At 40.1% G+C, this 72,089-nt stretch overlaps 1 protein-coding gene across 3 annotated transcripts; it reads left to right on the top strand.

Moving 5' to 3' along the window:
• Positions 1-33,593: 33,593 nt before the first annotated feature.
• Positions 33,594-71,499, top strand: MYB (MYB proto-oncogene, transcription factor). 3 transcript variants are annotated; one of them, XM_003898144.5, is made up of 16 exons: positions 33,594-33,895; positions 38,218-38,335; positions 40,153-40,224; positions 42,165-42,257; positions 42,502-42,722; positions 44,719-44,953; positions 46,503-46,583; positions 47,017-47,121; positions 48,412-48,666; positions 49,617-49,979; positions 51,561-51,703; positions 52,734-52,848; positions 52,939-53,064; positions 53,983-54,093; positions 55,559-55,666; positions 70,194-71,499. In XM_003898144.5, exons 1-16 carry the CDS (start codon positions 33,873-33,875, stop codon positions 70,308-70,310), a joined length of 2,286 nt encoding a protein of 761 aa, XP_003898193.1. In that variant the 5' UTR covers positions 33,594-33,872; the 3' UTR covers positions 70,311-71,499. The 3 variants fall into 3 exon arrangements, with proteins under 3 accessions (XP_003898193.1, XP_003898192.1, XP_009204316.1); XM_009206052.4 differs by lacking the exon at positions 33,594-33,895 and adding an exon at positions 33,954-35,651; XM_003898143.5 differs by lacking the exon at positions 49,617-49,979 and having other exon boundaries at positions 33,599-33,895.
• The last annotated feature ends 590 nt before the right edge of the window (positions 71,500-72,089 follow it).

Below are 72,089 nucleotides of genomic sequence, written 5' to 3'. Positions count from 1 at the left end.
AATGTTCTGAGCTTCTCTCCCATATGCTTCTATTAGTGCCAACCCAATATCTCCTCCTCTGTAAAGTCCTTTCATTTGTGATCCTTTCTCATTCATCTATGATCCCTGATACGCATCGTTATCATAGGACTGACCACAATATATCAACATTCATTATAAACAATAACTCTCTGACTACTGGTCTCCTCAAGTACAAGAATCTGTTACTATTTATCTCTGTATCACCAATATTTAGCACTGATGCTAATGAATGAGTAAGTATCCAAGACAGTCATAACATAATATAGAAAAGACTCAATTAATTCCCATGGCATTGAAGGGAAAGTGACTATTTTTTCTGAGTCAGGCGTCAGTTGGGTTAACAGTGGTTGAAAGTGGAGCTAAAAAGTAAGGTAGCAATAAAGTTAAGAACACAAGCAGAATCCTTGCTTAAGAACAAATTCAGAAAGCAGGTCCTGTGTTTGTACAAATACAGATAGGTAAATTAGAAAAAAAAGGAGAGGAAGGAGAAGGAGGAGAAGATGAAGGAGAAGAAAAGGGAGAAGACGACAACCTGAGGAAAACTGTGAAGGAAACAGAGACATGAGGAGTGTATTTGTATTTACATTCTCTAGCTAAAACCATTTTCAAATGAAGTCATATTGTTCTTAAAATTAAGGAAGGTCAATTTCAGGAATTGTTTATAAACCGATTCCTCTACATTACAGAGGTAAGAGGTTCAAATTGCCAAATGTATGTTGTGGAAGAAAAAACAAAACAAGGAGAAAGTAACTCATTTTTTTAAACCTTTCACTAAAGAATGAAGATGACGACCAGGGGAATACTGAACCCTTAACATCTAAAAAGTCTGACTGCTAGGGAGACCAGAGGTTAACTGTATTTTCCCAAAGCAACAATTACCATTACGGGGTTTTAAAGTCTCTTACGTTTGCATCTTAAATTAATTCTAGTAAGCAACAAAAATATGAAGGAACTGGTGAACAGTTGTTGACTGAATGAGGCACCTGAAAAGTAAAAATTATTTGCATACATCATAACAACAAAACGAATACCCTGTGCTAGTAAACAGTCTTCTGGTGTGTGTAAAGCAGTTCTTTACTACTCTGAGAGGTACACATGCTCTCATCTTCTTAGAGCACCTCCTTTAGCTTCTAAGTGAAGTACTCTGACAAATGCATGCCTACCAGCCTTTAAATGTATCCTTCATACCACCTATTATTAATGCACTCCTCCTTCTTTCCTATTAGCTGCTTAAAAAGGGAGAAGAAAGACGCATGGAGCACTTGACCTAGAAGGACAAGTTGCCAATTTTTTAAATGAAAGAAAGGAAGTGTAGTGTCTGTAAGGTGACAGGTTTACGTGGGAGGGTTATTTTTGAGTGACTTCAAGGTACCTCACATTGTTCTGGTATAACATCAACTGAGTGGTGTGCTCTTAATTTTTAAAAGTTTTTTCTCTCTTACAAAATCCTGTTGAAAACAGAAAACATGCACATGTAAGTATAAGCTACTAATTTCCTCAAGTGTCTTCTATGGAGTTACAAAACTCATGATGAAATAACAGCCTCTTTAAACACTGTGTTCAATATCTCTGACTTCAGTTTGTGCCGTTAGACGGTCCCCAGCATCCGAACATTCATCCTCAATCCCATGCCCCCACCCCCAAAACCTCCGCTTTATAAGCAAATTAGATGTAGAAATGCTAAGAGGAAGAACTGAAATGGTTTCTGGGAGGAAGAAAGTATGTCTCCACATTATCATTCTAAACCATCTATTATCATGGTCAAATCCTTTCCTGTCACCAGTTTTTTAAATTAAATGTTTTATTTTACTTGAATGAACAGCAAACTGTACAGGTTTCACAGTCTATAAGTATATATTTTTTTAAACTGGTTTCTTGACTCTGTTTTCTTGATCCTAGGGAACTAAATTGTTTCCTTTGGAAAACTGACTAAAATTTCACCAGGACAGTTAAGACAAAGTAACATTAGTTGTAGTTTTATTTTTTATAGTTATATAAAACAGTTATAACTTATTAGTTATACTCTGATTAGTTATAGTCTTCTATTCCTGTTCTTTGCCATAAGTGACTTTGACTTTTAAGAGACTTTTGACTTGTAAGAAGAATGCAAAGTTTATTATCTATTTTCAATAAATTAGTAAGCATAAGATCTTACCAATCATTTTCTTTTCTTTTTTTTTTTTTTTTTAGGCATTCATTAATTTTATTCAGTTGTGAAAAGTACTTGGCAATAAATTTTGGAATTTTTCAGCTCATGCCTTATTTGGTACTGAATGTTCTGCAAGATTATCCAGGACTTCCTGGACTTTTGTAACCTGTGCTTACAGTGGGACGTTAAGGCATGAACTATGACTCTAGTAACACATGATTTGCCTGTTGGGATCTTTCTTTTTTCTTTTTTTCTTTTTTTTTTAAATTATACTTTAAGTTCTAGAATACATGTGTAGAAAGCGCTGGTTTGTTACACAGGTATACACATGCCTTGGTGGTTCACCACACCCATCAACGTGTCATCTACATTAGTTATTTCTCCTAATGCTATATCCCTCCCCTAGCTCCTAACCCGCAACAGGCCCCAGTGTTTGATGTTCCCCTCCCTGTGTCCATGTGTTCTCATTGTTCAGTTCCCAATTATGAGTGAGAATATGTGGTGTTTGGTTTTCTGTTCCTGTGTTAGTTTGCTGAGAATGATGGTTTCCAGATTCATCCATGTTCCTGCAAAGGACATGAACTCATCCTTTTTAGTGTTTGCATAGTATTCCATGGTTATATGTGCCACATTTTCTTTATCCAGTCTATCATTGATGGACATTTGGGTTGGTTCCAAGTCTTTGCTATTGTGAACAGTGTTGCAATAAACTTATGCATCCAAGTATTTTTATAATAGAATCGTTTATAATCCTTTGGGTACATAGGATTATAACCCAATGGGATGACTGGGTCAAATGGTATTTCTGGTTCTAGATCCTTGAGGATTCACCACACGTCTTCCACAATAGTTGAACTAGTTTACACTGCCCCCAACAGTGTAAAAGCATTTCTATTTCTCCACATCCTCTCCAGCATCTGTTGTTTCCTGATTTTTTTAATGATCGCCATTCTAACTGGCATGAGATGGTATCTCATTGTGGTTTTGATTTGCATTTCTCTAATGACCAGTGATGATGAGATTTTTTTCATATGTTCGTTGGCCACATAAATGTCTTCTTTTGAGAAGTGTCTGTTCATATCTTTTGCCCACTGTTTGATGGAGTTGTTTTTTTCTTGTATATTTGTTTAAGTTCTTTGTAGATTCTGGATATTTGCCCTTTGTCAGACAGATAGAGTGCAAAAATTTTCTCCCATTCTGTAGGTTGCCTGTTCACTCTGATGATAATTTCTTTTCCTGTGCAGAAGCTCTTTAGTTTAATTAGATCCCATTTGTCAATTTTGACTTTTGTTGCCATTGCTTTTGGTGTTTTAGACATGAAGTCTTTGCCCATGCCTATGTCCTCAATGGTATTGCCTACATTTTCTTCTAGAGTTTTTACGGTTTTAGGTTTTATGTTTAAGTCTCTAATCCATTTTGAGTTAATTTTTATATAAGGTGTAAGGAAGGGGTCCAGTTACAGTTTTCTGCATATGGCTAGCCAGTTTTCCCAACACCATTTATTCAACAGGAAATCCTTTCCCCATTGTTTGTTTTTGTCAGGTTTGTCAAAAATCAGATGGTTGTAGACATGTGGCACTATTTCTGAGGCTTCTTTTCTGTTCTGTTGGTCTGTATATCTGTTTTGGTACCAGTACCATTCTGTTTTGGTTACTGTAGCCTTGTAGTATAGTTCGAAGTCAGGTAGCATGATGCCTCCAGCTTTGTTCTTTTTGTTTAGGATTGTCTTGGCTATACACGCTCTTTATTTGGTTCCATATGAAATTTAAAGTAGTTTTTTCTAATTCTGTAAAGAAAGTCAATGGTAGCTTGATGGGGATAGCACTGAATCTATAAATTACTTGGGGCAGTATGACCATTTTCACGATATTAATTCTTCCTATCCATGAGCATGGAATGTTTTTCCATTTGTTTGTGTCCTCTCTTGTTTGCCTAACCAGTGGTTTGTAGTTCTCCTTGAAAAGGTCCTTCACATGCCTTGTTAGTATTTCTAGGTATTTTATTCTCTTTGTAGCAATTGTGAATGGGAGTTCACTCATGATTTGGCTCTCTGTTGTCTATTTTTGGTGTATAGGAATGCTTGTGATTTTTGCACATTTTGTATCCTGAGACTTTGCTGAAGTTGCTTATCAGCTTAAAGAGATTTTGGGCCAAGACAATGGGATTTTCTAAATATACAATCATATCATCTGCAAACAGAGACAATTTGACTTCCTGTCTTCCTATTCGAATACCCTTTATTTCTTTCTCTTGCCTGATTGCCCTGACCAGAACTTGCAATACTATGTTGAGTAGGAGAGGTGAGAGAGGGCATCCTTGTCTTGTGCTGGTTTTCAAAGGGAATGCTTCCAGTTTTTGCCCATTCAGTATGATATATTGCCTGTGGGTTTGTCATAAATAACTTTTATTATTTTAAGATATGTTCCATCAATATCTAGTTTATTGAGAGTTTTTAGCATTAAGGGATGTTGAATTTTGTCAAAGGCCTTTTCTGCATCTGTTGAGATAATCATGTGATTTTCGTCTTTAGTTGTTTATGTGATGGATTATGTTTATTGATTTGCATATGTTGAGCCAGCCTTGCATCCCAGGGATGAAGCCTTGGGATCATGGTGGATAAGCTTTTTGATGTGCTCCTGGATTCAGTTTGCCAGTATTTTATTGAGGATTTTCGCATTGGTGTTCACCAGGGATATTGGCCTGAAATTTCCTTTTTTTATTGTGTCCCTGCCAGGTTTTAGTATCAGGATGATGTAGGCCTCATAAAATGAGTTAGAGAGGAGTCCCTCTTTTTCTATTATTTGAAATAGTTTCAGAAAGAATGGTACCAGCTTCTCTTTGTACCTCTGGTAGAATTTGGCTGGGAATCCATCTGGTCCCAGGCTTTTTTTGGTTGGTAGGCTATTAATTACTGCATCAGTTTCAGAACCTGTTATTGGTCTATTCAGGGATTCCACTTCTTCCTGGTTTAGTCTTGGGAGGGTGTATGTGTCCAGAAATGTATCCATTTCTTCTAGACTTTCTAGTTTATTTGCATAGAGGTGTTTATAGTATTCTCTGATGGTAGTTTGTATTTCTGTGGGATTGGTGGTGATACCCACTTTATCATTTTTTATTGTGTCTATTTGATTCTTCTCTCTTTTCTTTTTATTAATCTGGTTAGCAGTCTATCTATTTTGTTAATCGTTTCAAGAAACCAGCTCCTGGATTCATTGATTTTTTGAAGGGTTTTTCATGTCTCTATCTCCCTCAGTTCTGCTCTGATCTTAGCTATTTCTTGTGTTCTGCTAGCTTTGAATTTGTTTGCTCTTGCTTCTCTAGTCCTTTTAATAGTGATGTTAGGGTGTCAATTTTAGATCTTTCCTGCTTTCTCCTGTGGGCATTTAGTGCTATAAATTTCCCTGTAAACACTGCTTTAGCTGTGTCCCAGAGGTGCTGGTACGTTGTGTCTTTGTTCTCATTGGTTTCAAATAACTTATTTATTTCTGCCTTAATTTTGTTATTTACCAAGTAGTCATTCAGGAGCAGGTTGTTTGGTTTCCATGTAGTTGTATGGTTTTGAGTGAACTTCTTAATCCTGAGTTCTAATTTGATTGCACTGTGGCCTGAGAGACTGTTTGTTATAATTTCCATTCTTTCGCATTTGCTGAGGAGTGTTTTACTTCCAATTACGTGGTCAATTTTAGAATAAATGCAACGTGGTGCCAAAAAGAATGTATGTTCTGTGTTGATTTGGGGTAGAGAGTTCTGTAGATGTCTATTAGGTCTGCTTGGTCCACAGCTGAGTTCAAGTCCTGAATATCCTTGGTAATTTTCTGTCTCATTGATCCATCTAATATTGACATTGGGGTGTTAAAGTCTCCCACTATTATTGCGTAGGAGTCTAAGTCTGTTTGTAGGTCTCTAAGAACTTTCTTTATGAATCTGGGTGCTCCTGTTTTGGGTACATATATATTTAGGATGGTAAGCTCTTCTTGTTGCATTTATCCTTTTACCATTATGTAATGCCCTTCTTTGTCTTTTTTGTATCTTTGTTGGCTTAAAGTCTGTTTTGTCAGAGACTAGGATTGCAATCCCTGCTTTTTTTTTATTTCCATTTGCTTGGTAAATATTCCTCCATCCCTTTATTTTGAGCCTATATGTGTCTCTGCATGTGAGATTGGTCTCCTGAATACAGCACACCAATGGGTCTCGACTCTTTATCCAATTTGCCACTCTGTGTCTTTTAATTGGGGCATTTAGCCCATTTACATTTAAGGTTAATATTGTTATGTGTGAATTAGATCCTGTCATTATGATGTTAGCTGGTTATTTCACCTGTTAGTTGATGCAGTTTCTTCATAGTGCTGATGGTCTTTACAATTTGGTATGGTTTTACAGTGGCTGGTGCCAGCTTTTTCTTTCCATATTTAGTGTTTCTTCAAGAGCTCTTGTAAGGCAGGCCTGGTGGTGACAAAATCTCTCAGCATTTGCTTGTCTGTAGAAGATTTTATTTCTCCTTTACTTATGAAGCTTAGTTTGGCTGGATATGAAATTCTGGGTTGAAAATTCTTTTCTTTAAGAATGTTAAATATTGGCCCCCACTCTCTTCTGGCTTGTAGGGCTTCTGCAGAGAGATCCACTGTTAGTCTGATGAGCTTCTCTTTGTGGGTAACCCAACCTTTCTCTCTGGCTGCCCTTAATATTTTTTCCTTCATTTCAACCTTATTCTGACAGTTATGTGTCTTGGGTTGCTCTTCTTGAGGAATATCTTTGTGGTGTTTTCTGTAATTCCTGAATTTCAATGTTGCCTGTCTTGCTAGATTGGGGAAGTTCTCCTGGATAATATCCTGAAGAGTGTTTTCCAGCTTGGTTCCATTCTCCCCGTCACTTTCAGGTACACCAATCAAACATAGGTTTCTTAGTCCCATATTTCTTGGAGGCTTTGTTCATTCTTTTTCATTCTTTTTTTCTATAATCTTGTCTTCACACTTTATTCCATTAAGTTGATCTTCAATCTCTGATATCCTTTCTTCCACTTGATCAATTTGGCTATTGATACTTGTGTACACTTCACGAAATTCTCATGCTGTTTTTCAGTTCCATCAGGTCATTTATATTCTCCTCTAAACTGGTTATTCTAGTTAGAAATTCCTCTAACCTTTTTTCAAGGTTCGTAGCTTCCCTGCATTGGGTTAGAACATGCTCCTTTAGCTCAGAGGAGTTTGTTATTACCCACCTTCTGATGCCTACTTCTGTCAATTATCAAACTCACTCTCCATCCAGTTTTGTTCCTTTACTGGCGAGGAGTTATGATCCTTCAGAGGAAAAGGGGCATTCTGGTTTTTGGATTTTTTGCCTTTTTGCACTGGTTTTTCCTCATCTTCATGGATCTATCTACCTTTGGTCTTTGACATTGATGACCTTCAGATGGAGTTCCTGTGTGGTCATCCTTTTTGTTGATGTTGATGCTATTCCTTTCTGTTTGTTAGTTTTCCTTCTAACAGTCAGGCATTAAGACCTCTGCTGCAGGTCCACTGGAGTTTGCTGGAGATCCATTCCAGACCCTGTTTGCCTGGGTATCACCAGTTGAGGCTGCAGAACAGCAAAGATTGCTGCCTATTCCTTCCTCTGGAAGCTTGGTCCCAGAGGGGCACCTGCCAGAAGCCAGCCAGAGCTCTCCTGTAGGAGGTGTCTGTCAACCCCTGCTGGGAGGTGTCTCCCAGTCAGGAGGCAAGGGGTCAGGGACTCACTTGAGGAGGCAGTCTGCCCCTTGGAACTTGAGCGCTGTGCTGGGAGATCTGCTGCTCTCTTCAAAGCTGGCAAGCAGGAATGTTTAAGTCTGCTGAAGCTGGGCCCACAGCCACCCCTTCCCCAAGGTGCTCTGTCCCAGGGAGATGGGAGTTTTATCTATAAGCCCTTCACTGGGGCTGCTGCCTTTCTTTCAGGGATGCCCTGTCCAGAGAGGAGGAATCTAGAGAGGCAGTTTGGCTGCAGTGACTTTGCTGCGCTGAGGTGGGCTCCACCCAGTCCAAACTTTCCGGTGGCTTTGTTTACACTGTGAGGGGAAAACTGCCAATTCAAGCCTCAGTAATGGCGGACACCCCTTCCCCCACCAAGCTCCAGCATCCCAGGTCAACTTCAGACTGTTGTGCTGGCAGCAAGAATTTCAAGCCAGTGGATCTTAGCTTGCTGAACTCCATGGGGGTGGGATCCACTGAGCTAGACCACTTGGCTCCCTGACTTCAGCCCCCTTTCCTGGGGGGGTGAACAGTGAACAGTGAACAGTTCTGTCTTGCTGGCATTCCAGGTGCACTGGGGTATGAAAGAAAACTTCTGCAACTAGCTCAGTGTCAGCCCAAATGGCCGCCCAGTTTTGTGCTTGAAACCCAGGGACCTGAGGGAATTTCCTGGTCTGTGGATTGTGAAGACCATGGGAAAAGCATAGTACTTGGGGCAGAATGCACTGTCTCTCACAGCCCAGTCCCTTACAGTTTCCCTTGGCTAGGGGAGGAAGTGTCCCAACCACTTGTGCTTCCCAGGTGAAGCGATGCCACACCCTGCTTCAGCTCACCCTCTGTGGGTTGCACCCACTGTCTAACCAGTCCCGATGAGATGAGCTGGGTACCTCAGATGGAAATGCAGAAATCAGCCACCTTCTGCGTTGATCTCACTAGGAGCTGCAGACTGGAACTGTTCCTATTCAGCCATCTTGCCAGCTACCCTCTTTTCTACCTTACCTATCATTTTCTATTGAAATGAACCACCTCCCAAGTATAGCAGTGCCCACCATAATTCAACTTACTTAGCTGAGCTTATTTTTTTTAGTAAAAGGCTTTGTTTTGTTTTGTAGCTTTATTTATTCTGTATTGGAACTTATCACATTGCCTGTTAACACGAGGTCCAAACCATTTGCAAGTAGCTCCACTCTTACATGTGGATATAGTTCCTTTTTTTTTTTAAGACAGAGTTTTGCTCTCATTGCCCAGGCTGGAGTGTGGTCTTGACTCACTGCAACCTTCACCTCCTAGGTTCAAGCAATTCTTCAGCTTCCCAAGTAGCTGGGATTACAGGTGCGTGCCACCATGCCTGGCTAATTTTGTATTTTTATAGAGACAGGGTTTCACCATGTAGGTCAGGCTGGTCTTGAACTCCTGACCTCAAGTGATCCATCCGCCTCGGCCTCCCAAAGTGCTGAAATTACAGGCGTGAGCCACCATGCCCGGCTGGATATATTTCAAATATAGATCTGGGTATATGAGATATGATAGCAGTATTGAGTCCCTTTAACTTACTAGCTGTTGTGATCTTGGCCAAATTTCTTAACTTCTTTAACATTCAATTCCATCATCTCAAAAAGAAGGGTATATAATACCTAAATTATAGTGTTACTGTAAAGATTAAGTGGGATAATGTGTGTCAAGTTCCTGGTCTAATTCCTAGAGCATAAAAAAGTGATCAATAAGTGATAATGACAAAGACAATAACTGATAATGGGAGATAGGAAAAAATAGAAGAGGATGATTTTGGTTACTCCATATCCAACCCATGTATACTAGACAGAATTTATTAATTCTTCCCACTCAATCCAGGAGCTGTTGGGAAGAAAGTAAGGGTTTTAAATCTTTTTGAATGGTATCAAGGGATGACAGAGAGTCTATGGACAGATTGTGCAAAAGTGACTGTGTCCTTTCTCTTCCTTCATTCATCAATTTTTACTGTGTGCCTAACATGTGCCAGGCCCCTCTCCAGGCACAGGGGATACAGCCAGGGGGAAACGATGCCTCCTGCCCTCTCAGTTTATATTCTAGAGGCAGAGGAGACAATTAAAAAGATAAATAAGTCCAAATAAAGTGTTTAAGCGTTGAAGAGAAAAATTCAGCAAGGAAGGGGCATTGGGAATGTTGGGACAGGGAGCTGAAGTACTGAACTGTACAGGAGGATCATACAGCAAAAAGAAATTCGAATTAAGACCTAAAGGGGCCAGGTGCGGTGGCTCATGCCTGTAATCCCAGCACTTTGGGAGGCCGACGCAGGTGGATCACTTGAGGTCAGGAGTTTGAGACCAGCCTGACCAACATGGTGAAACCCCCCATCTCTACTAAAAATACAAAAATTCGCCCAGCATGGTGGCACGTGTCTGTAGTCCCAGGTATTCGGGAGGCTGAGGCAGGAGAATTGCTTAAACCCGGAAGGCAGAAGTTGCAGTGAGCTGAGATACTACCACTGCACTCCAGCCTGGGTGATGGAAGGAGACTCTGTCTCAAAAAACAAACAAACAAAAAAGGCCTAAAGGATGTGAGGGAGCAAATCACATGGAAAGAGAAAAAACAAAAACATCTAGGTTAAAAAAAAAAAACAAAAATGTGCCAAGGCCCTGAAGTGGGGCAAGCCCAGTAAGTCCAAATTCAGCCAAGTGGCCACAGTGATTGGAAGCCCTGAGCAAAAACAATAGAAGGAGGTACAAAACCAGTATGGAGGCAGTGGCTGGTGAATCATACGTAGGTCATTGTAGGAACCTAGGTTTTTTGTTTTGTTTTGTTTTTTTAGACAGGGTCTGGCTCTGTTGCTCAGGATGGAATGTAGTGGCGCAATCATAGCTTTACTGCAACCTCAGACTCCTGGGCACAAGAGAACCTCCCACTTCAACCTTCTGAGTAGCTGGGACTACAGACGCAAGCTACCATGCCAGGCAAATTTTTTTTTTTTAGAAGAGATGGGGTCTCATTATGTTGCACAGGCTGGTCTCAAACTTCTGACCTCAAGAGATCCTCTCACCCTGGCCTCCCAAAGTGGTGGGATTATAGGCAAGAACCACTGTGCCTGGCCAAGTCCTAGGTTTTTACTCTCAAATGGGAAGCCATCAAAAAGGGTTTCAGAAGAGGGGTGATGTGGCCTGATTTACCTGTTAAGAGGATCATTCTGGCTGCTGTGTTGAGAATAGACAGCAAGCTGCCTGTTAGAAGAAGACTATAATATTGTAGGTGGGAGATAATGGTGGCTAAAAACAGAGCAGGAGCGAGAGACGGGGGGAGGTATGGTCATATTCTGGATATTTTTTACAGGTAGAGCCAACAAGATTTCTTAATGGATTATGAAGACAGAAATCAAGGATAACCCCCAAATGTTATAACTGGGAGAATGAAGTTGCCATTCAACAAGCAAGAAAAGACTTAGAAGGAGCTGGATGAGAGAGAAGGGTTGGAAAATGAGGACCAGGTATTTAGCTACGTCAGTCTGGAACTCAAGAGAGAGAGATGCATGCTGGCTTTGGGAGGCTGAGGCAGGGGGATTCCTTGAGGCCAGGAGTTCAAGCCTGCAGTGAGCTATGATCGTTCCACTGCACTCCAGCCTGGATGACAGAGCTAGACCTTGTCTCAAAAAAAAAAAAAAAAAAAAAATCAAAATCTTAGGTATATAGAATGAATTTAAAGCCATTTGTAAGAAGTTGTAAAGCAAGGATGGGATAAACACCTAAAACAGACTTTGAGCGAGCAGAGCAGAGGAGAGCAGGGGAAAATAACACAGAAATGGAAAGCAATGGGTAATGGTGGTTCCCTGCAAGGGACTTCAGGGTCAAGCGTGCCAAGCATAGCACACTGTGACAGGAAACTGGCCATGGGGGCAGAGCTGTGAAGGCAGATGAGCAATTCTGCCTCCCCTGTGCTCACCAGTGTGCCCTGATGATCTCACTTTACTGGTTCTCACACCTCAACCTACCCTCCACAGTCAAGGGACACCTGCTTCATTATTTAATCCCAACTTAATCTTTCTATTAAAAAGATAATACTTTTCTAAAGGATTTACTATATGTAAAAAATGTAAACAAAGTTTAGAAAAGAAATGTTTATCTACCCATTTCATACAGAAATAAATTGTCATGCTTAAATTGCCATTTGGTTGTGCTTGTTAGGAATCCCTAACATCCCTAAGGATTTATTAAAGCAGGATCTTCAAGGGGGTCCATCAGTTGCCATAACTCATGACCTGTGACATGGGGTGACACTTGGGGCTTTGGGGGCTTTTGTGCCTGTGCCTGGTCTTTGCTAGCTTTTCCGTTCCCACCCCCAGGAACTCTGCTTTTGGCCCTTTTCCCTTTTCATCCTGTACACACACCCTCTCTGGGAGCTCCAACCCTCCACACAACCACCACTTATCTGCTGAGGCTCCTCATTTTGCCATTCCTCAGCACGAAGCCCATGAAAACAATGCTTCACCAGTTTTCTACCCTGTGTCCCAGGCATCTCAGAAGCCACACATCCCAAACCATTCATTTTTCTCCAGACCTTCTCTTCCTTACCCAGAATTCCCTCTCGCACAAACTTCATCATCACTTATGAAGTCTCTAGAGCCAAAAACCTAGGATTGACCCTAGACTCTTTCACTCTTCCCACTTCAAGCCAGCATCCAGTTAGTCTTGTTAATTCTACAATTTAAATATTATTTTCTCCCCTACGCCATTTCTGCAATTCCTGCATACTTTTTTTTTTTTTTTTTTTTTTTTTTTGGAGACGGAGTCTTCTTTCATCCAGGCTGGAGTGCAGTGGCATCATCTCGGCTCACTACAACCTCTGCCTCCCAGATTCAAGTGATTCTTGTGCCTCATCCTCCTGAGTAGCTGGGGTTACAGGTGCCCACCACCATGCCCAACTAAATTTTTAATTTTTAGTAGAGATAGAGTTGTGCCATGTTGGCCAGGCTAGTCTTGAACTCCTGGCCTCAAGTGATCCGCCCGCCTCAGCCTCCCCAAGTGCTGGGATTACAGATGTGGAACACCATGCCCAGCCCTCCTGTATACTTTTATAATTCCATATATCCAAAGATTTAGCAATTATTTACTTATATGTCTGTGACACCTGTTAGACTGTGAATTCCTTGAGGGAGGTTAGTGAATCTTATTGTGTAGAGGTGAACTAACTAATGCCAGATTTCTGCAGGGTGAGACCAATTGTTAAAGATGAGGGTATAGACATCAGTGGCTGCAGCAAGAGGCACTGTAGAAGGGGCAGATATTTGTAACAGTAAAAAGCCTTGCAAAGTTGATGTTGGATGGTGCCCCCTAGAATTGTGTGTACATAGCCTGCACAGTCACATGTAGAGGTCCTGATTAAATACACCTGAATCCGTGAATGAGCATTTACTGAATGCCTGATATCTGGTAGGAGATAAAGTATCAATCACAGTTCTTCTGTCCTCCAGGGGCCTCCATGTAGTTGGAGAGAAGAGGTGGATGCACAGTATGTGACAGTGTAGAATTGATTGATTTTCATAGTGTAGGCTGTGTCCTGGAAGAGAAAAATCAATGGGATTAGTAGTGAAAGGCTTCTTGCAGGAGGTAAATTTAAAAGGGGCTCAAAAACTGGTAAAATCCAGTAAAAAGAAAGACAAAAAGGAAATAAACACATGGATTTAGAAGCGTGTTCATAGGACAGTCAAGAGTCTGGCCTGACCAACAGAGAGGTCTCATGCTGTGGGATAGCAGGACAGAAAGTAGGGCAGGTAAAAGAAAAATTCTGCAGAGCATGAATGTGCAAAATGATGAGTCATTGATTTGAGCAAAATGGAGTTAAAATTTGACCCTATCCTCTACCTAAGGCTGATATTTCTTTTGGCTCGATTGGATTTCCTTAGGTCTTCTTCCTCAAGAAGCACTATGATATGGATCCAGTAGTCTGCAAAAGTAAAGGAAGGTAGAGGGTGTGCCTGATGTCAGCCAATGGAAACACACCAGCTGATTAAGGAGGGGCATTATTTCACTTAAAAAGGGGCTCTTGCTTCTCCCTAAGGACTCAAAGGCTGATTACTTCAATGAGAAAGACAACATTGAAAGGACTTGAGTGGTGGGTAACCAGAACTAGAACTCCACAGGAAAACATCAGTTGTAGTCTTTACAAATATGTGTTTAACTACAGAAAGAGCTCTTAGAGGACAGTCCAAAGAAACATCTTTGTATATGAGTATGAAGGAAACAGAAGATATCAGTTAAAGGAAGGACAAGAAAGGAAATGAAAAAGAGGTGTGAGATTTGTCAACCTTTTCCCTAAGCACCCTTTCCAGTTCTCAGTGAGTGCAGTATAATAACTACTCAACATGACAAAAAAACTCATCATGAAACTTCAGCCAGTGGCAAAGCAGAATGTGCAATTTCATAGAACACAACGAACAACTGACATGAGGTCTGTAACAGAACTACAAAAGGAAGACAAGTTAACTGTTAAACCTCCAACAGTTATGTTCTGCTGGGTTAGGAACAACAAAATTTAGAGGCCATATAGTCTTACATTTTATCCCAAGATGTAAATGTTTTCCTTTTATAAGCTTGCTTAGAAATTGAACACACCAGACTATAGAATTTTTCCTGTAATTTGTTGTGCATTATCAGCTATTTACATAATTACTCTAATTAAGCTAGTTACAGCAGTTCCTGTAAATATGTGAAAGATCACTGAAACATGTAATTATGTCCTTATATCATTAATTAAACTGTATCAGCTGGGAAAATTACTATAAATATGTCTGGAGGTGTCATTAGCCTGTGTAATGGAGACATAGAATTATTTATTGAACTATAATAAAGTGCTCTGCATTAATAATACATTTAAAACACCACTTGTGATTTTTTAAAGTTCCAGATCTCAGCATAAAAGAAATATGTATCTTTTACTCCACAATGATTTGAAAAACGGACGCAGGTTTTAGGCTTTCTTTATTACCAACTTGGGTGGAAGGCAAGTTGACAAGTGGGCCCAGTTCCCTAGTGGCCATTCTTGGCATTGCAGCAGGAGCCGCAGCGTGTGAGCCCTGGGCTCTTCCTCCTGGAAGAGGCTCAACCAAAGCTCATGCTGGGAGAACTTCCCTGCTTCCCATGCTGAACCCGCCCCAACTGTTCCCTCCTAGGTTCTCATGCACCTACCTACCAACCTATTTTCTCAGCGCTTATATGTAAATAGATGTCCGAATGCCCGTAGCCAAAATATTAGATTAATAATCGTAAGAAGAGGAGTAGAAAAACCTCAAAGTAGTACATTTTTTAAAATAAAATTTCAGGCTGGGCATGGTGGCTCACGCTGGTAATCCCAGATACTCAGGAGGCTGAGGTGGGAGGATCACTTGAGCCCAGGAGGTCGAGGCCGCAGTGAGCCATCATTACACCATTGCACTCCAGCTTGGGTGACAAAATGAGATGCTGTCAAAAAAAAAAAAAAAAAAAGAAGGAAGGAAGGAAGGAAGAAAGAAGAAAGAAAGAAAGAGAAAGAAAGAAAGAAAAAAAAAAGAAATTTAGGCATCAAGAGTATGATAAGTGCAGCTGAGAATCCTGTCTTTCATGCCTTCAAATCAGTCCGTTTCTGTCTCCTTCTGAGGCTGGCCCTGCAGTCAGCACTTAGAGGTACTTCAAACCTTATACCAGGAAGCAGCACCCTGATTCAGTCAAGAAAAAAACGCAGATCGCTCTGCCAGGGGATGGCAAACGGTGGCCACAGACACTCTTATTGGTTCAAAGGATGCTCAATATAAAGAAAAAGGTGCCTAGGACTGAAAAGATGAGGGGATCCCCAGAACTTCAGAAAGACACACAGGAAACCCCCTCCTTCAGAAAATAACAAACAGAGAAAGCTTTCAGTTCTTCAAGGGCAAAAAATAAAAGCTTATGACTAGAATTCTGATTCTCTTTATTTTAATGTGTATTTCTGGGGAGAGGAAAAGGTTAACGTTCTTATACCAAAATCTTACACAAGGTTTCATCTTCTTTTTGGAAATCAACAACTACACTTTAAAAGCAAATTCTTTGAACTAGAAGTTTCTGACTTTTGGCAGAAAACCACATGATTTAATTTTTAATAATTATAAAATACAATACTTCAATTTGTCTCAGACCTTTGTATGTAGCAAATAACATACTTGACTATGGTTCCATCAAATTCACATTTATGGATGAAATAGTTGTTTAAAACTAGATTTGAATTAGTTGAACTTCTTTCAGCTTCATTCTGTAAGGCAGAATTCTGTTGATTCTACAAAATGGCACATAGTAAGACTCCTCACTTTTTGGGTCCAACAGTGACTTCATTAATCTAATGACTGCTATGGAAACTGTTGCCATTAAAACATGGAAACTTGAATATATTCATTGTATTTGACATAAAATTTTGTCTCCTAAAGTCTGCTCACAGACCTAAAATGTACATTGAATTTTTAATTTGTATTAGTGTTTTCTATCAGGAGCTCTGAAGTAGAGTGAGAACTTAATTAAAAACATTTATTTATTTACTTATTGAATTGGAGTCTCATTCTGTCACCCAGGCTGGAATGCAGTGGTGTGATCTCGGCTCACTGCAAACTCCATCTCCTGGGTTCAAGCTATTCTCCTGCCTCAGTCTCCTGAGTAGCTGGAATTACAGGTGTGTGCTATCATGCCTGGCTAATTTTTGTATTTTTAGCAGAGAAGGGGTTTCACCATGTTGGTCAGGTTGGTCTTGAACTCCTGACCTCAAGTAATCCACCCACCACCTCAGCCTCCCAGAGTGCTGACATTACAGGAGTGAGTCACCACACCCAGCCTAAAAACTTTTAAGGAAAGAAAATCATGGCAGATAATCACATGTCACATAGAATACTCGCAATATTTTAATGTATACACTGGTCAGGAAATTAGACCAACTTTTAGTACACAAACACTGCAAATATTGCTAGTTCTGCTTCCCGTCCTTCCTTCCTTCAATTAATTTTCATATAGGTTCAGAATATTCATTTGATGTATATATATACTATTCCCTAACATATTCCTGAGGTAACACTGTCTTTCCAATCCTGCAGGGTTGCCATCGCTGACTCCCAGGTGACGCAGCCTCTGCAGGTCTATCCGCTGGCTCCAGATCGTCAGCTTCTGTCTTTAGTTCTGAATTCCCCCACCTTCAGGAGTTATCTGGTATTCTCAAAGCGAAGGGTGGCTCAGAAGGGAGGTTTCTTTCCAAAAACTCCCCTTAGGCAAGGCAGGCAGAACTGTGAAGAGAAAATAGAAAATAGGAGAGCTTGCTCTTGTTTTCTGTATCCCAAAGAACATCACCCCCAGTGCTGTCACTCACTAAACGGAACATCTCAGGAGGAGAGATGCTGCAGCCAGCCTCAGAGGAAGGATCTCAGTCTCCTGGACATATCTGTTGCTTTCTTTCACTTGGTGATAGACAAGCCATGATCTCATTTAAAAGCCTTCAGTTAGGCTACGGGATGCTATCTTCGAAATCAAGCTTCTCTTAGATCTATATAGAGGTGGAAACACAACGTGAAGATTGGATATTTAATATTGGCCTGAGGTTATCTTCATTCTGGGAAGTAATCACCGGAGCGACTCTCTTGGTATGACATGCATGGCTGCAGAGTTCCTCCCAGGAGACTGGACAAAATGGAGTCCCTCAGGCCACAGTGGATTCACTCATCTCTTTTAGGTGAGTAGTTGCTCTCAGAGAGCAGTTCAAGAGACCTCGGCATGATTGTTTACAGTAAGGAGAATAAGAATCTAGTTTTTTAAAAAAACTTTAAGGTTCACAGGTAAGCGTGCAGGTTTATATAGGTAAACTTGGGTCATGGGGGTTTGTTGTACAGATTATTTCATCACCCAGGGTACTAAGCCTAGCACCCAGTAGTTACCTTTTCTGCTCCACTCCCTCCTCCAGCCCTCCACCTTCAGGTAGGTCCCAGTGTGTATTGTTCCCCTTTATGTGTCCATGTGTTCTCATCATTTAGCTCCTGCTTAAAAGTGAGAACATGTGATATTTGGTTTTCTGTTTCTATGTTAGTTTGTTAAGGATAATGCCCTCCAGTTCCATCCATGTCCCTGCAAATGACATACTCACATTCCTTTTTATGGCTGCATAGTATTCCATGGTGTATATGTGCCACATGAAAAATAAGAATGTAATACTACAATTTTTAAAGACTTCGATGATATCCAAAAAAGCATATGTCTTTGAAGAAATTATTTTTAGAAAACACTTTATAACATGTTGAATATAACATGCATTTATGGGTACTATATTTATTAGAGAGGCAGAGCAAAGCTGAAAAAGTCCTCTTTCCAAGGCTACCAAATGCAATACACTTGCTAAGATTTATCACATACCTAATGAGGTTAATGAGATTTTTTTACTCCAGAGTCTCATGTGGGCCTATTGTTGACCAAACCCCCGACTCAAAAACTAATGTACACCAAGAGGTAATGGTTATAAATAGATCAATATGGTCATTTAATTCAAAGCAATGGTTGGAACAGGAGTCTGATAACACCCTAGGGTTATTAAGTGTCAGAATGACAGGGAAAGTAACTTTGCTCAGGGCAATCTACTGAAAACACTTAACATTGTGCTGTGCACCGTGGCTCACACCTATAATCCCAGCACTTTGGGAGGCTGAGGAGAGAGGATCACTTTCGCCAAGGAGTTTGAGCCCAGCCTGGGCAAACATAGGGAGACCCTGTTGCTACAAAAAATAAAACGAAATAGCCAGGCATGGTGGTGCACATCTGTGGTCCCAGCTACTCGGGAGGCTGAGGTGGGAGGGTCACTTGGGCCCAGGTCAAGGTTGCAGTAAAGTGTCATTGTGCCACCGCACTCCAACCTGGGTGACAGAGCAAGACCCTGTCTCAAAAAAAAAAAAAAAGAAGAAGAAAAGACTGGGTTACATAGGGCAAGTGCTCACCAACTTCCTACCTGGTTGTTTTGGAATTAAAAATTACCTAAGCTCCCACCGACAGAACTTTATGCACCTTGTATGGTAATTACTACATGCTGGTCTCCTCCCACTAAGCACTTTCAAGGGCAGGTACTTGTCACACTCATCTTTTGTCTGCAAGCTCCTAGCAAGTGCTTGTCACAATGTAAACCCTCCTTGAGTGTTTGTTGGCCTCCAAAGAAGTGATAAATTGCAAGGCCGAGATGGGCTGATTACGAGGTTAGGAGTTTGAGACCAGCCTGACCAACATGGTGAAACCCTGTCTCTACGAAAAATACAAAAATTAACTGGGCATGGTGGTGCACACCTGTAATCTCAGCTACTCAGGAGGCTGAGGCAGGAGAATTGCTTGAACCCAGGAAGTGGAGGTTGCAGTGACCCAAGATTGCACCACTGCACTCCAGCCTGGATGACAGAGTGAGACTTGGTCTCAAAAAAAAAAAAAAAAAAAGAAGAAGAAGTGATAAATGCCCTATTTTTGTGATATGTCCAGCACAGCACCATGCCAACTAAGAATCTTAAAAATTATTTTTGAAATCCCAGAAGGAAAAATAAAAGACAGATACATTTCTTTTTTACTACATGGAGGCAACATACATTTTCTAGGTCCTGTTGTTAGAGCTCACTTGCATCCTTTTTGGTACAAATCAGTGATCCAGAGGATATCGAAATAGCTTAAATAAAACTAAAGCCCTACCTTTTGGGTCTTTTGGAAGCTGATTTCAGCATGATGACACTCAAAATATCAGAGGTGCGGATTTGCTGTTGATTCCCTTCATTGCCTTCACTAACACCAAGTCAAATATTTCATAAAGGAAAAGCTTTTACATTTTACATGAAAACTGACCACACTACTACTAAATCCCAGTTGTTTTCTTAATGAGTTTATGCCTAATCATGGCCAACTAATTCCTATGGCTCCAGGCATGACTCAAAGCCAGAAATGCCAATAATTACTGACCTCAGTAGGTCACGTATTCCTTCTTTGGATAGTTATCTGGAGTAAATCCTTATTCAAAAATCTCCATGGAGTTACTGTTTATTCTATTTGTTGCAATGAGTTAACCCTCTTATAGGTCTGGAATTTCACATTCCCTCTTAAAAAGAGTTGTATTCTCAGTTCACTCATTTGCAATACTCATAGATGAACTATTCAATTACTGAAAAGAAATCTAGGAATAATATCACTATAAAAAAAATCTCCTAGGAAAACCCTAAGGTTTTGTGATCATAAAAGCCTGGGTTCAAAACCTAGCTCTAAACTTTAAAGGTTGTGTAAATTTGCACATGTACTTAAACTCTCCACTGCTCTATTTTCTCCTCAGTGAAATGGAGATCAGATTCACTACTGGCAAGGATGCTTTGAGGGTTAGCGTTAGTCTAAAAAAGTGGCTGGCATACAGCAAATACTTAATAAATAGTAGCTATTAATCTAGTGTCTCAATCTATTAATTAAACCATATTTGTGTTCTTATAGTAACTTATCCACAGGTTATGAAACAGTTGGACATATATTATCCACTAGATCCTCACTCTGGTTCTGTGGGGTCATGCACAGAACAGGTACCATTTCTCCTATATTGATGAAGATTTAGGGTCAAATATTAAACATTTTGTCCAAAGTTGCACAGCGTGTTTTGGAGCCATAGGACTCAAGCTCAGGGTCTCTGACTCCAAGTCAGATATGTGCGTCCTGCCCTCCTGCTACCCTGCCTCCTATCACTGACCCAGGCAGCCTACACATCCATTTAAGGTAAATGTTAATTGTTTGATCAAAAGCTGAACATCAAATGATCTAACTGAAACCTATTGGGATAAATATTTTTGTTTTCCAGTACTCAGGAATTCTACAAATTTGATCTTTAAGAAAATGATGAAGATGAGTATGAATAGCTTGAAGACAGTGTAATACCTTAAGCCAAGGTATCTGACCTTGAATAATTCCATGCCCTACAGTTGTACTGCCTAATATAGGAGCCATAACTACATATGGCCATTGAGCAATTGAACTGCGATTTGTGTGGCTGAGGAACTGAATTTTAAAATGTATTTATTTTTAATTAATTTATCAATTATTGTTAATTTACTGATAGTTAATGACTAATTTATTTATAACTAATATTAATTAATTTAATATCAAATTTAAAACTTACAGTTGCTTTAGTTACAGGAAAACTTTTAAGTATAAAAAAATTCTAAGTATGTTTTAAACAATTTGGGTATGCAATCTACTTTTTCAACTGTACATTTTATGAATTCTAAATTTATAAAGTATTTCTGATGAGTATTGAGTATCTGAATTGAGTTGTGCCATGACTATAACATACACACCAGATTTCAAAGACTTAGTACCAAGAAAAAAATGTAAAGTATCTTCTTAATAATTTTTATTATTGACTGCACATTGAAATGATAACATTTTAGATATATTCCTTTAAACAAAACATATCCATGCCTCTAATCCCGCATTTTGGAAGGCCAAGGCAGGCAGATAACTTTAGGGCAAGAGTTCAAGACCAGCCTGGCTAACATGGTGAAACCCTGTCTCTACTAAAAATACAAAAATTAGCCTGGCATGGTGGTGCGCGCCTGTAATCCCAGCTACTCAGGAGGGTGAGGCAGGAGAATTGCTTAAACCAAGGAGGCAGAGGTTGCAGTGAGCCAAGATCACGCCACTGTACTCCAGCCTGGTAACAGAGCAAGACTCTATCTCAAAAAAAGTATATATATACGTGTGTGTGTGTGTGTGTGTGTGTGTGTGTGTGTGTGTGTGTGTGTATAATCACAATTAGGAATATCTGTTTCTTTTTTTTTTTTTTTTTTTTTTTTTTTTTTTTAGTGGGTGTGTTTTTCGGTAGCCCGGGCTGGAGTGCAGTGGCCGGATCTCAGCTCACTGCAAGCTCCGCCTCCCGGGTTTACGCCATTCTTCTGCCTCAGCCTCCCAAGTAGCTGGGACTACAGGCGCCCGCCACCTCGCCCGGCTAGTTTTTTGTATTTTTAGTAGAGACGGGGTTTAGGGATATCTGGTTTTGTTTGTTTGTTTGTTTTTAGCATGGCACAAAAAATTTTAAGTAGCTATACAGCTCGAATTGAATTTTATCTGGCAGCACTGTCCTAAAGGAAACCCAATGATCTGTGTAACCAGAGAAAATCACAGATAATATCACTTTTTATTTTATTAACTAATTTTCATATTTGACAGACCTGAGTCTCACATTCTTCACTACTGAGGGTTTTCAAAGAAGTTACTTTCTCTAAGACAGGCAGACAGAGGGCAAGAATGTGGGATTTTCTTTGGTGGGATAGGACTGGAGAAGTGAAAAGGCCTAAAACTACTGAAATTGACATAACTGTTGAATTAAAAACTATGCTCAGTTTAATTCATTGCCTCAAACATTTATGGGACATCTACAAAGTGCAAGTGATTTGTTACGTGAAGGTTAATAGAGCCCAAAATTCCAGCCTCTAAGGTGCTTATATCCAAGTGCAGTATTTCTCAAGACATGGTCCAGAAACCATCACACCTGCATCACCTGATTCTGCCTGTTAAAAATGCATACTCTTAAGTCTTAGCTAGGCCTATTGAATTCAGCTTCTGGAGATGGTTACTCAGTCTGAGTGTTAAATGGTAATTCTTATGCCACTAAAATATGACTCCCTCTTCCAGAGGGCAAGAGAGAGACATAAAACAGTGGATATTGTGTAAGTACTCTACTGGAGGCATGGAGGCATTCGCAGTGTGCCATGAAAGACCTTTTTGAGCAGCAGGTTTCTAAACGAATTTATAATGGCGAGCAGGAATTAGTCACCAAAGAAGGCTGGGAGGACAGTAGCAAGCAGAGGCTCAGAATGAGTGAGATATCTCGGCACATGTCCTTATGGCATATACAAGGACCTATGAGAAGTGCACTGTTACTAGAGCATAAGTGCAATATGAGGCTACAAAAATCTTAGATGAAATGCTTTAATCTTTAGAGTAGGGTGTTTTTAGGGTAAAGGGGACATTGGTGGAAGAAATAGGGGAGGCATGTGTCGTTTGAAGACAGTTTCCAGATCACCCTGATATTCTGTTCAAGAGTCACTGCTACCAGCAGCATTTTAAGCAAATGAGTATTATAGCCAGAACTATGTTTAGGAATTTTTCTGCCTGACAGGTGAGAGGAAAATGGCTTTGAGAGGGGCTAGCCCAGCACAAGGGAGTTGATCATTCTCTAAATTAAAGTGATGGTAAGAAAGATTAAAAAGGAGGGAAATAACGCCATGAACTTAGCAGGGCTTTGAACTTGACTGAATGTCAGTGTGGGGAGAGTTTAGGGTGACTCCAGGTTCCTGGCTTGACTACAACTGAAAGGGTGGTAATGCCATTCACTGAGAGAGAACGTCAACAACCAAGCCTGTTCTAATTTCAAAACTTTGCTTGGCATGTTCTTTTGAATGAGTCATTACATGCAAAATCTGTTGACAGTCTTCAAAAGGAACCAATGAAGCCATAACATGGCACAAGACTGTACACTACTATGGAGGAACTGCATCAGGTTTTGTATTAATAAAATCTGTTCGTGTGTTACATTTTCAAAGAGACCTACTTATGACAAAATGTTTTGGGGATTTTCATCAACATTATCATTATGAAAATTCTGATATTTACACACTGAAAGGTACCTTTAAGTGCAATAGAGTGAGGTTTTTCCAGAGTTTTAAATAGTAGTAACACCTACTTTATATACTTACGTGTATGTCAAATCATTGAGAAAAATATGTAACAGGGTAAAAGGTATCTTCTTTTAAAAAGTATTTTGCATAGATATTGTTCTTTAAATGTTCCATGAGGATATCCTTAACTACCAGTTATTTAAAAGAATGAAAAAAAGCAGCAAAAGGGTTTTCAGAGAAAAAAAACTATATGCAATCTAAAAGCCAGCTAAGGTGCTATGCACACCCTCTAAGCCCCAGCTTCTTGGGAGGCTGAGGCAGGAGGATCACTTGAGCCCAGGAATTCAAAACCGGCTTGGGCAACATAGCAACATCTCATCTCAAAAATAAAATAAAATAAAAAGTTATCAAAACTCCATGTCACCTAGATTAACATAATTAGAAATTTTATACATATATCAAAATATCATATTGTTCCCTATAAATATGTACACTTATAAACACATATATTGTTCCCTATAAATATGTACACATCATGCTTTACAAGAAAAACAGTTCCAAAGTCATATTACCAAACAGACAGCGATCTATGCAAATCTTAGAAATAAAGCACTACAAGTAAGTTTAAAATTATGCTGTTGCTGTCGTTTGTAAGGTTATCAGCCCTTATCTGAGGACAGAATTGAATGCATTTGAAGGACTCACAATACAGGAAGAATTACAAGAACATAAAGGTATAGGAGTTAAAAGTTGAAGGCTGCCAGAGAGTAGTGGAAAGAACTTTGGATTTGGGACAATTATCAATTATAGATAAAGAAATAAGAACTTTTATATCAGAATTTTGGTGTACCTGACATTTTTCAAACAAATTCCACCTTTTGGGGCCAAAGTGCTCTCTGTCAAACTCTGAACTAAAGGATCAAATGAGCCTCCCCAAGCTACCAGCAGAACTAGCACTTTGGAACTTTGGCAAAATTTTAAAACAAAGGATTATAAACAATTTGATATAGTTTCCTTAGAGGCTGAATGTTTTGCTTAACACAAAGATTTAAACCAAATTAAGATAACTCTAGGAACTGATATGTTTCATAAGCTGATTATTTTTATTTTTCTCAGAACCATTACTTTAACTGAAGAGTAAACTGGAATAAGCAATTTCTATAGATGTCAAAACTTGGTAATATTGATTTTTTACATCCACAAACTTTGTCTTTCTAGCAACAAATGTAAAAGAAAGGGTAGAGTTATTGTACACTTCATCCTAACAAGGTTCACATTTAAAATTATGTAGTCCACTATGTGAAGGGCCCAAGAAAAATAACTCCCTTAAATTCATTCCTCTCTTCTTCTTCTGTTTGAGTTAAAAACTTCATTTTCTTAGACTTTGGTAAAAAAAAAAAACAACACCACGACCAAAAAAAAAAAAAAAAAAGAAAGACATAGTGGTGATTAAAAAACATGCCAGTTCTTACCAAATGGTTTTCACAAAGCCTAAAAAACTTACGGTTGCTGGAATTAAGCACTCATTCACTCATTGACTTTATGACTAATTTTAAAATGGATGACTGCTTGAGGTAAATTCAATATTATATAAAGACATAGTAAAGTCAACAAACAGATAACTATACAATGATAAAGTAGGAGAGAAAGAAATAAGATTCAGAAAAATAATATGTGAAACCTCATGCTTTAAAAGAAAAACAGTTCCAAAGTCATATTGCCAAACAGACAGCAATCTATGCAAATCTTAGAAATAAAGTACTACAAGTAAGCTTAAAATTATGATGTTGCTGTCGTTTGTAAGGTTATCAACCTTTATCTGAGCACAGAATTGAATCCATTTGAAGGACTCACAATACAGGAAGAATTACAAGAACATAAAGGCATAGGAGTTAAAAGTTGAAGGCTGCCAGATAGTAGTGGAAAGAACTTTGGATTTGGGACAAAAAAACCTTCGTTTAAACAGTCCCAGTTCTGGTAAACGTTATCGGTGTGACCTTGTGTAAATTACTTCATCTGTCTCAATTTCAGTTACCTGACCTGGAAATGAGGAAAATAATAACTGCGAGGGAAACATAGGCAGAAAGGTATGAACTGTTGTGAGGATTAAATAAGATATATATGGCACAGCCTGTTGTAATCTCTAAAGCCAAATATAACGTGCTATTCAGTATCTTAAATAAAAAAAAAAATAAAACAGCTCCAAATACTTCTCATCAGCTGTCATCAGCACAACAAAGGTTTATGTACATACTTGTGTTCACGACCCTGTTCTAGGAACTGAGTAGGTAGAAAGGGTAAAAGATACTGTTTCTCCTTTTCTCCTCTCTGACCTATAATGAAGGCTCCAGATGAAATAAGACACACTTATAAATAGATAGATAGATGATGCTTAGATAGATAGGTAGATAATAGATAGATAGATAGATAGATAGATAGATAGATAGATAGATAGATAGATAGATGAATGATAGCAAAGAAAGGTAACATAGGCCATATACTCAATAAGAGTCAGGGAAGGTAGGCATTAACACAACTCACAGGTGGGAGAGATGACCGTGGATTAGGAAGGTCCAAGAAGGCTTCAGAAGGAAGATTTGGACTTCAGCAGGGACTGAAGAATGGGTAGCACTTACATAAGCAGAGAGGAGAAAGGAAGGCATTGCAGGCAGGAGGCATGCTTGTAACCAAAGGCCTGAGATTGCCAATGGTTTCTTGGGGAGGAAACAGAGTGAACAGAGTATGGTAAGAGATAAGGCTGGAAGGTAAGTTGTGTTGTAAGGCAAAATGGCATTCAGTTAGTGTGCCCCAGGCAAGCCCTGCAGGTTGTCTATAGCCAGGCCCAGTCTGATTGGCCAATACATGAGCCACTCAGGTATTAAATACTATCACCCCTGGGGGTAAGGTTGTCTGGGCACAGAGGCCAGAGCAAGCTCAATATAGGGAATGCCAAGTTAAGGAGTTCAGATCTTATCTTGTCAACATTAGGGAGCCAGTTAAGGGTTTTTAAACAGATGACTAACCTGCTAAAAGTGATTATAATGAGATTATTGAGCAGTGGGATGTAGAATGGATGGGGGAAAAAGTGGCCACAGGGTGGAAAATTAATTAGGGGGCTGTTATGGTAGTTCAAGGTGAAGTAATAATAGCCTAGGAGAAGGTGGTGACAATAGAAAGAGAAAACAGGCCCTGAATGTGCAGGAATCATCTAGTAAAAGTTCCAGTTCTTTCTTTCTGCGGGTCCAAGCCTTGCACAGTGCTCAACACTAAGTAAACACATGTGTTTATCAACTATAAGGAACTATGGAAACATTGTCAGGGATACAAAGGTAAATTGAGAGACCTGCGTATTTAAGAAAGAAACAGAATATTAAAGACTGGAAACATTTTTAAAGATCTCTACCGCAACCTCCATGGATTGAAGGTTTGAAATATGAGGCTCAGAGAAACTATTCTGCTCATACATTTGATGAACCTGCCTTAAACACTTTGTTATTTGTTATTCCAATAAGTCCCTAAATGTTATTAATCTTTGTTGTTGTTGTTTCTATTAGCATCTCTACTAATAAAAGCTTACTATTTTGTTGACTAACTTTGAAAGCTGCTATTTTACATTTATAACATATGTGGGGAAAGTATAGAGAAGGAGGGGAATTGACTAAGAACAGTTGTGAGAAGAGATAGGAGAGAAATTATATCTGTAGGCCGGATGCAGTGGCTTATGCCTGTAATCCCAGCCCAGGGATTAGTTTGGGAGGCCCAGGTGGGCGGATCATAAGGTCAGAAGTTCAAGACCAGCCTTGCCAATTTAGTGACACCCCGTCTCTACTGAAAATACAAAAATTAGCCAGGCATGGTGCCTGTAATCCCAGCTACTCGGGAGGCTGTGACAGGAGAATCACTTGAATCAGGGAGTCGGAGGTTGCAGTGAGCCAAGATTGCACCACTGCACTCCAGTCGGCGTGACAGAGCTAGACTCCGTCTCAAAAAAAGGAAGGAAGGAAGGAAGGAAGGAAGGAAGGAAGGAAGGAAGGAAGGAAGGAAGGAAGGAAGGAAGGGAGGGAAGGAAGGAAGGAATTACATCTGTAAACTGGTCTTGAAGAATTTCCCCCAAAGCTTTAAAAAGATATGTATGATTGCCATTTGGAGAAAAGTTAACAATTCCATAAAATAGATATTCTAAAGTAGAAACAGGTAAGACCTTCATCCTCTACAGCAATGTTTTTCAAACCGTGATTCACTACCTATAAACAGAGCACCAAAACAACTTTGAGATCCTGATCAGAATGAATAGAATAGAATAGAATAGAATAGAATAGAATAGAATAGAATAGAATAGAATAGAATAGAATAGGTCTCAGATTGCATGGTTGGTAGTAAGGAGTAAGTATTGTTTTGTGAAACTTTTCAAAATTATTATTTAATACGGATAAGGTCTCACTATGTTGCCCAGGCTGGTCTCAAACACCTGGTCTCAAGCAAGCCTCCCACCTTGGCATACCATAAAAGTGCTAGGATTACAGGTGTGAACCACCACACATGGCCAGAACTTTTCTTAGCTCTGTGTGTGTGTGTGTGTGTGTGTGTGTGTGTGTGTGTGTGTTGAGACAGGATGTAAAACGTGCTTATCGTAAGTCACATATAAAAATATTTGAGGCCGGGTGCAGTGGCTCACGCCTGTAATCCCAACACTATGGGAGACTGAGGCAGGTGGACCACCTGAGGTCAGGAGTTCGAGACCAGCCTGACCAACATTGTGAAACCCCATCTCTACTAAAAATACAAAAAATTAGCTGGGCGTGGTGGTGGCCACCTGTAATCCCAGCTACTTGGGAGGCTGGGATTTATATATATCCATTTGTATATATATATAAAAAACATTTGTGTATATATATATAAAAACATTTTTATATATACAACATTTGTGTGTATATATAAACATTTATATATATATATCTTTCTTTATTCCCCAACAAATCTCTCCACCCAGCCTCTACCTCTCAGTCTTAGCCCTGTCTTTTAACCTCTTAAATATTATCCAAAGACTTTCCCTTGGTCAGATCTCTACATTAGCAACTCTAAGAAATAGCACAGTTGTTGCCTTCATGTAAATAAACTCTTAAATAAAGCATTTATTTGATGTGTTACTGGTAAATGTTTAACAATCAGTTTTCCAATAAGAAAAAGCCCTTATTTGTAACACTTGCCATTTCCTGTGGTGTAAATACTCCAATCAGAGCCAATTTCAAGCTACTAACATTATATCACTAGATGTGAAATTGTAAAGAGATGCACAACAGCACATATTACATTGTATGTCCACTGTACACATGATAGACATAAATAACCTCAAGTACGCAGATAATAGGAAAATGTCATAAAATGGGAAGTGATGAGTTTTGAATGTTTATTGTCTTCAAAATAAAATATATTTAACTGTAAGTTTATATAATTTACTTTTTAATAATGGCTGTGTCTAAAAACTAGCTCACAAAATTTAACTCCAGCGTATTCCTGACCCAGCTTGACTTCTCCAGCAGGCTGTGATCCACACTCTCTACTGCCTGCTGAACAATTCTACCCGGATGTCTTCCATAAGAAACCACAAACTTAACATACCGAAATCTAAACACACTTTCCTCTTTGAATCTCCCAGTGCATACTTCTCTTCCCCTCTTGACTTCCCTATTTCTATTAATGGTGCCTCTAATATCCTTAGCGACCCAATCAGCTGCTAAGTCTTGAAGGCTCTGCCTATGTTCTTCTGATCTGCCTCCTCCTTTTCATTCCATTTAGGGTTACTGTCCTACTCCAGACAATTAACAAGCCTCTTCCCCTTGTCTCTTCTCACTCCAATCTATCTGACAATACTATTAGATTAATCTTCCACACACACAGCTCTGATAGTATAGTTTTGCTATTCAACGCACATACACAAATCTGGCCTTCAAAGCTCTCCTTGCTTCAGGCAATCTGGCTAGCTCCTTCTTTCCCATGCTGGGAACATGCCTTGTGGATTCTGATTGTGTGCTTTTGCTCCCACTTTTGCCTTTCTCTGGAATGTCCTTCCCTCTTTATGGAAAGACTCATACCTTTTATACAAGACAGCTCAAACGACAATAAAAACATGTAGGTTGGTCGTCATAGGAATATGAGAATCTGGAAAAAGGAAACAAACAAGAAGTGCCAAATCCAGGAATCATTTAAAACTAAAAATCTATTTGGTCACTATCTGTTATGGAGGTTCTACGAAACATGCTATACTGTTAGGGAGGTTCTATGAAACACGCTATACTGTTAGGGAGGTTCTATGTAACATACTACACTGAAGTAGCACTTAGCCCATTGTCATTACTAAAAGATTTGCTGGGGGAGCCAACATGAGATTTATCTCAAACCTATGGCTTTCAATTATACATGCCATAGCTGTTCTTCATTAACTGAAATAATTAAGAACTGTCTGCATTTTAACCATTTACTGTAACTATTTCCCTCTTAATGCCCTGAGCCAAACTGGGTTGAGTGGGTGAGGAAAGGTGGGTGGTAGAGACATGGAGTCCCCTAATCTGGTCTGTTTTCACCATTGATGAGCCTCATTCATCTTTGGGATGCGGATCACGAGGATTAAAGATCCACCATGTGCCCAGGATTTCCCAGCAATCAGAAGCAAAGAAACTGGAATTTGTATCTTTTATACATATTTTGTCCTTCAGCCCTTCCCCAGTGCTTAAATTATTTTGGGTTATGGCGAGCCTGAATCTTTATCCCAGGAGAGGTGAAAGTGAATGAGGGAGACGAAGGTGGTGAGAGACAAATGGCAAAGGTAAAAGTGGGCTGGGTGCGGTGACTCACACCTGTAATCCCAGCACTTTGGGAGGCTGAGGCAGGAGGATCAAGCACTTGAGCCTAGGAGTTTGAGACTAGCTTGGGCAATATGGTGAGACCTCATCTCAACAAAATTTTTAAAAATTAACTGGGCATAGAGCTGCATGCCTGTAGTTCTAGCTACTTGGGAGGCCGAGAGGGGAAAATCACTTAAGCCTGAGAGGTCAAGGCTACAATGAACTGTGATGGTGCCACTGGAGTCCGGCCTGAGCAATAGAGGGAGACCCTGTCTCAAAAATATATGTATATATTTTATTTTTTAAAAAGGTAAAAGTGTATCAAACCAGTCTGTCTTCACTCTGAAACTCAGATTATCAACCAGTGCTCTGGAGGCCTTCCATGGAAACCATTGTTAAAGATGGAGATTGTTGGGCCTCATCTCAAACCTGCTGAATCATGGTCTCTAGGGGACAGCCTGGGACTGTGCATCTTTCATGGATACACCCAGCAATTCTGATACACTCAAAAGCAAGTTTGTCCAACCTGTGACCCACAGGCCGCATATGGCCAAGGATGGCTTTGAATGCGGCCCGACACAAATTTGTAAACTTTCTTAAAACATTATGAGATTTTTTTGCGATATTTCTTTAAGCTCATCAGCTATCATTAGTGTTAGTGTATTTTATGTGTGGTCCAAGACAATTCTTCTTCTTCCAATGTGGCCCAGGGAAGCCAAAAGATTGGACACTGGGGCTCTAAACATTGAGGATCACTGTTCTAGTGTTGGCCAACTACTCTAGTGTTGGCCTGCAGACTCAATACAGTCTTTGAGCTAAAAACAGTTTTTACATTTTTAAAGGGTTGTAAAAAAAGACAAAAAGAAAGACAGACAAGAAAAGACACAGAAGAATATGCAACATAGCCTACAAAGCATTTACTATCTGGTCTCTTACAGAAGAGTTTCCTGACCCCTTTCTAGTGCACTGCAAATGAAAGGCTGTACCCAAATTTAGCTCCAGTGCAGCCCTGCCACAGCTAAAATAACTGATGTAGTTAGCAGATCTTAAAAAAAAAAAAAAGTTACGAAATGTGTAAAGTTGTCATCTAAAAATACTTTTGTAATAATTATAAGTGGAGAGAGAAAATGTATAAATACAAACATTCTGTAATGAGTTTAAAAATGTAGTTTCATCCATACAAGAATTTTGATAACTCCATTTGATTCTGTTTTTCCATAAGCTTATGAGATAGCAATATATCCAACGTTAGCCTAATAAAATTACTGCATGTGTATTCTTTATTGGACTATGCATATTCCCAAACATATTATTGTCATACAACTGAGGGAAAAATGTAAAACTATATCCCAAAATATCTGGGAAACGAAAAATTATAAATTCTCAAAACGATACACAGGAAAATGATTTACAAAGAAAAAAAAAGGAAAACTGAACTTAGTATCTTTCTACTTCAAAGGGGTTCAAGAATTTAGGAGTAGTTCCACCTCCTAAAATCTTGGAAAAGAGGCTATGAACTCATTTCGCAAAGGGTTCAGATACTCACATTGTGTCCAAGAGACTCAGCAATTGGGAACCTTGCCAGTTAGATTCATAAAGCAATCCCAAAGCCAGAATGCATTCCTTTAGGGGTGGTTTCTAGATGTTTACTCTAGATATTTTTAAAAGATTTTATTTTTGATGTGAAGAAAGAAAATTATTATAGAATCTAGAAATAAATATTGGCTTTAAAAGTATTAATTTGACTTGTCCTTTGTAATTGTGATCCGAAATACCTCACAGTAATTTTGTTTCAGTGTTATTTTCTTCTCAGGAGGAAAGGAATGTTAAAACCTTACTAGCAACTAACACTTGATAAAGATTTAAACTATATAATAATTTTAAAGAAAGTCTAAAACACCAGATAGTCTTGAAACCTCGCATGCTTCACCGTTTAATAAAATCATGACTCATTTTAGTAAGAACATGCTTTTTTAGTAAGAAAAAATGCTTTCTGAGCTAAGTTTGAACTGCTGGGGCACATGGGACACCCACAAACCCAGTCAGCAGAAGTCTCAAACTCCTAAAAGATTAAAGGAAAAATACATTAGTGTGTACAGAGAATGAAAAAAAAAAAATCCCCAATGGTTCTAATCTATAAACGGAAGTAAAACTAAAACTCCCCTAAAATCCCCCCAATCATCAATCCTTATAAATTCAGCACTTATCTTCTTCCTTTACTTCTGGAGACCCTCATTAAACAACACGAAAGCCTTTGCTGATTTTATCTCGTAAAATAGAGCGCTCAAATGACACTAAGCAGGGATACCGACCCCCAAAATCACAAACTGTTTTACTTCTAAAACCACGCATGCAAACGTAGGGTTTCCTGAGTTCTGCTAGGGGCGGGCTCTCTGGACCCCCGAGTATTTTTTTTTTTTTTTGCAGGTGTGCAATCCAGGGCGTGTGCGCTGTGCAGGGAGGGGAGGTGAGGTGTGCTGTGGGCATCGCCTGGGCCGGGCGGGGCGGGGCGGGGTGGGTGGGGCCCGGGTGTGGGCTGGGGAGAGAGTGAAGGACATGTGACAATACGACGGTGGCGGCTATAGGATCCGGGAGGGGAGTGAAAGCTCCGCCGGGGCGCTCCATTAGAGAGCGGTGATAGCTGCCGCCCACTTGTATTGAAGCGTTCTTTGTCACTAACAAGTTAAATTATAGATGTTATTTATTTAAGAAGAAGGAAAAAAAACTCTAGCCAAACATCCTACGAACACATATGCTCCCATCCCCTACTCCTCCAACTCCTAATTTCCCCGTCTCCAGAGGGCACAGTTGTAAACCTTGACGAAAATCCAATCTTCTGTGCAGGAATTTCCCCCCACCGCTTGCCGCCCCCGCGACCGTGAGTGGGAGCTGGAGGAGCTCGGGTCCCGCTGCCTTGAGGCACGCGGAGCCGGGCGACCGCGGTGCGGCGGCCGGGGAGGAGGGGAGGCGGCGGGACTTGGCGCGGGTCGGCCCCGCCGCGGCCGGGAGCGGGGTTTGCGCAGGAAAAGGCGCCGCCGCGGCCCCCGGCCGCCCCTCCCCGGCCCCAGGCTCCCCGCCCGCGCGCCTCCCGGGCCTCACCGCGCGCTAGGCGCACCACGGCAGCGCGAGCGCCGAATGGTAGCTGCCGCCCTGCCGGCCCGGCAGCCCCGCGGGCGGCAGCCAGGGCGACCGCGGAGGCGGCGGGCAGGGCGCGTGCGCACTGCAGGGGCGCCAGATTTGGCGGGAGGGGGAGTGTCCAAAGCTCTTTGTTTGATGGCATCTCTGTTTACAGAGTTTACACTTTAATATCAACCTGTTTCCTCCTCCTCCTTCTCCTCCTCCTCCGTGACCTCCTCCTCCTCTTTCTCCTGAGAAACTTCGCCCCGGCGGTGCGGAGCGCCGCTGCGCAGCCGGGGAGGGACGCAGGCAGGCGGCGGGCAGCGGGAGGCGGCAGCCCGGTGCGGTCCCCGCGGCTCTTGGCGGAGCCCCGCGCCCGCCGCGCCATGGCCCGAAGACCCCGGCACAGGTAACGGGGAGCCCGGCGGGCGGTCGAGGGCGGGGGCACGCGGGGGCGCGCGGGGCGCCAGGCTCCTGGGAGCAGGTGGGAATTCGTTCCGGGATCATCTGAGGGGCTGTCAGACCCTGCGAGGACCTGGAGCCCCTGTCTTGGCAGTAGAAGCAGCTCCAGAGACTGATGAATGGAAGAGTCTTTGCGGGAAATGTATCCGGACGTTGGGAAGCACGCCCTGCGGCTCATTTTGCAAGTTGCATGGGGATACATTTTTATTTAGGGGGAAAAAGAAAGCAGCACGTTCCAGCCAGGGACAGAGCGGTGCCCTCCAGCCCCGGGGACCCTACCAGGTGCCTGGCTTGATGCCACGGGTGTCGGCGACGGATCCGCAGCGTAATTGCTGGATGCATTGAGATATGTTTGGACTTGGAAGTGCAGAGCATATGGCAGATACAGGGAAAATGCTGGATTGTTTAGTAGCTGCAGGTAGTTCATTTAAATTTCATTCATTCTTTATGGAGGCGAGGACCAGTGTCAGCTGACAGGCGGCTGAAAAGCAGATTTTAGGGGGATAAAGGGGGCTCTACTTTTGCAAATTGTCTTGAGACCTGGTTTTGGAGGTTCGAACCATTATTCTGTGAAAGGCTTTTATTTCCACTGCAAACATTGCATGCGCACCTACACACGCCGGCGTCGCACATGTCACTGCACTTAGGGAGGCTCGCTGGGAAGACGGGTGCAATCCCCTCACATTTTTGGCCGGACCGATGGGAAGAGGGAGAGGAGGAGGAGGAGGGAAATCCTCGTCCGAACTGTCAGTTGCTGGCTCCCCAGCCTCCACCGGCCTCTGGACTTCCCCAGCAGCACACGCTGGGGGCTCCCTGCGAGCGGCGGGTGCCGGGGCTAGCTTGGCGGCTGTTGCAGTCGCCACTCGGCTCAAGGGGACCGAGGCCGGCAGCACCTAAGGACGCTGCCGCGCAACCGGGACGCGATCCCCGCGAGCTCTGCCCCCAGTCGAGAGGTCCCTGCGCGGCGCGCACACGTGGGTGCGACTGAGGTCGCCGCGCCTCCTCGCGCCCTCCTTCAGCCGCCTTAGGTCGCCCCGGCCGAGGCGCGGTGACCGGACGGACCCTCGCGAAGGAGTTCTAGGGAGAAGTCCGTGGAGGCAAAGCAAATCCTTTCGCCTTTCCTTAGGTTATTTTATTTTCTCCTACTGGTTTGTTGTTGAGCCTGCGGGCGCTGGTCCCCGCGCGGCGCTGAGAAGTTGCAAAGAGCGTGGGTGGAGACCCTGCAGCAGCACCCGCGGGCTGGGCTGGGCGGGGAGCAGCGCTGGGGCTTGACTGGGCTCTGAGGACTAGAGGGCTGCTTGGGGGAGCACCGGGCTCCCTATGCCTCCCCCGGAGCCTGGTCGCGCGGGGCAGGTGCTGCCCTCGAGGGCTCCACTTTTCGCCTTTAGGACTTAACAGTACAGCTACTGGGGTCGTCTGTATTTTTTTTTTCTTTTCCGAGAGCTGAAACTGGCAGCAGGAGGAGTGAGTCGGGCAGGGGTGCTGGGAGGAGGCGCGGCAGAGGCTCCGCGCCCCAAGGTCTCGGCCGCCCCCGCGGGGCGGGGCCGCGCAGGTTCCCTGAGGCTCCAGGTAGCCCAGAGGGGAGGTGGCCGGGAGGGGCGGGAGCCTTGAACCTGCCTCAGGGGGAAGAGAAACCCGACTGCGGGCTCGGAGCCGTTTCTTGCAAGGGCGAGCGTCAACTCGGCAGGGATTATATTAACCAGGTCAGCGAAATGAGTTTGAACCCCTCCGAATCACAGTAGCGGCCACAAGGCACTTCCTCCCTCTCCCCTCCCTCTTCCCAACCCCCAGCACCTCTTTTCTTTTTCGTTTCTTTGCACGGTTTGTTTCCTTGACAGAATGTAATATTCATAGTTGTACTCTTGTAACCACACCGGGTCTAGCAGGTGGGGAGTAGAGTGCATCAACCCTGAAATCAGCCTTTGAAAGTCCTCTGACTGTTGGGTCTGAGATCTCGTCAGAGCAGATAAAGCAAAAGTTATTTCAGGTTCCTTAGAAGAAATTAATCATGCTACTAGGACGACTTAGAGCAAGCAAATCGCATGCAAAGTTCAAAGGCGAGCCTGGGTGCCCAGCCTGGCAGGGAGACTCAGGAACTGGGCGCGTGAGCAGCCCCGGACTCGCCCTGCTGCGTCCTGGCCCATTCAGGTCCCGCAGAAGTCATTCTCCACCTTGCCCCCAAGACCTTGGTTTTGCACATCTTTGCTTCTGTGCTTAGCTTTTAAGAGGCACGGAAGGACATGGGGGGGTCATGTATTAGCGCTGGAAAGTACCTTAGAAATAGGATCCAAGCAAGCCCTTATGTAAAGGCGGGGAACTGAAGTCTTGAGAGAGAGGAAGTGATTTGTCCAAGTCATACAGCAAGGTGAAGGCTAGACTAGAACCTTTGCCTCCAGAACCCTAGTCCTGTTGATTCCCGTGCTCTCACCTGACGTTGGCTGCCCCCTGCGGGCGGCTGAATAGGTTGCTTGTTCCTGGGTTGTTAAACTGCTGCGGAGAGAGAGAGAGAGGTGCTCAATGACTGCTCTGAAAAATGTCCTCAGTTCTGAAAATGTGACCTCTAGATCCAGCCAAACCTGAAAAGTTAATTCGACTTGAATCTATGACTGCAGTTTCAGATTCCTCTGGTTTTCTTGGTGTCTCTCACATTTCACAAGGGACTGCATTTGGGGGCTTTCCAAGGAGTTCCCTGTGAATCTTTCAAAAGATGCAGGCTTACACCTCTGGGCTTTATAGCTTTTTTTTTTTTTTTTTTTGCTTTATCATGTCGTGTTTTATATTTTTGTAATTCTTGTTCAGAAGTTGTTTAGTGCCTCCTGTTGACAGTGGAAACAGAACTAGGCTATTGTTTCAAAACACAGACACTAAATGAAGGGAATTATTACAGATTATAAATATATATTTCCTGGAGTTTTATTTGGTGGTGGTGGTGGTATTTTAAATTTGGATTACATCGTGTCACCATACAACCTGGGCTATCAAATTGTTGCTTAAAATAATAGCTTTAAATTATGAGAACCCCCAATTCAGGATTTTTGGTAAGCACTTTAGCTTGACTTGTAGGGGGCTGGTAATATGCATATGTGAGTTAGTTTGGGAAGACAAAACCTGTAATGAATATAACTTTTCTTTTTTAAAAACGATTTACATTATGACATGGCTTTATATCATTGTTTTTATTGGCCTTAGTTCAATGGGTTTCTCAACATTTCTATGACAAATTTTAGTGAAGTTTCTAAGATAGTATTTTTCCTATTTTTTATAAGAAAAACTATAAAATAAACTGTAAAATTATTGTCATCTAATCAGTATGTGATTAATAAGCAGTAAGCATAGAGTTACATCTTCAAAAGTCATCAAATTTCCTAGGTTAACTAAATAAAAGAAAAAGCTTTTGAAAATAGTAATGGGTTCTTTTAAATCCATGGATTTCTTCTGGGGAAATCCCTTCTGGATTAGGTTACGTTTTATAATATTTCAAACACTGTTCTGTCAGAGACAGAAAAAACAAGAGTAAGTAAGACTCTAACAAGTGGCCTGATTATTCACTTAGTTACTCTAGAAACTAAGTATTGTAAACATGGGCACAAGTTGGATCAACCAGGCCTGGAGTTGTGAGCAATTTGGTATTAATTTTATTTACAAAACATTAAATTTTGATCACTCAATGTTCTTATCTTTCCTTAGGTTTTAAAATCCTTTCCTCTTAGATTCTCCTAATCCTCTAGACTTTATGGGATGACTATAATTACGTTTTGGGGTATATTGCTTCTTGATTTTTTTTCTTTTTTTAATAAAACAAAAACCCCATTGGAATAGCATAGTTGAATTGTTTATTATGTTTGAGAAATATTATTTAAACGATGTGACAAATGCCAAAGATTTTGAGTGTTCACTTATATAAAGGACATGGATTCTTGTTCCTTTTCTTGTCCTTAACCTTAAGTTTTCAACTTAAATCTTCACTGGTTGGAAGGTGGCCAAATGTGTAACTTGTCCCTGGTCTAATAGTAACAGCAGGTTCAGACATGCAGGGGAATAGGAAGGTGCCAGGTCCTTGGCCGTATCTGTGGATACCCATAACAGCAGAACCAGTTTACAATACTAGAGCAACAGAATGCAGCAAACAATCTTGTTGTGCAAGTTTTCAAAGTTTTGTCTTCATAACCTTTGAAAAGATTGTTGAGGAGTTTTGTTTAAGTTTTATAATCCAGTAGTAGTCTAAATCCTCTTGTTTCAGTCCACATCTACCCATTTTTATTTCTGCAGCATATATAGCAGTGACGAGGATGATGAGGACTTTGAGATGTGTGACCATGACTATGATGGGCTGCTTCCCAAGTCTGGAAAGCGTCACTTGGGGAAAACAAGGTGGACCCGGGAAGAGGTAACTAATCATTTTATCAAGACGCAGAAAATAGATAGAGTGTATAATTTATAAAAAACAAAATTTCAACTAAACTACAGGTGCTCAAGCTCCTTAGCAGCCTCTTTGAGATCTTATTCTAGCCCGCATGTGCAGCGTGCCCTACGCCCCCCACTCCATTATATTATCCATTTCCACACTACTTTCAGTTCCTTGAAAGTCCTCTTCTTCTCATTTTAGGCTTCATCTATGTTTCCTTCTGCCTGTTGAGTTCTCATCCTTTTGTCCCGCCTCTTCTTCCTACTTTTACATCACCCATGAAGATATCACCTCTTCTGTCAAGCCATCCCTGGCTTCACCAAACAGGATTGGATGCATCCTCCTGTGATCCCATGCATGGATGCATGTTCTACTTTATTGTTGCTGGGACATACATCCCTCCTCCAGCTAACTGCAAGTCTGTTGAGGGCAGGGCTCAATGTCTATTCATCTTTGTGTTTCCTGAATTCACAAGTACTTGACTCAAAATAGGATAATAAATATTCTCTCAATAAGTGAATGACTTGCTACTCCCAAAAACAAAACAAACAAAAGAATAAAACACAGCACTCAGGGAACTCATCTTTTTACAGTGTATTCATTTAATATCCTTGATATATTTCACAGAGCCATCTATATGAAGGTATGTTTTAAAAGCATCCAGTAATGGTTGGAGACATACCTGCTTCCCCTGTTTCTTTTTCAGCTGGCTTATCAAAAGTTTGGTTTTGTAGGAATGGAAAAATATTTTAGAAGCAAAATTATTAATATGTGGAGAAAAGTTTCTCTAATGTTCTCAAACATTTTTGCAACTAATTTTAGATGATTCATGTTACAATAAATGGTGTCGGCTCTTCTTCAGTTTCACTGTTCTCTGCTTCATTTAAACCAGAGCTCCTTTTAACAGGCAGGTAGGATTCCCAGAGAGGCTCATAGGAAATTAATATTTTACCTATTAAGATTGTCCACTTGGATAATCCTTATGATACGGAAGTTCTGTTGTCAACATTGGTTTCCTAATTCTTGTGTCTGTATTATACCGGGGACCTCCATTGTGTGTGAGTGTTACCTTTGCAGAAACATAAGAAGGAATGCATTTATAAAGATACTTATGAACTGGTAGGATTGCGAACAGCATATAAACTAAAAGAACTGATTAGCTGGAAATGTTTAATGTCTTTTATGTTCTAACACATTTGGCCTATGTAAATCTAACTAATTTTCTTATATAGCCTTCAAGTTTAATTTTTAAAATGATCTTTATTTCTTTATAAAAGGTTAAACTAACTGGAAATATTCTATTTCTTGCTCCAGATCCTATTTATTACATAGGTAAATGTATACTGAATCTAGCACTGGAATGCATTTTTTCCCAACAGAGTAAAGCAGTTATTTATAATAAACACTCAATATATGCCAGGCATTGTGATAAATGTTTTGCAAAATTGCCTCATGTAATCCCCAGATAACCCTGTTAATATCAGCCTCATGTTAATAAATTGCCTTATGTAATCCCCAAATAACCCTGTTAATTTCCATTTTATAGATGGCAATACTAAGGCCCAGTAAAGTAAAGTGGTATACCTGCTTTACACAATTAATAGTTGAGTCAGGATGCCAACTCTGGTCTGACTCTAAATAAATCTATGCTCCCAAGTCAGAGTATTACATTTATATCTGCTGTATTTGGATACTTCAGAGAGATTTTTTATTCTAGATTCGTTCCCTCATTCACTTTAACTTGAACAGAGTTATATAATAAACGACTGATATCCTAGGATTACCTTTAAATGTCTTAGGATGAAAAACTAAAGAAGCTGGTGGAACAGAATGGAACAGATGACTGGAAAGTTATTGCCAACTATCTCCCGGTAAGTTAGTAATTTTTTCTTATAACGAAAGGAAAGCTTCTCCCAAAGATTTCTATAAAATATTCTAGGAGGGGTTATTAAGATAGTGTATAATTTACTCACATTTAAGAAGTGGGAGAAATGCCCTACCCATAACTTATATTTTATATTATAATGCATATAATTGGGATTTCTAAATTGATTATTAGAATTTAGATTAGTAGAATCGATTATTATAATTTAGATTATCAAGTTTTAAAAACAATTGCTTCTTGTTTTATCTTTTCATTTATAGGAAAATTAGTATTTTGATGGTTTGTTACATGGTAGATGATTAAACTTGATGTTTCCTCCAAGTCAATTTTTCCTAAATTCCCTATTTTTGTCAATAGCAATACTTTTTGGCATGAGGGTTTAAAATTCTGGAGACCTTTCTTGACTTTATCACATTCCCCCAACCCCTACATCTAAGCAGTTACTAAGGACCCTGGAATTCCTTTATAGTCAGTTCCGTCCTTTTTATTCTCATGGCTGTGCTGAAGGTTGGGCTCCTGCCCTCTCATTTGGACTACTATATAACTTCCTAACTGGCTTCCCCACTTGTAGTTTTCCATTTTTCTTTCTTTTTTCTTTTTTTTTCTTTTTTTTTTTTTTTTGAGATGGAGTCTCGTCACCCATCTATCCCTCATTACTTACAGACCACAGAACATCCTGTCACCCAGTCTCCCAGGCTGGAGTGCAGTGGCGTGATCTCAGCTCACTGCAACCTCTGCCTCCCAGGTTCAAGCGATTCTTGTGCTGCAGCCTCCCGAGTAGATGGGATTACAGGTGCCCGCCACCATGCCTGGCTAATTTTTGTATTTTTAGTAGAGACAAGGTTTCCCGTATTGGTCAGGCTGGTCCCAAACTCCTGACCTCAAGTGATCTGCCCACTTCAGCCTCCCAATCCACCTGCTAGGATTGCAGGCGTGAGCCACCGTGCCCAGCCAGTTTTCTACTTTCCCATTCATCCCAAACACCATTGGCAGGTGGAACTTCCTAAAATGCAGCTGTACCTTATCTTTTCAAAACCAACCACAGTGACTTAGAATCTCACAAATTAAGTAAACTGCCTTGACCTGGCACACAGAGGCCCCCTCTATTGCCCCAACTTACAGCTCCAGTTCTGTTTCCTACTTCCTCTCTGTAAGCAGGTTTGCTTGAATTTATTTCTGCTTTCCTTCCTCTGGGCTTTTGCTCCTGGTCTTCCCACCTCCTAGAATGTTCTCCCTTTACATCACCAATTAAAGTTATGTCCATCCTTCAAAGTCCTTATGAAGAGCTCTTCAAGACTCCTCCCAAGGAAACCATTTCTCCTCCTAAGAAGATGCTTCTCTCCTCACTTCAGTATCATTTTGTTTTGGTCTTTTCTTCCAGATGAATCAAATTCAGCCTCTATGATAGTCATCTACTTGTCTTTTCCTTCTTATAAGATTACAGACTCCTGTAACATAGGACCTATCTTTTATGCATCTGTATTCCTTCTGCAATATAAATACTATGGTCCTGGATTGAAGCACATCTCTTGTTTGAATGGGAAGCAAACTTTAGTCTTTTATGGTGGTTTCCCTGAAAGCCTGACAATGTAGAATCTGTATCAAGCCTTAGGCCATGTAGATACTCTGCGAAAGTATCTGAGGTTAAGGTTAAGTTGGCAGGCACATGTGTAGTATGGTGGTCCTTTAGATCATGTGGCAGGAATGTTTCCCTCAGGAGGCAGAGTGTCTAATTTTAGATGCAACTTTGATGTATTACTTGCGTGTTCTGTAGCCTGTAAGTAATGAGGGATAGATGGGCTCTAAACATGCTCTAAAACGTTCTTAAATATTTTCACTGCATATGGTCTGTGTGTGATTCCTATTACAACAAAAAAATCACGTCCTTATCATATCTTTATGGTGGTGCGTACTTTATTTGTCTAGAATCGAACAGATGTGCAATGCCAGCACCGATGGCAGAAAGTACTAAACCCTGAGCTCATCAAGGGTCCTTGGACCAAAGAAGAAGATCAGAGAGTAAGTTCTTTCTTCATTGGTGTGTGAATCATAATTAAGAATATTCCCAAAATGCTGAATATTTTCCTATTTGAGGAAGCAGGTAAAATGGGCAAACAGGAAGTAGAGGACTCTATTCCCATATTTCCAGTGAATGAAAGCAAATTTCGGAAATTTTCTAAAGATCTTGTAACACTGCAGAATGATTATACTGACTCATTACATAACTTTAAAACATAGGTTATTTTTGTGTGTTTATCTGAAGGTGATAGAGCTTGTACAGAAATACGGTCCGAAACGTTGGTCTGTTATTGCCAAGCACTTAAAGGGGAGAATTGGAAAACAATGTAGGGAGAGGTGGCATAACCACTTGAATCCAGAAGTTAAGAAAACCTCCTGGACAGAAGAGGAAGACAGAATTATTTACCAGGCACACAAGAGACTGGGGAACAGATGGGCAGAAATCGCAAAGCTACTGCCTGGACGGTAATAATATGTCAAAAAATATATTGATCGGGAAGAATGAGGGAGTGGGTATTGAACATTCTGCTTTAAATGTATGGTGAGTAAATTATATTTCATCAGTCGTAAGTGTTTTATTAGATAAACCAGCTACATAGCTTTTAGAGATTGAAGACATCTTAGAGTTTATTTGGTTGAGAACTTCCAGGATCCACCTAACAGTAAGCCCTGGGTGAAGACATTTAACTTTCCCCAGCCTCAATTTCCCCATTTCCAAAGTGAATCATACAGGGCCAGTGTTAGGATCAAGTAAAATGAATGTCAAAGGACTTGGTAAACTATAAAACTCTAAATGCCTAGAAAGAAACTGAAGACAGTTTGTCTCTCTAGCAGTTCACATAGCTTATTAAGTGACTCAAAGGAATTCAGCTACCATTTGCCTGATAACCATCATTCATTTCTTTTAATGTTCTTTTTTTAATTATTATTTTTTAGAGACAGAGGCTTGTTCTGTCACTCATGTGTGACAGAGTGCAGTGGCATGATCGTAGCTCAATACATCCTTGAACTCCTGGGCTCAAGGGATCCTCCCACCTCAGCTTCTTGAGTAGCTAGGACTACAGGTGTACCCCACTACACCGAGCTGATTTTTAAATATTTTTTGTAGAGATGGGGTCTTGCTGTGTTGCCCAGGCTGGTCTCAAACTCCTAGCCTCAAGCAATCCTTTCGACTCCCAAAGAGCTGGGATTATAGGCATGGGCCACCATACCTGGCCACCATTATTCATTTCATTATACCACTTTGCTTAATTTTTTACTTCGTTGATTAAAGAAATAATGTATTTCTTGAATTCTCATACTACTTCCAGGTTTTTAAATAATGGTCAGGGTAATAATGCTTTCTTTTTAAAGAACAAGGCAAAAAAAATGACCTCATTATGAGGGATAACTATGGAAGCTCATTTTTGTCTCATTTTTCCCACTTAAATAGTATATAACAGATTTCGTTACTTTGGAAAGCAATACTTTAATGATAAATCTTGCATTAAAATGATATAGATAGAAAATATTAAAAATAGTTTTATTCTCGAGCTTCATAATCCAGGAGAAAGTTTATGTAGTATTCTCTAGTGATGCTCCAAAGCATTTGCACCCTTGTGGTTCAGTATAAACTTAGATATTTCAAGAGGTTGGTAAAAAAAAAGGCCTTTACTCCCATATGGCCTGAGAGGATACACTGCTGATTCTTCTCAAAATTAACAGGGCTATTGAACTTCCTCTTTCTTTAGCATACATTCCCCCACCCCCATTGAAATAGAAAAAGGGAGGCTTAAACGGTTTCTTTGAATTGAGAAACTGTTTTCCTGAGAATGGAAAGACTTTAGAAAAAATGCGTTGCCGTTTGAAAATATACTGGGGGTTAGGATCTTTCCCTTCGGGATCCCGTTTTCCACTCTCATCTCTGTCTGATTCGAAAAACAGTTGGGGTGGCTTTCAAAGCGTAGGAGGTTTTTTGGTCTCAAAAGTTCTTGCTAGTGCTTTGAGAGATAAGAGTGAGGTATTCTTCATCAGCAGCATCTTATCATCCACCAAACTTCACCATGTCCCTATCGTGGTGTGTAGGCCCTGCTGTGCCACGTTCAAAGGAGTAATTTCTCCAAGGCAGCTGCAACTTTACATGGTGTTAGAGTCTTGTACCGCGACCGGTCAGAATAAACCGGAAACGTTATTGTATTGAAAGTACTCCTTTACCAAGGAAATGAAATGGTTAAAAGATACTGATATTTCTAGAAAACGACACGCATTCCAGATTGTGTAATTAAGAGAAATCTATGGATTTCTAACTAGGTACTAGAGAAAGCCTGATCTTAGCAGGTGGAGAAGAAGGAAACAATTCAAAAGAGAAAACAACTATTAGGCCCAAGGGAAAGGTCACTGTTAGAAACAGTTTTCTGTCAATTCACTTTAATCTGAATTGAAATTTTTGTTTGTGAAATTTGTGTGATATATTTCTGTGCAGAACTGATAATGCTATCAAGAACCACTGGAATTCTACAATGCGTCGGAAGGTCGAACAGGAAGGTTATCTGCAGGAGTCTTCAAAAGCCAGCCAGCCAGCAGTGGCCACAAGCTTCCAGAAGAACAGTCATTTGATGGGTTTTGCGCAGGCTCCACCTACAGCTCAACTCCCTGCAACTGGCCAGCCCACTGTTAACAACGACTATTCCTATTACCACATTTCTGAAGCACAAAATGTAAGCCATTCCTGAGAATCTAGTTTAATGAGAGAGATGGCTAGTTTAGCTCCAGGTGATAATCATACTTTGCAGTTGTATACTTTTCAGAGAACTTTCCTGTGCATGATCATGGCCAGTCTTCACCTATGCCCTTTGAAGTAGATAGGATGTAGGTATTGTTTGTTACCCCTGGTTTATGTCTCCAGAAACGAGGATGGTAAGTGCTTTGCCCAGGGTGACACAGCTCATAGAGATAGTGCTGACTAGAAAACGAGCTGTCTGATTCTAACTTGCTGCTTCAAATCTAATTGGAAGGCAACCTTTGAATGTAAATTTACTTAAGGTACTATTGAAGAATAGGGGAATGGAGTCGCATTTGTAGATGTAATGTTTTTCTCTTCCAAAATGAAAAGGGAAGGTAGTATTATGTTTAAAGAGGAGAGAGTTTGACACTGAAAGTCAGTGGTTATGGTATGTTCCATTCTGGTAGTGATCAGGCAGACATGTCTTAATTTATTCACTCAGTAAATGTTTACCTTCTTACTCTGAGCCAGGAGCAGAACTTTGTGACATTCATTTTCTGATGTCTCCTTTCAGTCTCCATTGGATCAGTGTGATCCCTTCCTTATTTCTAGTATTTATATTTAGGGAAAGGGATAATCCATAATAGGTGGAAAAATAAGAAGAAAGGGGAAAAAAAATCGAGAAACTTTAATCTTAAGACCAACAATAATAAATGATGAAACGTACCCAAGAATAGAGAGCTCATATGCAAATTATATGCAAAGCATGTTCTTAAATAGTTTTTATTCTTCTCTGTTCGTGGATTAGACTACAAACTTTACAGAAAGGTCTCAGATGAATAAATTGTCATAAGTCCTGTGCTTTTTATTAAAACTCAAAATTATTCCAAGAAAAAATATATATATCGCCCAGGCTGGAGTGCAGTGGCACCATCTCGGCTCACTGCAAGCTCCGCTTCCCGGGTTCACGCCATTCTCCTGCCTCAGCCTCCGAATAGCTGGGACTACAGGCGCCCACCACCACGCCCAGCTAATTTTTTGTATTTTTAGTAGAGATGGGTTTCACCGTGTTAGCCAGGATGGTCTTGATCTCCTGACCTCATGATCCGCCCGCCTCGCCCTCCCAAAGTGCTGGGATTACAGGTGTGAGCCACCGCGCCCGGCAAGAAAAATATTTTTATTTACCAACAGCTGGTACCATCAGTTTTTCCCATAGAAACAATTTTCAAACATTCATTAATGTATTTTAGAATATATTTTTTGTTGTTTTTTCATTGTGTTTTTCTGTAATTAAGGAACACATCCCAAAATTTAAAGTGCTTGTCAGCACTTCCCAAGGATTGATGAGGACTTTACATTTTTTTCACTATGTTCCTTTAGCTGTTTAGCCATTTCAAAGGCCTGACTAAATTTCACATTAAAAGGTTTTTTAAAATTGTTTAGTGTATTTTATCAGTAAAGTGTTTTTTTCTCTCAGTCCCAGAACAAAACCTCAGCATATGTAGCCTGAATGACGTGGCCTTTGTTTTGTCTTTTCCATCTAGGTCTCCAGTCATGTTCCATACCCTGTAGCGTTACATGTAAATATAGTCAATGTCCCTCAGCCAGCTGCCGCCGCCATTCAGGTAAGATCATTGATCATTAACTGTTCAAAGCACCATTTTTAAGAAATCCTTATTTCTTTCATCTAAACACGTATTTTCACCTGAGCAACTGAAGTAAAAAGGAAAAGGAACATGGAGAGGAGAGCAGAGTCTTGGCCAGCAATCTATTAATCTTGTCTTCTAGAATGAGTTTGCTCTAGAGTTTTCTGATTCTTTGATGTTGCAAGATGAAATAACTCATCAGTCAGCATCTACTCTTGTCTGAGATTTCACATCACTCCCTTAAGTCTGAAATAACATTCACAAAGACTTCTGTAGGAGCCAATTTGGTTGGTGTTTTCGCAGTGAGGCTCTTTGGGCCGTGTGGTACCTCATGACCATATTGGCTACACCTATTGTATTTGCAGCTTCCAGTCAGACCTTTGTCTTTATTTCCCTTACCTTGTAATTTCAGAGACACTATAATGATGAAGACCCTGAGAAGGAAAAGCGAATAAAGGAATTAGAATTGCTCCTAATGTCAACTGAGAATGAGCTAAAGGGACAGCAGGCGCTACCAGTAAGACTGTCGTCATGTGCTTGAATGAGGGGATAGCAGCTTTGCCTCAGTTTACCTAAGCACTCTTCTCTTCTAAATATTACACTTACCAAGGCTCTATATATCCTTTCAGAATGTCTCAACACAAGAAGTTGCTTGTAGTAAAATGTAGTTTGTATCAGAATATATGCTGATTAAATTGGAAGCCGTCTTTTTGTAATTGCAATAAAAATGCAATATCCACTTATGATTGTTATCATCAATTTTTTTTTTCTTCAGAAGGACTATAATCAGTTTAAAGACTAGCAAAGATAAAATGAATGAAAATCTGCATTTTCTACAGAGCTATGTATATGGTACCATTTTGGTTTTTTTCTATTATTTTGTTAACCTATATTTTCATATTTTATAATTTCAGATATGATTTGATGCAGGTTCAGTATATACATGTAAAAGGTTATATATAAAACCTCTTCATAAATAACATTAGCTGCTCTCTTTTATTTGCACATGTGAAAGTGATGTGGGCCATTACTGAATTCTGACATCTTCTTTAGCGACTGGACAGCCAACTGGGATGGCTCCTTGTGCTTTGTAACATATATAGTTAACCAACAAAGACAATAAAAGAGAAGTGATGCCCAGTAGGTGTTCCTAGGGGTAAATTTATTTTTGTTAAATAATAAGATGATTATGTGCACATGCTAGTTCGACCACTTTTTAACTTTAGTTAATGTTTTGCAATTTCTCCTGTTGTGTGGTCATACTGTAAGGAGACTTCTGTTAATTTGCTCTTCTGCTTTCCTAACCACGTTGATTTGGCAGTGCTTCACTGCATCAATGCAATCTGTAGCATTAGAAAGGGATAGAAGCAACAAGAATATGTGTAGATCAAAGCAACTCTGCCTTCTGAGTCCTCTAGCTTTTTTGTGGTTAGAATGCAAATAGGACAGTTCTTCAGTTCTTCACTCACAGCAAGCATTTATGGACCTTGGCAAATTATATTAAAGTGGAATTTTAAAACAATACGAGAATTATACTTCGAAATATAGACCTATGATTTGACGTTTTTACAAAATGATAGCAAGGTAATCATATAGTAGGTACAACCTCTAGCACTATTAAAAACAGGGTCTTGCATTGATAAAAGGAAACATCTTGACAACTGTTTCATAGGCGTAAGTTTGGGATGATGCAACTACTCTTATCTTTCCTCCAACAGCATCTGATACCTTGTGCAACTTCATTGCTAAGTTCCTTCTCCCTTTCTTCTCTCCTCTCTTTATTTCTACACCCTTCCCCCTTCCTTAGACACAGAACCACACATGCAGCTACCCCGGGTGGCACAGCACCACCATTGCCGACCACACCAGACCTCATGGAGACACTGCACCTGTTTCCTGTTTGGGAGAACACCACTCCACTCCATCTCTGCCAGCGGATCCTGGCTCCCTACCTGAAGAAAGCGCCTCGCCAGCAAGGTGCATGATCGTCCACCAGGGCACCATTCTGGATAATGTTAAGAACCTCTTAGAATTTGCAGAAACACTCCAATTTATAGATTCTGTAAGTAGAATTGTGAAGGGAAGTTAACGATTCTGGAAGATCAATTAGAAAACCCATTTCTTAAATCATTGCCATTTTCTATAGCCAAGATGTTGTTAGCATGTATTAATGTAAAGGTAGAAGTATGATTTTCATCTTCATTCGTATGTTTTTTCAAAGATCTGATTTCATAGCCTACCGAGACAAAAGTATTTATAAATACTTACAAAACAGGACTTTTGAAGGAAGAGTTTTTTTCACATTTTCACACTTTTCCTTCAAAAGTCATATTTTTAAAAATAGTCAAATTGATGACTTACAAAGCAGAGCTTGGATTATGGGAATGGAATGGTGTTTGAGTTACTTTTAACTTTTTTTTTTTTCTTTGCTTCATGGTGCTTCTCTAGAATTTTATCTTGCTTTTGAATGGCACATTAAGGGTTTGCTTACTCAGAGCTGAAAGCCATCTTTTAGTGTATTTGAAGTGATAATCAGCTTCTTGGTCATACCTGGCTCTTTCCACAAAATGCTGATTATTGATTACTGGTCCTATTGCTTCACTGAGATGAATCATCTTTAGTGAAACAAATTTGTATTCAGCACCTCCTCAGCAAACACTTGGTTCCTTTCCCAGTTGGTTAAAAAGCATTTATTGCACTCATTGGATAGGAGATGACCATTGCCGTAATATGCGGTCTAGAAAAGGTCTTCATTTTGCTTTCCATTGCATGCAGATGTAGAGTGTCGGGAGGTCCCTGCAGCACGTCAGAGGGCCAGCCTCGAGGCAGCCCGCTAGACCCCGCTCTACTGCAGTATAACAGAGCAACTGCTCATCTTGAAGCTGTTGCTCAAGAAGCCAAACCAATGGGCCCAGTGTTTGCTTTGCGTTGAGCATCTCTTTCTCAGTGCTGTGTTTCAGGTGATGATGGCACACACTGTCTCAAAGTTCTGTGCCTCCCACATTGTTTCAGGATTCTTCATCATGGTGTGATCTCAGCAGTTTTGAATTCTTTGAAGAAGCAGATTTTTCACCTAGCCAACATCACACAGGCAAAGCCCTACATCTTCAGCAAAGAGAGGGCAATGGGACTAGACCTGCAGGAGAACCTAGCCCAAGGGTGAACAAACGTATGTTGAGTGAGAGTTCACTTGACCCACCCAAGGTCTTACCTCCTGCAAGGCACAGCACAATTCCGCTGGTCATCCTTCGAAAAAAACGGGGCCAGGCCAGCCCCTTAGCCACTGGAGACTCTAGCTCCTTCATATTTGCTGACGTCAGCAGTTCAACTCCCAAGCGTTCCCCTGTCAAAAGCCTACCCTTCTCTCCCTCGCAGGTAGAACACAACTTCTGCACAGCTGTTACTCATTTTCAACAGACACCTGAGCCTTAATAATCTAGAAACTAATACTTCGGAACAAATGACTAATTACTGCTGCCTTCGCTGATTTCATTCCGTAGTTGAATCTAGCTGTTGCTAAGTTATACTGCCTTCCAAAGTTTAGGCTGTCTGCAGGCTAACTGTTGATTTTGGCATCATTCTCTCTCTCTTACTTTTTGGGTGGTTTTGAAAGATAGTTGCATGAAACGTACTTTTATTTCCTTCAACACTAGAGTTTAACATTTCTGTCCCTTTCTTTTTCTCCCATCTGATCCCTCCCTTTAAAATTGTTAACATCATTTCTGTCTCATTGTTCATTTATTTTTATGTGATTCACTGACCCAGGGGAGGAGGGAACCAAATTGTGTTTATATAACATTTGGGGTGCAACTAGAAAATTTAAAGGTTCCAATTCATCTTTAAGTGGAAGAGTTTGGGAAGAAGAGGAGAAACAAATGCTTAAGGAAAAGAACATATTTTTAATTTCAGTTTCTCAACATTGGCTCTTTTGAGTTGTGCCATGCTATTTTACTAGTGCAGTTTTTGCCAACGAATATTTTTATTTCATACAGCTTTTTCTAAGGCATGAAAATTACAATGCTTATCAGAGATTTGTGTTCCTAAATTATTTAAATAATTAAATTTAGTAGGTAATTTGGTACTTTAAAACATTTTTCCAGTTGTATCTGTTGAATTTGTTTTAAGAACAGATTTAGGTATGATATAGGCATACACATTTGGGAAACACTGAATCAAACAGAAAGTTAAAAGTAGGTTTCTTAGCTGGACATAGTGGCATGGGCCTGTAGTCCTAGCTACTGGGGAAGCTAAGGTGAGAGGATCGCTTGATCCCAGGAGTTCAAGTTCAGTCTGGGGAATGTAGCAAGACCCCATTTCTTTAAAACCTTTTTTTTTAACTGCAGGCCTTCTCAGAGTTATTAATATGCCGTTGTGCCTTGTGAATTTCCAGGAGAAGATTACAATATGTTGTGTTTCCCAAATTTATTTTACCTTGGAATTCTTTATGGAACACCTAGTTTTTTCCCAGAACTTTAGTGTTCTGAGAGACACACCTTTTATTATTCAAGAATTTTCCACATAATGTAAACCTTTTGTAATACTAATTTTGGTTCATATATTATTAAAGAGAAAAAACAAAGTATGAAAGGAAACTATTAATTATTAACTATTATTTTCCCCCAAATCACTAAAGCCTTTTAAATGTTAAGAAAGAACACATCTCATTATCTTTAATGATAAGCGTCATTTATTGAGAATATTTTCTCACAGTTTTGCAAGTTTTTCAGCATTGACCCTAAATTTTATTTCTTGGAAACCACACCCAAATCTTGGGTGCTCAGTTGAAATAAAACAATACCCTAGTCAACATGACATGCTTGTTAGCATCTTTATTATTTAATACAGTGGGTCAGTAAAACATTCTTGTTATCTAGATGTGATTTTTAAATTGTGATTTTTAAATTTAAAGAATTGCCATCTAATCTAAGTAATTTTTTTCTTTTTCTCCATGTTTAGTTCTTAAACACTTCCAGTAACCATGAAAACTCAGACTCGGAAATGCCTTCTTTAACTTCCACCCCTCTCATTGGTCACAAATTGACTGTTACAACACCATTTCATAGAGACCAGACTGTGAAAACTCAAAAGGAAAATACTGTGTAAGTCTTTGGTTCAGGAAATAAAATTATTTATCTTATTTACTTATATTTAGTTAATGGAATATAGTCCCCAGATGTCTGATCCACTTGTATGTGCATAATTTTACTGACCACTTATATATAATTATGTCTATTCTCACGTTGAATATATCTGTCCTGGGCATATTTCAACTACCTACTGGTAGATGGGAAGATAAACTAAATTACCTTTGTAACTGACTCCAAAATTTCCTATCTATGCACAAGTAGTTTTCATAAAACTTATCCGTTCAGTTTGTTTGTTCCCTCCATAAGGCCTTCTTATGAAAGCCAGATTGTCAACCTCCTTTCCTCTCTAATTATAAGTTTCAGAATAAGAATGAGTATGATTTCTTACCTAGTTTGTATTTTTATTTAATTTTATTTGTTTATTATTTATTTATTTTTAGTTTGTATTTTTTAATCTTATTTTTCTTTTTGAATTTATGTGTAGATAGGACCTCTTCTGACATCCCCAAGAATATTATATGATTAGAAGCCAAGGGATGAGTAAGCAGTCATTTTTATTCAATAAAGCCTTAATCAATTCAGAAAAATGGTAGAGAAAGTGTGAATTATCAGAAACCTTGAAAAGAAATGCACTCTTATTTCGAAGTACAAAAAGTAAATTTTGAAAGGTTAACATGTTTTGTAGTCTGGGCTCTGTTTACATGAATAGGGAAAACTGATTTGTAAATGACATCAGGTCTTCTTGATGCTCATAGTCTTATACAGATCATAGGCACTATATGTGTCTTCAGAGCCATTAAGGAAAGATGGAAAATCATTTAATGCTTTTATTCTTCGAGATATAATATTTTGAAATATTTGAAAATATGTGATATGCATATTCTCTTTTTCTTAACGAATAATATGATTAATCAGCATACCAAATTCCAAATCCATAACAGAGTTTGTTGTATTCAGTGGAAAAATATTAAATGTAGCAGGTAAAGCCACGTAGGGACATGTATTGTTTTATATTGAACCACTGTTTCTTTTCTTTTTAAAGTTTTAGAACCCCAGCTATCAAAAGGTCAATCTTAGAAAGCTCTCCAAGAACTCCTACACCATTCAAACACGCGCTTGCAGCTCAAGAAATTAAATACGGTCCCCTGAAGATGCTAGTAAGTTCTAGAAAAGTTCTTGGGTTTAGTTGGTTTGTTAGTCCCGTCAGAAGTTCTCTCTGATGCAAAAATACCCACTCTTCCCTTTAGCCTCAGACACCCTCTCATCTAGTAGAAGACCTGCAGGATGTGATCAAACAGGAATCTGATGAATCTGGAATTGTTGCTGAGTTTCAAGAAAACGGACCACCCTTACTGAAGAAAATCAAACAAGAGGTAAACACGAAATCCTTTGGAAGCAACAAGCTGAGAATCCTGCCCACTTTGTTCCTTGTGTGCAGCTTGATATGTCTGCCACTGGCACTGTGCAACACTACCACTTTTCATGCAAGATTTTCATACAAGGTGCAGTGAAAAAGTACTGCCAGACTGTAGGCATCATTGGCCTTTCCTTTGGGAAGCCAAGCCATCTCTATCTACTTCATGTTTGGACAGAAAACATGCTAGAGAGGATCAAGAAAAGGGAGGGAAACAGCTTTTTAATGTACTTTTAAACATTATTGATTATAGAAAGTTGATATTTCTTTTTTAGATGTGAAGAATTGGAATTTAAATTAAAATAATAGTACCTTTAATTCATTGTATTAAAAAAAGGGAATCTAACCTGCAAGGATCAAAGTTTTAGCTTGTTGGCCACAGTTGTTTTCCAGCAGGTTAGATACAGTGCTGCTTGAATTTATTTTCATGTAAAGATAAGTATTTGATATTTTTTCATAGTTAAAAATCTGATTTGCTTATTCAGTAATACAGAGTTTTACCAGAAGTGTGATTAAAAACCAGTCTTTTGTCACCAAAAGACCCTTTATGTCACCAAAATAAAATCCTTGACAGATACAATGCTACTAGGTATATCATTAAAATATATTTATAATAGAATAAACACCTAGAATCAGAACATTGGTTGAAAACATAGGAGCTTTATGGGCAGTAAATTTGGAGCTAGTCACATTTTAAATTTGCCAACAATGGTTCTTTGTTGAATCCAGAAGATAGAGCAAAATGTTACACTGATAGTGTAAGTTAGCAACATAGTTTTATATAAGTATTTGAGGGACTGGCCAGAAATATACTCCTGACTGTACATGTTTCATAGGAAGTTCTAGAAACAACAAAGCACTTTCTATATGCTTTCAGGTGGAATCTCCAACTGATAAATCAGGAAACTTCTTCTGTTCACACCACTGGGAAGGGGACAGTCTGAATACCCAACTGTTCACGCAGACCTCGCCTGTGGCAGATGCACCGGTAAGTATGTGTGCACTGGCCCCTAAGTTGTTATATGACGCTGGCGCCTCACACAGTCCTGTATGTGGCATGTGGGGCTGCTGCGGTTTCAGCACTGCCTCTTTAAGGCATCTTATTTCTAAATATTCTCCTGTGCATGGTTTTTAAAAACTGATTATTAATGTAGAGTATAAAGTTGGGTTTTTCATGTATTAGAAACGTTGCAGACCTTTTCATTATTTGTTTTCTTATGATATGAGTGCCTTTGCCATTTAAAAAAATCAGCCACATGGATATAAAAACTATGTTAATTTTTATATTTTCCTTTATTTGTCTTCTAAATAATATTGTCTTCTTGTTAAGTTGTCTGTTGTTTGGTTTGTGTAGCATCTCATATGGTATCAACCAGTGTCTATAGCAGATGCCCAGTATTGTACCCAATTGCTTTGGGTTACTACCACCATTTTTAAAGTTTATGATTTGTGAATGGTTGTCCTTATGTCTTAAGGAAAATCAGAGCTATTAACAACTGCTGAGATTTATTTAGTAGGTACTAAGTGGTAAGTACTATTCTAGGGGCTTTCAATGAATTAATTCAATTAATTCTCACAAGTATCCTGTAAGGTTGGTATTATTTTTATTAATTTTTTTTTTTTTGAGACAGAGTTTCGCTCTTGTTGCCCAGGCTGGAGTGCAATGATGCGATCTCAGCTCACCACAACATCTGCCTCCCGGGTTCAAGCGATTCTCCTGCCTCAGTCTCCCGAGTAGCTGGGATTACTGGCATGCACCACCACACCCGGCTAATTTTGAATTTTTAGTAGAGACAGGGTTTCTCCATGTTGGTCAGGCTGGTCTCGAACTCCCGACCTCAGGTGATCCACCCGCCTCAGCCTCCCAAAGTGCTAGGATTATAGGCCTGAGCCACTGCGCCCGGCCAGGTGGGTATTACTATCATTTCTATTACGTCAACCGGAAAACAGAGGCACAAAGAGGCTTAGTCATTCGCTCAAGATTATATACCTAATAAGGGATGGTGCTGGGTTGGAACTCAGGTCTTGTTCTAAATTCCCTACTGTTTACCATTTTTTGCCAATAATTTATAGCTCTAAAGTATTGATAGTTCTGTACCAGTATATGAAATAAAGTGTTCTCTCCCCAGAACTTAGTTAATCTTCTGTTTTGAAAGGCATGTATTTATTAATTCATTCAGCAGATGTTTTTTGAGTGCCTAACACATGCCTAGAATTCTGGGATCCCGAAGGAGCTTTGTGTTGTGGTGATGTTTGCCACAGTGGGATTACGTTTCAGACATAGTTGAGTTCTCCTTTTAGCTCGTAGTGAGGAGAATTTCTGGCAGATAACTGCATTTTTTAATGCTAATGTGTATCATCTCATAGTAATCTACTCTCCACAGTGTTAGAGAAATGTTGGCTCTCATATTATCCAACCTCATTTAAATTTCAAATTATTCTCTTCCCTTTAGAATATTCTTACAAGCTCCATTTTAATGGCACCAGCATCAGAAGATGAAGACAATGTTCTCAAAGCATTTACAGTACCTAAAAACAGGTCCCTGGCGAGCCCCTTGCAGGTAATTACTATTCCAACATTGGTATTTTAAAATTCATTTGCTGAAAAACTGTCATCTTTGATGATGGTGGTGGTGGTGGTGGTGGTGGTGCTGGTAGTGCCGGTGGTCTGTTTTTTGTTTTCAACATTTTAACATAGAGGAGTAATGCTTTTATACTATTTCTTGATGTCTAGAAAAATCCAATAATTCCTTTTTGCTACTCACATGAGACATGCTAGAAATTTTTGAGTGCAGATTTCCCAAAGCATGATGAAATGAAACATTTCTTATTGTGACTGAGACTAAGATCATGTATTACATGTGTGTCACTATCTTCTTCTGCCCTCAAATGTTTTATAAAAATATATCGATATAGTTTATTCCAAATTTTTTATTTTTTATGCTGTATCCCTAGGCAACCAAAGCTCAGAGACTGTTCCAATTTTAAATGAAGTCTGAAATTAGTCAGACAGAAAATAATTGCAATGTATTTGACTGTCAGAATAAGAAAGTCAACTGTCAATGTTGTGAGGCCAATCTGAAGTTGACCATCTGCTGTGAGGTTTTAATATCAAAAGAGATTTCCCTTGTAACCCTAAAGTGAGTGTGTGTTGATGAAATATAACAAATTCCAAATTAATCCTGAGCCAAATGTAAATAAGAATGCAAATTTTGCTTCCCTAAATTATTTAAAGCAGTTTCTAACATTAAATAGCCCAATACCCAGCCACCTGCAGAGCCCTCTCTCCTCCATCCCCCTGTGCCATGCAGAGGGAAACTTCATAACCCTAGAGAAATTGAAGAGCCTGGATTCAGAAGCTGAAAGTCATATTTCTTGCTGTAAGTTAAATGGCACGATCATAGGATAGCAACCTTTGAGAGTCTGACCATTCCCTTAAAGGGGTTTCCCATCTTTGTGATAGTTTCTCATTCCAAATTGTGAGAATCTTAAAACTTGCCCTGTTTAAGTATTTGCGATGCTTAGTTTTTCGGGTTTTGTTGTTGTTGTTTTGTTTCTTGAGACAGGGTCTTACCCCGTGGCCCAGGCTAGAGTGTAGTGGGGTGATCTCAGCTCACTGCAATCTCCACCTCCCAGATTCAAGTGATTCTCATACCTCAGCCTCCCAAGTAGCTGGAATTACAGGTGTGAGCCACCAGCACCCAGCTATTTTTTTTGTATTTTTGGGTAAAGACGGAGTTTTGCCATGTTGGCCAGGCAGGTCTCGAATTCCTGGTTTCAAGTGATCTGCCCGCCTCGGCCTCCTACAGTGCTGGGATTACAGGTGTGAGCCACCGCACCTGGCCAATGCTTAGTATTATTTTGAAATAAGGGTTGCAAGCACATTTTGTTTAATTAAATCAGATTGATTCCTTCCTGGCCTTTCTCTGACAGCAATTGTTTTGGTAAAATGGCTGTGGACTGGAGTGTGAGACAGGGAGTCAGTATTTATTGGGAATCTGGACAAGTTCCTATGTCAGTGAGTCTAGAGTCGGCCCCGTGTGGAGAAGACTCAGAATATCACAAAGAGGCCAGACGCAGTGGCTCACACCTGTAATCCCAGCACTTTGGGAGGCCAAGGCAGGTGGATAACTTGAGGTCAGGAGTTCGAGACCAGCCTGGCCAACACGGTGCAACCCCATCTCTACTAATCCCAGCTACTCAGGAGGCCGAGGCAGGAGGATCGCTTGAACCCGCGAGGCAGAGGCTGCAGTGAGCCGAGATCGTGCCACTGCACTCCAGCCTGGGTGACAGAACGAGACTCCGTCTCAAAAAAACTATCGCAAAGAATTGGGAGATGAGGGAGAAAATGAACTCCACCCAGACATAAGAGGAGCCCAGAAAGGGAATTACAAAGATTCCAAGGCAAAGGGCAGCCATTTCAGACTTTTCCTGAGAGCTGTTCTTAGGTCCAGAAGGAAAGCTTTTTCTTTTTCTTTTTTTTTCCTTCCCGTCTAAGTTACTTGGCCCTTGATTTCTAGAGAACAGAATTCAACTCCTGCTATTAGTGCTACTAATGTTTTAATTCAGTTAGATTAAGTTTTATGTATATTTTCTAACCTAGCCTGGGGCCAAGTTGTATTTGTAGTAGTATAGGAAAAGTCTGTTCTAAATTTCAAAAAGTAAACACATAAATATACTTGGGGACAGTTACCATTACATACGTTGAAAACCCATAGTTCAGTATTGAACTTTATCAGTATATTTGTATTTTATTTAATGGAAATATTGATTATCTCTGAAACTCAAAATTAAGTCGTAGCTCTACTTTATTAATCTGTATTCTCCTGTCTATCAGTGAGTCATACTGGCACTTTATGGATTCTAACATCTGTACACTGAGATTGTTGTGTATGGTGAAGGTAACATTTGTCAGTTCTACCAAACTGAATAATTGAGACTTAAAAGTTAATTTTAGAGTCAACACTCCTGTCTAAACTGTATAGTTCACTGGTTTACACTGACCATATATGTTTTAATAATCTGCTATAAAGCCAGGCTCAGTAGCTCACACCTGTCATCACAACACTTTGGGAAGCCGAGACTGGAGGATAGATAGTTTGAGACCAGCCTGCACAACATAGCTAGACTCAGTTTCCATTAAAAAATAATTAGCTGGGTGTAGTGCACACCTGTAATCCTAGCTACTTGGGAGGCTAGGGCAGGAGGATCCCTTAAGCCCAGGAGTTCAAGGTTACGGTGAGCTGTGATTATACCCCTGCACTCTAACCTGGGAGACAAGAGCAAGACCTTGTCTCTAAAAAAATTTTTTTAAGGCCGGCCGCAGTGGCTCACGCCTGTAATCCCAGCACTTTGAAGAGGCTGAGGCGGGTGGATCACAAAGTCAGGAGTTCGAAACCAGCCTGGCCAACATGGTGAAACCCTGTCTTTACTAAAAATTCAAAAAACTAGCCAGGCATGGTGGTGCACACCTGTAATTCCAGCTACTCAGGAGGCTGCAGCAGGAGAATTGCTTGAACCCGGGAGGTGAAAGTTGCAGTAAGCCCAGATCGCACCATTTCTCTTCAGCCTAGGCAATAGAGTGAGACTCCATCTCAAAAAAAAAAAAAAAAAAAAAAAATTAATCTGCTATAATAGATACTAATTTATTTTAAGAAATACTTACTGAATGTTGCTCTGCATACTTGCCAGTTGGGAGAAGAAAATAAATCTTCACTAAGTGAATGAATGCTATACACCAAGCATCTCCTTCATTTTATGTCATGGAGTTCTAGCTTCTGATACCACAGAAATATGTGATTTCTAAAATGTTTCAGACTATTGTGATAAGTATTGGAAAATGCGTCAAGTGACTCTAAATATTTAAACATATATGGCCTATATTTCATATAATCCTGACTCAGTAATATTTCTATGGATGTTTTTATGCAATTTGTTAATTTTATTTGTTTAAAACACAGTGCTATTTCATACAGTTCTATTGATAATCCAATTTGACCTAATTAGGCATATTTCTCACACATGGTATTATTGAACATATTGCACATTTATTAAATGATATGTATTTTACTTAAGAGTACTTTATATAATCTCTAATTTTTGTAATTTGTAATTACAATAAATCAAATATTAAGTGGGATTTTAGGCAAACCATCTAGACATTTTTGTCATAATGCTTTTATTAAAACAGCAAAATAGGAGTTTCAAAATATTTTAAAATTTGAATACTTCTAAAATGTAAAATATTTGCAACTGGTGTAATGCAGTTGATCGTCTGTCCCTATAAATTGTCTAAATAACTTAGGTGCAAGAACAGTTTATTGAAGAACACAGGAACTGCGCAATTTTGTGTTTTATCATTTCAGTTTTAATCACCCCAGCTTGATTATGGCAATAACATTTTAGAAAAGCAATTATTACTGTTTTTGAGGCCCATATACTGGGCCATTACGGTTTTGCTTCTAACATACATATAAATGCACATGCTTATTTGTAAATATGTATAAATTACATTTGCTGTTTTAAAATTAGAAATGCCAAGAAACTATGTGTTTGACATTTTATTATAAATTTTATACACATGTAGAAGTGTGGAAAATATACTATGTTCTAGAGTTAACACTTGTTATCATTTTGCCATATTTACCTCATCTCTTTTTTTTTTCTTGAGATAGAATCGGCCGGGCGCGGTGGCTCAAGCCTGTAATCCCAGCACTTTGGGAGGCCGAGACAGGCGGATTACGAGGTCAGGAGATCGAGACCATCCTGGCTAACACGGTGAAACCCTGTCTCTACTAAAAACTACAAAAAACTAGCCGGGCGAGGTGGTGGGTGCCTGTAGTCCCAGCTACTCGGGAGGCTGAGACAGGAGAATGGCGTGAACCCGGGAGGCGGAGCTTGCAGTGAGCTGAGATCCGGCCACCGCACTCCAGCCCAGGCAACAGAGTGAGACTCCATCTCAAAAAAAAAAAAAAAAAAAGAGATAGAATCTCACTCTGTCGCCCAGGCTGGGGTGCAGTGACGTGATATCAGGTCACTGCAACCTCTACCTCCCGGGTTCAAGTGATTCTCCTGCCTCAGTCCCCTGAGTAGCTGGGACTACAGATGTCCGCCACCATGCCCAGCTAATTTTTGTATTTTTAGTAGAGATGGGGTTTCACCATGTTGGCTAGGCTGGTCTCGAACTGCTGACCTCAAGTGATCCACCTGCCTCGGCCTCCCAAAGTGCTGGGATAATAGATGCGAGCCACCGCGCCAGGCCTACTTCATCTCTTTTTTTATGAAGTTTTAATTTTGTTTTTAAATTTTTAATTTTTTTTTTTTTGGAAACAGTGTCTTTTTCTGTCACCCAGGCTGGAGTGCAGTGGCACGATCTCGGCTCACTGCAACCTCCATCTCTCAGGTTCAAGCGATTCTTCTGCCTCAGCCTCCCAAGTAGCTGTGACTAAAAGCGCGTGTCACCACGCCCAGCTAATTTTTGGTATTTTTAGTAGAGACAGGGTTTCACTGTGTTAGCCAGGATGGTCTCGATCTCCTGACCTCATGATCTGCCCACCTCGGCCTCCCAAAGTGCTGGGATTACAGATGTGAGGCACTGCACCAGCCCGGTATTTTTTTGTTTTGTTTTGTTTTGTTTTGAGACAAGGCCTTGCTCTGTCACCCAGGCTGGAGTGCAGTGGCAAGATCATGGCTTGCTCTAGTCTACCTCCTGGACTCAAGCAATCCTCCTACCTCAGCCTCCTGAGTAGCTAGGAATATAGGCACATGCCACCATGTCCAGCTAGTTTTTTGTTTTGTTTTGTTTTGTTTTGTTTTTTGTAGAGATGGGGTCTCCCTGTGTTGCCCAGCCTGGCCTCAAACTCCTGGGCTCAAGCAATACTTCTGCCTTGACCTCCAAAAGTGCTGGGATTACAGGCAGGAGCCACCCTGTCCAGCCTGAAGTATTTTAAAGTAAATTCCAACTAATATAACATTTTATTCTCATGTACTTCCAGATGTGTCTCTAAACATAGACATTTTTATATATAACCTAATACCATCATTACATATTTAACAATAATTCTTTAATCTTCTCATTCTCTGGTATATTTAAATTTCCCATTAATCCAAAAAAGAATCAAAATTGAAACAATTTCACACATTGCATTTGGTTAAGCCTCTTAAATCTCTTTTACTCTCTAGTCCAGTGCTGTCTAATAGAACTTCTATAGTGATGTGAAGGAAATTTCTAATATGCTGCTATCCACTATGATAGCCAGTGGCTTTTGAGCACTTGAAATATGGCAAGTGCTGCTGAGGAACAGAATTTTCAATTTGAATGAATTTAAGTTGCTTTAATTTAATAGCCACATTTCCTTACTCTCTTTCTGGAATCAGCCATTTCCCCATGGTGCTCTGAATCCTCTTAGTGAGAAATGGTGCATAGACACCAAAATCAGGGTGCTAAGTCTGCCCATTGTTATGTGGGTTGTCATTGAGATACAAATAATTTTTTTTTTTTATTTGAGACAGAGTCTCAGTCTGTCACTCAGGCTGTAGTGCAGTGGTACAATCTCAGCTTACTGCAACCACCACCTTCTGGGTCCAAGCGATTCTTCTGCCTCAATCTCCCAAGTAGCTGGGATTACAGGCGCCCGCCACCACGCTCGGCTAATTTTTGTATTTTTAGTAGAGACATGGTTTCACCATGTTGGCCAGGCCAGGCTCAAACTCCCAACCTCAGGTGATCTGCCTGTCTCAGACTCCCAAAGTACTGGGATTACAAGTGTGAGCCACCACACCCAGCCAAGATTCAGTGAATTTTAATAATCCGGAACTCTCCACGTATCCCCTAATCTATAATCTACAGTGCTTAAATAGAGGCTTTTATAAGCCATTATGTACAATCATGTTATGTTTGTTTTTTTAAATTACTTAGTCTTTTTCCAAAAGGAATTTGCAACAGCTGCATAATCTTATAATCGTTGTGTTTCTTTTATTTTTTTCACAGTTGTTTTAATTTTAAATTGTAAAAGCAAACAGGATATTCTTACAATAAAAATGTTCTGAGATTTTTTTATATTTGTGTCTTTCATGTGGCCCAGAATATATGAGATTTTCATGTCGTATCATTGTCAGTATTCAGCCTTTTCTCCACATTGTGTGGGGTGGAGGATAGAGTATAGAAGCTTATAAAATGGTCACAAATGAGTAAGTAGTGAAAACAGTCAGCCTAGAAAGTGTGCATTTGTGGCAGGAAAGGCACTGTGGAATGCTGCTGGATTCCGCCATTCAGTAGTTACCCGAGAGAGACCGAGGCAGACGCACAGCTCCCTCCTCAGCAAGGAGAAAAGAGTTGCCTGCTTTCCTCAGCATGCTTTCCATTTCCTTTATGTTTTGAAATAAGCACATTATGCTAATCAACTTTTCTTAAGGTAGACATTTTTATTGGTAGATCAAAAACTCTACTTTAAGTTATAAGCCTTCTGAACTTCTGTATTTTTCTCTTAAATTATAATTTCCTTTTATTCCTATTTAAAACCCAAGTGTAAAAGTTGTGTTCATAGGCTTTCTACTCACTCACTTTCCTCTTTTTCGTAACCACAAAATGACAGCCTTAAATTTTAATTTCCTGACTTGGCTTGCCCGTGGCCTGACTTTTTTAAAACAAGAAATTTAAGTTAAAGAAATTTCTCCAGCCATTATTATTTAAACACATTTGCACAGCATCAAAGAATTTTAAAATATTGCTAGCAGTTGATACTCTCCTTAGCTTTCGGTTCAGTGTGTTTTAGATTGCTCCTATCTTTATGTTATTTGTTTATGAACTTTTATATTTTTCAAAAAATAAGGCAAATCCTTTTTGCCTTATAGGCATTGATAAGCAGTATAATAAACAAGCATATGGGGGCAACAGAACCTGGGTTCCAGGCTAGACTCTACCATTTTCAAATGGCATGACTTTAATTCATCAAGTGAACAAAATTAAGCAAACTATAAGTTCGGGACCATGGAATATCCTTCACTCATCACACAGGTTACTGTGAAGATCAAATGGATATAATATTGCTTTCAAGATGGCGGCACACTTGCCACTGTACACCGGTGGTATATTAGGCAGAGGCTCCACATAGTCCCTGTCCTTGAAATGCAGGCAAGAAGCCCTCACCAAAGGCCAGGGTGGTTTTTTGGGTTTTTTTGTTGTTTTGTTTTTTTCATTGTGGTATATTATTTCCTCTGGCATGCTATTCCCTGTCCCACTCCTACAGAACTGTGTCAGTGGGTCACCAAAAGAGAGAGCTGATTCAACTGATTCCTTGAAATAAAGGTAGTCAGACCTCGCGGTATGATGGAGATGAAGCAACTGATTTACTGGTTTTCTCTATTTTTCTGCTGCTCGTGTTGGCATTTAAGCAGACATGGAAACCGTCTGCACATGACAGAGACCTTTCTGAGCCTTTTTCATCTAGTGTGCTGTGCTGACCCGCTCCCCTGGATGCCTGCACACTCATTTGGTTCTCCCTTTTGGTCACTTTTTTCCACTTACCCTGGCAGAAGTTCACATAGCTGTCAGTAGTAACTCAGTGACCTGCTTTCAAAAAATGTTATAAATTAAGCAGCTTTTCTATGTACAGCTTTTGGGTTGAACTGAGAAGGGCTAAGTGAAGGGAGAGTCAGAATGCCCTGCCCCAGACATTTTGAGATGTGGATTTTTCATTTGTTTTGTTTGGTGACACTTAGAGAGAATAAACATTCTGAGATAAAATCTTCCTTGGGCAGGCCAGCAAAGATAGAATTGCTTTAGAGCAATTTGGCTCTGGTCTTAATCTTTAATAGTCTGGAACTCATTTGTGACTAAGGAAAAGAATATTGCAAAAAGTTGTGCCACCCTAGGCTATATCATATAAACTTAGAAAGTCTATCAACATGTAAGGTGAAGAGACCTCTAGAGACATCTGGGACAAACTCCAAATTTGGGAAAGGTCCATCCACATCCATCCACATTTGCAATTGTTAATTTAGACTTGGGAAGTGGAGGCATTGGTGGATGAGGCAACTTCTAGTCACCATCTTGATTTTTAATTCCCTAACTTTTAAGATTATTTTCTGTAGAAAATCAGCAGTGCTGAAGTTGGAGGCATTTAATTGATTTGTGCCAACCTAAGGAAGCATTTACTCTCGACAAAAGTTAGGTAACCATTAACCTTAGCTTAGCAACATTTCAGTTTAAGCTTATCCCTGACTTTCAAGAGACAACTAAAGATTTCTACAGTCTATCTTATAACTGATCCATTTTTTCAAAAGATATCCCTTTGGGAAGGAATTCTCATTTTTAGAATTTTAGTCCAGAGTAAGTATTTTTTTTTCAGATAGGTGAAATAGAATAAGCAGAAAATTCTTATTTTTTACTGTTTTAGATACCATGGATGCCTGCTTATTGTTTTAAAACAAAACATAATGAAAACATAATACCATCTGATGAGTTGCTTTGGTTTTACCTTTTTTTTTTTTTCTTCAGTTTATACAAGTTTCTTATTAGGTCAGCAAATTGTAAAACACATAATTTGTCAAGGCTTTTGAAGCCAGCAGATACTGGGTGAAGTTGCTGTATGAATATAATAAGAAGAACCGTTTTTGTTCAGCTTGATGAAAAAACTATTCATGTTCTGAATGAAAATGTGAAGATCATCTAATTCTGACAGAAAACCACCTGTGGACATGGTCTTGTTTCTTTTTATTTCTTCTGTTTTCTACAAAGGATGGCAATATTTATTTAAAGTGCTTTAACAGGATATCCCAGTTAAAGCTTTGACAGACTGTTTATAGTTCACTTCTGCCCGGGGGCAATTAAAGGCACATTACAGGATAAGCAAGATGACTCCCCGGCCACAGGAGGAGGATGTGTGGGTAGGATTATTAATGTTGAAATGAATTATGATAGAGTGACATGTCTGCAAGAGCACCATGGGTTAGTAACTTCACAAGAATTCATATGCAGAAACCCATAATTCTCAGCATTTCTTTAGTGTAAATGAAACTAAAGTTTATGGAGAGAGAACAAGGAGAATTTGCAAAGATTATGTATGACAGTATTTAAAAATATTCTTCCAGCACAAAGACATTAATCTTCCTTTGTCAAAAATAATTCTGTCTGCATGAAAAGTTGGCATGGGGCCCCAGGCTTCAGGTAAGATGGGAGAAAGGGAGCATTTCTTTTTTTTTGTACCAAAGTACTCAATCTTCTGATCTTCCTTGACTTTCATAGCATAGGCATATGTCTACTCTGACCAGTTTGTTTCATTTATTGTGGTAAGATGTGCTTGTCTTGTGCTTTCCTGGTGCAGAAAAGGAGCTCCCTCGGTCATGCTTGGTGGCCTTTTTGTTCCTACACACAGTGGTTCTTGTACACAGTGGCTACCACATCCTGGTGTTTGTCTGTTCTGGGAGAATCAGGCGTTCCAAGTCATCTTGGCTGCCCTAGCTCTGAGCTTCATGGAATGTATGACTCAGAAATGCTATGCTTTCTGGAATTTGGATATTTCATTTTTATTTGTTTCTTGGTAAATTCTCTTTTGGCTTAGGAGAAGCTAACGATTTGGAAAGGTCTCTCAGAACTCTGATTACAAATATATGGTACCTTCTTTATAGTGATCTCATTTTTAAATACCTGGTCCTGGAGGAAGAGCTAAATATGAATGAAGTGATGAGCCATGTAGGGGATCTCACAGCAACACAGTCAAATTTCAAGTTGAAAATACATTCAGTTGATAATACTTAGTACTAGATTCTCCTGAACTGACTTTGGGAATTCTGAGTCAACCTAAGGACTATATTACAAAGGATCAGAACTTGACTTTTAGGCCAGGTGTAGTGGTTCATGCCTGTAATCCCAGCACTTTGGGAGGCCAACGCAGGTGGATCACTTCAGTCCAGGAGGTTGAGACCAGCCTGTGCAACACAGCGAGACCCTGTCTCTACAAAAAATACAAAAATTAGCCAAGTGTAGTGTGCACCTGCCTGTAGTCCGAGCTACTGAGGAGGCTGAGGTTGGAGAATCAACTTTAACCCTGGAGATGGAGGCTACAGTGAGCTGTGATCGTGCCAGCCTGGGCAAGGAGCAAGACCCTCTCTCACAAACAAAAACAAAAAAGACACAGAACTTGACTTTTAACAGGAAGCATAGTAATAGCACGCGTAAAATTGTTTTAACATAACATTTAAGATAATTTACACATTTAGAAAATTAATTCTGGCTTGTTGTAGTGGCTTATCCTTAATCCCAACACTTTGAGAGGCCAAGGCAGGAAGATCACTTGAGGCCAGGAGTTTGAGACCAGCCTAGGCAACATAGCGAGACCCACCCCCTCTACAAAAAAAATTAAAAAAAAAACATAGCTGGGCATGGTGACACACGCCTCTAGTCCCAGCTACTTAGGAGGCTGAGGCGGGAGGCTCGCTTGAGCCCAGGAGTTTGAGGGAGCTGTGATCATGCCCCTGCACTCTAAGCTGGGCAACAGAATGAGGCCCTATGTCTAAAAAAAGAAAAATAGAAAAGAAAATTCTATACTGATTGAAGCCCAGTTAAATAGAAAAAAAAAAAAAATTCTGATAGGCCATTTTAAAGACTTTGGAAAAATTCTTAACCAGAGCAAAACAGAAACAATCCTGTCTTTCTTGGTTCTCACATTTCCATTCTCACCTTCATTCCCCTTCCCTCCATTCGTTTCAAGTATTTTTCTTTTCTGTGTGTATCTTTATGTAAATTTAAATTTACATACAAGATATTATGATATTAAGATATTTCATTCTGCTTCCTGTTTTGTCACTTGTTCTTTAAGATCCAAGTTCTTGGCTCCACGTGCATCTAATCATTGCCGTAAGCCCTGCATCGTACTTCATATTCACCATATTTTACTATTCACCTTCAAGTAGTCACTATAATATGTCACACTGTTGTAGCGACTGCAAATGCAAGCTCAGTAATTGAAAAGATAACATTAAATTTTGTTTTCTAACTGGTTTCCTGTGTCAATTTAATGTTTTGGGAATTCGTATGGACAGATAGACACCAGAGAGATATGTGTTTCACCTGCATTCTTGAGGCTAGAGAAACATGATTTATTCAGAATTATTTCAAATACTGTAACTACCCTGGTAATTGTGTTTAGGAAAACATTAAATTCGGAATAGAAGGCAATTCAGAATACCTGTCTGTTATCTTTGTCTTGTCATTTTTGAGATACTCAGTTCCTGGAAAATATTATGATAATCCATCCTGCTATGTAGTATTTCAAGTTATACACTGAGCCTCTGAGCTTTCAGAGTGAACATTTCTCTTCATAGACAGTGCTGTTGACATCAGTGGAGATGGCGCAAGCTTTATGCCCTAGGAAAGTTTAAAAGCTAGAACATTACACTGCAAACCCAAAGTCAGGAAACCTTGTTCCAGCAACTAGGCAAGGAAAGCCTACCACTGTAACCCGGACCTTGTTTTAGTAGAATTATATTTCTTTGCTAAGAAGTCTGGTGACTCTCACACCCCATCTCAACACTTTCCTGGATTCCAAGGCCCTGGTGCCCTGAGCACACAATTTCCCAGGTTCCTTTTATTGTTCCTGATAAGAACTTGAATATAGGGGTGTGGTCCCGTGGGTGACATTCTTGCTCCATCATTTCTTACCCGGGTAACCTTGAGTATGGCGCCTAAATCCTCTCTTCCTTTCAAATTGCCTAGTCTATAAAATGGATGCGATGAATGGTACCTATGCCACAGGTGTTTTGTGTGAGAATTAAATGAGAGGAGTTATATAAATAACACTTGGAGGCATGGAGGCATATAGTGAGGGCTTGTTTTATGTTGTCATTTAACCCTTTCTCTCTCTGCTCCTCCCCAGACACACACATCCCCTCCCACTGGCAATGTACAAATTGCAGCTTCCTGCCTCTTTCCTGCTTTCTCGCTCCCTGGATGACATCGCTGCATTTTCGCCTCGTCCCTAATCTTAGCTGTTTTCACCCTTTCCCCACAACATTGCCTTGACAGTTCCTCAGTGTCCCATCCCCTCTTCCCTTGGGTAACACCAGAAGCCTGCACACACTGCCTGTTATTATTCCTCCTGTTTCACGTGTGTCCATTCTGTCTCATAAAGGACACTGTAGGCTCTGAAGAGCTAAGGTCTTTCTTATTCTTTTGTCCCATGGAAAATAATCCCTCCAGATAGCAATACCAGGAATAGTGCTTTTTCTAACCCATGGGTTTCCTTTTGAGCTTACAGGCACCAAATCTTACATCTGTTTGTGTTTCTGTTCCCCTCTCTGCATTGGCTGCTAGAGAGATCAGAGTCAAGAGGGAGATTACATCTAGCTGAGGCACTGTGCTTTATGGCAGGAGTTTTGTGTGCAGATCTCATACCATCTTCATGTTACAGTTGTTCCTTAGTATCCATGCGGGACTTGTTTCAGGACCTGCAAGGACACCAAAGTCCGTGGATGCTCAAGTCCCTGATATAAAATAGCATAGTGTTTGCATATAATCTACACACATCTTCCCATATAATTTTTTTTTTTATTATTTGTATAAATTCATGGGGTACAAGTGTAATTTTGTTACATGGATGTATTGCATAGTGGTCAAAGTCAAAGCTGTGAGTGTATCTATCACCAGAATAATGTACATTGTGTCCATTAATTCCTGTATACTTTAAATCATCTCTAGATTACTTACAATAGCTAATACAATGTAAATGCTGTGGAAATAGTTGTTATATTGTTAGGGGATAATGGCAAGGAAAAAACCTATACTTGTTCAATACACAACAATTATTTTTTTCTGAATTTTTTTGATCTGCCATTGATTGAATCTATGGATGTGGATCCCACAAATGTGGAACTCACAGATATGGAACCCACAGATGCGGAGAGCCAACTGTGTTTATTTTTTCCAAATTTGTTTCCCTATGACTCTGCTTTATACACATTTTAAAACTCTGTTGTCTTGTATTTCTTTTGTAATCATCTTACATCCTTTTGGAAACCAAGTGGGGCATAAATAGTACATGTTTGCATTTGAGGCAACACAGAGGCACCGCAGGAGCTGGAGACAGCAAAGTTCAAAGCCAGTCCACCACTTACCTACAGAGTGGCCTTGGGCAAGTTACCTCCGTTCTCTGTTTCCATTCTCTAGCCTGTCTAGGGAGAGAATGAACCAGCCTCCCAGGGTGGTTGTGCTGTTTTAATGAGATAATGCATGTGAAATGTGAAGTGCCACTGTCCCTGGCATGGAGATGCCGTCCTTAGATATTAGGTCCATCTTGTGTCTTCTAGTGTATCTTTAAAAATTAAACTATTCTGATTTCATGTCTGTAATCCCAGCACTTTGGGAGGCCAAGACGGGCAGATCACTTGAGTCCAGGAGTTCAAGACGAACCTGGGCAACATGGTGAAACCCTGCCTCTACAGAAAATACAAAAATTAGCGGGGGCTTGGTGGCACGTGCCTGTAGTGCCCGCTGCTTGGGAAGCTGAGGTAGGAGGATCACTTGAGCCCAGAAGGCTGAGGCTGCAGTGAGCTGTGATTATGCCGATACTGATCAGCCTGGTGTGGCAGAGCATGACTCTTTGAGACAAACAAAAAAATTAAACTATACTGATAACTATTTCTAAAGTAACTGATGAAAACATATATACGACACTTAGCAGGTGTTGATCAATTCCAGTGCATGCATGAGCTGCTTTGCGCTGTGGCTCAGGCACTCGGCGGTTTGCTTAGTGAGTAGGTGGCCATAGCCCACCTTAGGTATCTGGAGAATAATGCTCATTCCTGTCTCCAGCTTTGTAAAATTGCCTGATAGTCGGAAGGCATTAAAATGTGAAGATGTGATTGTATCTTATGAAGCTGCTTGGAATGGGTTTTCCCTCTTAACATACAATTTCTGATCATCCATATCCCTTAAGAACACCGGATTTCTGGGGGCCAGGGAGGTAAGATTCTATCTGACAAAGCCTTTCTGGTGTCAACCACTTGCCATCTGTTGGTCAATGCTGGCCCTGCTGGGACTATAAAATGAGCTTCCTTGTCTGACGTTCCTGTTACCCTCTCTTTCCCCATCAGCCTTGTAGCAGTACCTGGGAACCTGCATCCTGTGGAAAGATGGAGGAGCAGATGACAGCTTCCAGTCAAGCTCGTAAATACGTGAATGCATTCTCAGCCCGGACGCTGGTCATGTGAGACATTTCCAGAAAAGCATTATGGTTTTCAGAACACTTCAAGTTAACTTGGGATATATCATTCCTCAACATGAAACTTTTCATGAATGGGAGAAGAACCTATTTTTGTTGTGGTACAACAGTTGAGAGCAGCACCAGGTGCATTTAGTTGAATGAAATCTTATTGGATTTCACCCAACTAAAAGGATTTTTAAAAATAAATAACAGTCTTACCTAAATTATTAGGTAATGAATTGTAGCCAGTTGTTAATATCTTAATGCAGATTTTTTTAAAAACATAAAATGATTTATCTGTATTTTAAAGGATCCAACAGATCAGTATTTTTTCCTGTGATGGGTTTTTTGAAATTTTACATATAGAAGGTACTCCAGTATTTCACTTTTCTCGATCACTAAACATATGCATATATTTTTAAAAATCAGTAAAAGCATTACTATAAGTATAGACTTAATACCATGAGACAATTAATCCAGATTGTAAATGCTCATTTATGGTTAATGACATTGAAGGTACATTTATTGTACCAAACCATTTTATGAGTTTTCTGTTAGCTTGCTTTAAAAATTATTACTGTAAGAAATAGTTTTATAAAAAATTATATTTTTATTCAGTAATTTAATTTTGTAAATGCCAAATGAAAAACGTTTTTTGCTGCTATGGTCTTAGCCTGTAGACATGCTGCTAGTATCAGAGGGGCAGTAGAGCTTGGACGGAAAGAAAAGAAACTTGGTGTTAGGTAATTGACTATGCACTAGTATTTCAGACTTTTTAATTTTATATATATATACATTTTTTTTCCTTTTGTAATACATTTGAAAACTTGTTTGGGAGACTCTGCATTTTTTATTGTGTTTTTTTTTGTTATTGTTGGTTTATAAAAGCATGCATTGCACTTCTTTTTGGGAGATCTGTGTTGTTGATGTTCTATGTTTTGTTTTGAGTGTAGCCCAACTGTTTTATAATTTGGGAGTTCTGCATTTGATCTGCATCCCCTGTGGTTTCTAAGTGTATGGTCTCAGAACTGTTGCATGGATCCTGTGTTTGCAACTGGGGAGACAGAAAACTGTGGTTGATAGCCAGTCACTGCCTTAAGAACATTTGATGCAAGATGGCCAGCACTGAACTTTTGAGATATGACGGTGTACTTACTGCCTTGTAGCAAAATAAAGATGTGCCCTTATTTTACCTACTTTTGTTTTCTCTCTTACTTGTCACTATGGACAACAGTTACACTTTAAAGGAAATAGAGCAGTCTCAAAGCACTTTCCTCTAGTAATTGCACACCGTATGCATTTTGTGTGAAGAAGTCAGGAATCGTTACAATGGAGAAGAAAGAACAAGCAAACCAAGTTAAATAGTTCACAATCACATGGACGATGGGGAGGAATGTCTTCCAGAATGCATCAGTCAGGGTCCAGCGGCATGTGAGTGGGGATGCTGTAAGGGGGATTCATTCACAAATGTACTGATACCACAGATGTGGGCAGGGGCTAGGACAGCCACAGGATGCAGGCCTGAAGGCGCCTGGAAGGCCGCCTGGAGGGGGACAGTCAGGAAAGCAGGAGCCCTTGAGAGGAGCACTAGCCTTTGACGAGAGCACTGCCATCGAAGGAGACCTCACAGGGAGGGAGCCAAGGGTAAACCCTAACTTTGTTTCCCCATTTCTCCTATCTCTGCCCAGGGGTCCTCATTGGCAGAACCAACCAGAAGCTGGAGGACAAGGGAGCTCCCGGATGGGAGCCAGCCTGTGAGCCTTCATGGGTGTGCGGAGTCGTTCAT

The sequence above is a fragment of the Papio anubis genome, chromosome 6, assembly GCF_008728515.1.
Source record: "Papio anubis isolate 15944 chromosome 6, Panubis1.0, whole genome shotgun sequence".
Taxonomy (NCBI): domain Eukaryota; kingdom Metazoa; phylum Chordata; class Mammalia; order Primates; family Cercopithecidae; genus Papio; species Papio anubis.
This window is presented reverse-complemented; position numbering and strand designations above follow the sequence as displayed.

Bases quoted from the DNA above. Each gene is read 5' to 3' on its own strand.
- MYB (XM_003898144.5), top strand. From the start codon at position 33,873: ATGGCCCGAAGACCCCGGCACAG. The intron at 54,094-55,558 runs GTAAGTATGTGT...TCTTCCCTTTAG, and splicing joins CGCCTGTGGCAGATGCACCG to AATATTCTTACAAGCTCCAT. The intron at 55,667-70,193 runs GTAATTACTATT...TTTCCCCATCAG, and splicing joins CCCTGGCGAGCCCCTTGCAG to CCTTGTAGCAGTACCTGGGA.